The 72,089-nt window shown below is 47.4% G+C and overlaps 2 long non-coding RNA genes across 7 annotated transcripts; both read right to left on the bottom strand.

Moving 5' to 3' along the window:
- Nucleotides 1–47,302: 47,302 nt before the first annotated feature.
- Nucleotides 47,303–70,315, bottom strand: LOC128915199 (uncharacterized). Of its 6 annotated transcripts, none has more exons than XR_008468555.1 (8): nucleotides 69,687–70,315; nucleotides 69,120–69,199; nucleotides 68,402–68,455; nucleotides 66,972–68,293; nucleotides 66,513–66,568; nucleotides 66,386–66,426; nucleotides 62,590–62,875; nucleotides 56,591–56,784 (listed from the first exon to the last, which is right to left on the bottom strand). It is a non-coding gene; the product is annotated as an uncharacterized LOC128915199 (long non-coding RNA). The 6 variants fall into 6 exon arrangements; XR_008468552.1 differs by lacking the exons at nucleotides 56,591–56,784; nucleotides 62,590–62,875 and adding exons at nucleotides 64,923–66,300; nucleotides 66,678–66,723 and having other exon boundaries at nucleotides 69,687–70,314; XR_008468554.1 differs by lacking the exons at nucleotides 56,591–56,784; nucleotides 62,590–62,875 and adding exons at nucleotides 64,923–66,155; nucleotides 66,264–66,300 and having other exon boundaries at nucleotides 69,687–70,314.
- Nucleotides 55,004–55,488, bottom strand: LOC128915200 (uncharacterized). Its single transcript, XR_008468557.1, has 3 exons — nucleotides 55,377–55,488; nucleotides 55,224–55,286; nucleotides 55,004–55,134 (listed from the first exon to the last, which is right to left on the bottom strand). It is a non-coding gene; the product is annotated as an uncharacterized LOC128915200 (long non-coding RNA).
- Nucleotides 70,316–72,089: the final 1,774 nt, after the last annotated feature.

The raw sequence follows: 72,089 nt of genomic DNA, 5'->3' as shown, positions 1-72,089 counted from the left end.
TAGTAAAACACACATCACCTGCCATAAGCAAAAAAACCCGACACATACTATTAAACCATTTAAACAAACTAAATGCTCCCTACAAAACTAGAAATATGAAAAAAAAAAGACAACATATAACTACACTTTCTATAGCAACCACCCTTACATTGAAAAGTCTTACCTCTGATGTCTTACCTATACTAGTTTAAACACTAAAACAAGCCTTCCCCAACAGCTGAACCAGCTCCAAAACAACACTTAAGAAGCTCCAGAGCCCTAACCCTGGAAAAGACCAGCAGCAGAATGAGCTCCTGACCTGAAGCTGTGGCTCATATACCCCAGGCCCCGCCTGCGGCCCTCAGGCCCCACCCACCACCTTTCCCACAGTCCCCTGGGTAAAGGGTGGGGCCAAACCCCAGAGGCATAAAAGCAGCTGAAGGTGCAGTAGGTGCTGTTATTTGCTTTAACGTTACCATCTATGAAGTAGTGAAGAGTAAGAATAACCCTTGCTAGAAAAAACATTATCTGCTCCTCCTTTGCAGCTACATCTATTGCATCAACAATGTGTCCAGGTAAGCAATTTAATTATTTTTTTATGGAATGTAGATAGAAAAAAAATAAACATCAGACTTATCTCTATAGCAAAGTAGTTTATTCAATGCAATAACAACGTTATTGTTAAAACTTATGTACTTGAGTGTCCTTCAAAAAAACAATACAAACCCAAACACAATATATTACTATGGGGTCATTCCTTATTTCTAGCGAGACAGTGTGCACTACCGAACTTCTGCCGGAACCCCTTTTTGGATGGGAGCAAATAACAAAATGGAATCTATAAGGAGATCTTCTCAAAAACATTTTCCTCTGTGAAATAAGTTATTTACTGTAAATTGCTGGCCATTTAAAGTCATATTGATAATCTCTTTTTGACTTTTTACTCAACAGCGCTCCTTGAGTCCCAAAATACAGAAAGCAATAAAAAAGCATGGAAATACAAGTCATGTATTTCCTGAACCTGCATAAAGCACCCTAATTAACATCTAAATAGCTAGAACAAAAACAAATAGTAAAAGGCAGCAAAAATCATTATAGCGGACATATTGATAGAAGTAGATGAAGGCTAAGAGGAGATCTGAAACTACGGTAGACATCTTTAGGAAACCCAATACAAAGTAGAAAGATATATAACACAGAAACCAAACACAAGGCTCAAGAGCACATAGATGACTTTGGAAAAAGTTCCTGCAGAAAGAGGTGTTATCGCATAGATTAGAGAGGTCCTGAAGGAGCCAGAGAAACTAAGTCTATCTTGGTATGCGATCAGATCAACAGGGAATTGAGCAAAGCATGATTGTCCTCAGGGAACTGACTTTAGGCGCACCAAAATGAAGAAAGAACAGAAAGACTAGGGTTAACAGTTGCGAACTCGGGAAAGGTTCTGAAGAGAAAAAAGGGTGCAAAGTGCGCTCCAGAGCTAAAATGAGATTCTGGTGCGTAAGGGATTGTCATGGTTTTGGCTGGATTGGCCAATCAGAACAACAGATGGCCCTTCCCCCCTCTCTCCTCAGAGAGCAGAGGAAGAGAAAAGGAGATTTACGAGTTTAGAAAAAGAACTAAACTACTTCAATGAAAATAATAATAAATAAGAGAATAGTAAATAATACTAGAATAATAAAAATTAAAGAAAAAAGTATACAATATATATAAAACCGTATCCAGCTCCCAGGATGACGATCGCATCACCAGCAGACACAGGGAAAGTCCCAGACTGGAGTCAGCGATGGACAGGAGATGAATTCCACAACTAGAGTCAGGAGTGCTTGGATCGGGATGAAAGGCGGACGAACAGACAGGGTCCTCCTCAGATGTCGGCCATTGAAGGAAGAGCGAGCCAGAGCAGCATTGCCCCTTTGATCCCTCAGCTTTTATACTGAGTGTGATGCAGATGGGATAGAATACCCTGTTGGTCAGTTTTGGGTCACCTGTCCCCTCTGCTCCTCCCTGCAGGTGTGACCTCTCTATGCTTCTCCGCTTCCAACCCTCTAATGGGGCAAGCAGCAAAGTTAGCTGACCATGGTTGTTATAGCAATAAGTATAAGCAAGAGCCTCTGTATGCACCATTCCTTGGTATAATCAGGTCTTATCACTCTGAGAGTGACCAGTGTCTGAACAACATGCTGTTATTTTCAGACTTTAGTCAGTTAGAAGAGGCCCAGCTAAAAAGTAAAATTACAAATCAGAAAATTGGTTCTGTTTTACCTCAAACCAGGACAGGGATGTCTCGCGAGAGCTTGGCGATGGCAGCGGATGAGTCCCTGCCCGAGAGACCGAATAAGCCTCACAGATAACAAGACAGAACTCTGAAGGGAATTTTGACAAAGTACAGATGACGTCAGGGGACAGAATAAAGACATCCTAAACATCAAAGAAGAAATTAAGGGTGCTCTGAAGAGCACAAAAAGCCAAAATCCAAAGGGAGCTGAAGTGCTGTGGAGTATAAGAAAGGACTCGGAAGACAAGGCTTTAAAAAGCGGAGGCGTTCTGAGGGGGTAGGGTAGGAAAAAAGGCTCGGACACGCAGCAAGGGCTTAGGAGCCTCAGGAGCGGGTATGGACAAACTACAGTTGAATGAGTGAGAGCGGAACTCAATGGAGACGCCCTCGATGGTAGGGAGAAAGATGAAGGGGTGCCACATAGCAAAGAAACACGGGAGGCTCTGATGGAACAAAAGAGAGAGAAAGGGAGATAAAATGCTATGAGGAGCTGTGGAGTTCGAGAAAGGTCTCGGCAGGCTTAGTGAGGGTTAAAAAAAGGGGCACCGAGAGGTGCTGATAGACAAAAGAAGGCTGGGGGGAGGAGTAGGAGGAACTCGGATGATCATCTGAGGGGAGTATGGATGTTCCCGGGTGGCTGGAGACGAAATACGGGAATCCTAGGTCACATAGAGAAACAAATGAGTGTGCTACATCTCAAAGATGGACCCACCTAAAATGCTACGAGATGCATGCCGGTCACCGGGAAACTCCCGAGGGGCATCATGACTGGGAGAAGAAAAGTCCCAATGGAGCCGGAGAGACATAAAAATGACAGGGAATGTGATGATTAAATCTGGAGGGGATCTAGACTGAGTAAATGTTGCCTTGGAGGCCAGGGAACTAATAGCTGCACGGCTATAAGGAGGAGAGGACAGAAGAACAGGGTTGGGTGTCAAAGAACAGCCCAGAAGACCCTCCTGCCTACCAGTGACATTCAGACTGGAACCCCTTGCTTCCTAAACTCCTCCTCAGGGAGGAGTCTAGGTGCGGCTGGATCCAGTCTTAGCCTCCGACCGTAAAGAACGGTTCTGCAACAAGTTCTGTCACAGACTTGGTTTAATATGGCTCGAGCCGAGGGACCCCCTCGATACTTTTCCTGTGCTTTGTGAAGCCTCACAGTCTGTGACATAAGCTATTCGTGCCTGTCTTCACGTGAGAAGTGCGTGTCTCTTCTCCGATTGAATTGTTCAGCCCTTACATGTCCTCTTCGATGACTGGAGTTTTGATGCAAGTGCTTTTACCCTCTTACTTGGTTTTCTGATATCTTCGTCCCATCTCACACCTGTATCTCATCCTTCTGCTGACTCAGGATAGAAAGGTCCCTGTCCTGGTTCCGGTGGGGATAGGGTTAATTTTTCCTGGTATTCCATGCCATGTGAGCCACGCCCACCCTGAGCTGCCGGGGGAGGGGGCAGGAAGTTGCTGCTTAAAAGCGGGCTGGGGCGTCCCAGTCCGGCCGGCGAGCGGCGGGGGAGCGGAGGTTCCGTAATCGTGTTTGTATATTCCCCTATCCGTGTTGTTGTTGCTGTTTGCCTGTTCCCTTTGCTGGTCTGTTAAACTGCCTTTGTCTCAACCCAAGAGTCTTGCCTTTTCTTACGATTCTTCCTGTATTAGGAAGGCGCGAGCGAGCGGCACGTGGTTCTTTGTTGCCGTCTGAGGCTAAACCACGACAGTCCTTTTTGGCGCCCAACGTGGGGCTCGAAGGGTTGAGATAACGACAGAATCCAACTAGAACGTGGAAAAAACGGTTTTGGTTTTTTAGGTAAATAGTCACTGGTCATCATGTTGCTTGGTTTGTTCTCATGGCTGTGTTACATAAATTCCTATATGGCTTATGTACTCCCTGCGATGCTGTTTACCATGTCTGGAAGAGGGATGAGGATTATCATTCTGCTGTCCTGTGCGATATCTGTTTATGATATGATAACATCACTGTTCAGACGGCTATTTTGGGGTGTCTATGTGGTTTTGCTGTCCTGTCCGCGCATTGGACATCGTCTCTCAGAATTTGTTAATAATTTCCCCAGCCCTTTTGCCTCCCTTTTCTCCTTCGGGTCAGGTATGACAGCTTTTGAGAATTTTGAATATCCTTGGGATACTCAAACCAGTGTGTTCCTAGCGTTATGTCTCCTGAATACGTTCCAGGTCTTGTTTAGGGTTAAGCGACTATTTAAGACTACCACACAGAGATCTGCTCCAAGGCTGGATAGTCAGGGGTGGCACGGCATGTGGGAGAGCGTGGGCAGGTACCTAGAGAACTACTCACCTCCAATGGTCTGGGATTTCACCCCTGAACAATTACAGGACCCTGATAAAGTGGTAGAACATTTGAAGGGAAAATGCTGTGGCTATTCTAGAGAGGCACAACTCACTGCGCTGTGCTGGGCCCTGGCCAGTATCTACCAGGCACTGCTCAGAATTATGCAGCACCCTCAAGGGGAAGAGATGGAAACCAGACCGGCAGCCCCTGCGGCTGCGGCAGCCCCTGCGGCAGCCCCTGCCACTGAACCAGGGAATCAACCCGTGCCGGTATCAGTTGCCCCCATACAGAAGAAGTACACAAAGAAATCAGTTCGTTTAGTAAGAGATGATGATGAACCAGGGTCATCACGAGAGCAGGAGGAAGAGGCAGAACCAGAGATAATTACTCGATCCCTATCCTTGAGTGAGCTGCGGGATACGCGAAAAGATTTCAGCCGACTTTCAGGCGAGCACATTGTCACCTGGCTGCTCCGGTGCTGGGATAATGGGGCCAGTAGCCTGGAATTAGAGGGTAGGGAGGCCAGGCAGCTGGGATCCCTGTCTAGGGAAGGCGGCATTGACAAGGCGATTGGGAAGAAGACCCAAGCCCTCAGCCTCTGGAAACGACTCCTGTTAGGCGTGAGGGAGAGGTACCCCTTCAGTGAGGATGTTGTATGTCAGCCAAGCAAGTGGACTACCATGGAAAGAGGTATCCAGTACCTGAGAGAATTAGCCGTGCGGGAGATGATTTATTATGACTTGGACAATGCAGACTTACCCACAGACCCTGATGAGGTGCGATGCACAAGGCCCATGTGGCGGAAGTTTGTACGGAGCGCACCATGGTCATATGCCAACTCCCTGGCAGTAATGGAATGGAAAGGTGAAGAGGGACCAATGGTGGATGAGGTAGCTGGCCGGCTCCGGCGATGTGAAGAAAGTCTCTCTTCCCCCCTTGTCTCAGCTGTGGAGAAACTGTCGCGCAAGGTCCAGCAACTTGAAGAGAATATGTCCTACTCCCCACCTGCACGGGCCAGTATCTCAGCTATTAGAAGCAGGCATTTCCCCACTCAAGAGAGAGAGTACGGAAGGTACACACCACGAGGCACCCTGTGGTTCTACCTGCGGGACCACGGAGACGACATAAGGAAGTGGGATGGACAACCTACTTCGATCCTGCGGACACGGGTACAGGAGTTGCAAGGAAGGACAACCACAAAAGGGGATCCCTCCAGGAAAAGTGCCGCCCCAGTTTCCAGTGGGCCGTTCCCCAGACAAAGCAGAAGGCCTGATCTTGCTTCTGATCCTCTTGAAGGAACTTCCAAGTCATTTATGCAAGAAGTGAGTAATGGGTACTATGACCAGTATTAGGGGGGCCCTGCCTCCGGCCAGGTGGAGGAAAGGGACAACCGGGTTTATTGGACGGTGTGGATTCGATGGCCTGGCACATCAGACCCACAGGAGTATAAGGCTCTAGTGGACACGGGTGCGCAGTGTACTTTAATACCATCAAGCTATAGAGGGGCAGAACCCATTTGTATTTCTGGGGTGACAGGGGGATCCCAAGAGTTGACTGTACTGGAGGCGGAAGTGAGCATAACTGGGAATGAGTGGCAAAAGCATCCCATTGTGACTGGCCCAGAGGCTCCATGCATCCTTGGTATAGATTACCTCAGGAGAGGGTATTTTAAGGACCCAAAAGGGTACCGCTGGGCCTTTGGCATAGCTGCTTTGGAGACAGAGGAAGTTAAACAGTTATCTGCCTTGCCTGGTCTCTCGGAGGATTCTTCTGTTGTGGGGTTGTTGAGGGTCAAAGAACAACAGGTGCCGATTGCTACCACAACGGTGCATCGGCGGCACTATCGCACTAACCGAGACTCTCTGATTCCCATCCATGAGCTGATTCGTCAACTAGAGGTTCAAGGAGTGATCAGCAAGACTCGCTCACCCTTTAACAGTCCCATATGGCCGGTGCGAAAATCTAATGGAGAGTGGAGGCTAACTGTAGACTATCGTGGTCTGAATGAAGTCACGCCACCGCTGAGTGCTGCCGTGCCGGACATGCTAGAACTCCAGTACGAACTGGAGTCCAAGGCAGCCAAGTGGTATGCCACGATTGATATAGCGAATGCATTCTTCTCAATCCCTTTGGCAGCAGAGTGCAGGCCACAGTTTGCTTTCATTTGGAGGGGTGTCCAATACACCTGGAATCGACTGCCCCAGGGGTGGAAACACAGCCCCACCATTTGCCATGGACTGATCCAGACTGCACTGGAACAGGGTGAAGCTCCAGAACATCTGCAGTACATTGATGACATCATTGTATGGGGAAACACAGCAGAAGTTTTTGAGAAAGGGAGTAAAATAGTCCAAATCCTTCTGAACGCTGGTTTTGCTCTAAAGCGAAGTAAGGTCAAGGGACCTGCGCAGGAGATCCAGTTTTTAGGAATAAAATGGCAAGATGGACGCCGTCAGATTCCAATGGATGTGATCAACAAAATAGCAGCTATGTCTCCACCAACTAGTAAAAAGGAAACACAGGCTTTCTTAGGTATTGTGGGTTTTTGGAGAATGCATATCCCAGATTACAGTCAAATTGCAAGCCCTCTGTATCAAGTAACCCGGAAGAAGAATTATTTTAAATGGGGTCCTGAGCAACGACAAGCTTTTGAACAAATCAAACAGGAAATAGTCCATGCAGTGGCCCTGGGGCCAGTCCGGGCAGGACAAGATGTTAAAAATGTGCTCTACACCGCAGCCAGGGAGAACGGCCCTACCTGGAGCCTCTGGCAGAAAGCACCAGGGGAGACTCGAGGTCGACCCCTAGGGTTTTGGAGTCGTGGATACAGAGGATCCGAAGCCCGCTACACTCCAACAGAAAAAGAGATATTGGCAGCATATGAAGGGGTTCGAGCTGCTTCGGAAGTAGTTGGTACAGAAGCACAGCTCCTCTTAGCACCTCAACTGCCGGTGCTGGGTTGGATGTTCAAAGAAAGGGTCCCCACCACACATCATGCAACCGATGCTACATGGAGTAAGTGGATTGCACCGATCACGCAGTGAACTCGAATGGGAAACCCCAGTCGCCCAGGAATTCTGGAAGCGATCACGGACTGGCCAGAAGGCAAGGATTTCGGAATGTCACCAGAGGAGGAGGTGACGCGTGCAGAAGAGGCCCCACCATATAATAAACTGCCAGAAAATGAGAAGAAATATGCCTTGTTCACTGATGGGTCCTGCCGTATTGTGGGAAAGCATCGAAAGTGGAAGGCTGCTGTGTGGAGTCCTACACGACAAGTTGCAGAAGCCAGTGAGGGACAGGGTGAATCGAGCCAGTTTGCAGAGGTGAAGGCTATTCAGCTGGCTTTGGACATTGCTGAGCGAGAAAAATGGCCAGTACTTTATCTCTACACTGACTCATGGATGGTGGCAAATGCTCTGCGGGGGTGGTTACAGCAGTGGAAGCAGGGCAACTGGCAGTGCAGAGGCAAACCCATCTGGGCTGCTGAGCTATGGCAAGATATTGCTGCCCGGATAGAGAATCTGGTTGTGAAAGTACGCCATGTAGATGCCCACGTACCAAAGAATCGGGCCACGGAGGAACATCAGAACAACCAGCAGGTGGATCGGGCCGCTAGGATTGAAGTGGCTCAGGTGGATCTGGACTGGCAACATAAGGGTGAATTATTCATAGCTCGGTGGGCCCATGACTCCTCAGGCCATCAAGGGAGAGATGAGACATATAGATGGGCTCGTGACCGAGGGGTGGACTTGACCATGGACACTATTGCACAGGTCATCCATGAATGTGAGACATGCGCTGCGATCAAACAAGCCAAGCGTTTGAAGCCTCTTTGGTATGGAGGGCGATGGCTGAAATACAAATATGGGGAAGCCTGGTAGATTGATTATATCACACTGCCACAAACCCGTCAAGGCAAGCGCTATGTGCTCACAATGGTGGAAGCAACCACTGGATGGCTGGAAACATACCCTGTGCCCCATGCCACTGCCCGGAACACAATCCTGGGCCTTGAAAAGCAAGTCCTGTGGCGACATGGTACCCCAGAGAGAATTGAGTCGGACAACGGGACTCATTTCCGAAACAGCCTCATAGACACCTGGGCCAAAGAGCATGGTATCGAGTGGGTGTATCACATCCCCTATCACGCACCAGCCTCTGGGAAGGTAGAACGATACGATGGACTGTTAAAAACTACACTGAGAGCAATGGGTGGTGGGACTTTAAAACACACTGGGATACACATTTAGCAAAAGCTACCTGGCTAGTTAACACCAGGGGATCTAACAATCGGGCTGGCCCTGCCCAATCAAAACTTCCACGTACTGTAGAAGGGGATAAAGTCCCCGTAGCGCACATGAAGAACATGCTAGGGAAGACAGTCTGGGTTAGTCCTGCCTCAGGCAAAGGCAAACCCATCCGTGGGATTGCTTTTGCCCAAGGACCTGGGTGCACTTGGTGGGTGATGCGGAAGGATGGGCAAGTCCGATGTGTACCTCCTGGGGATCTGATTTTGGGCGAGAATAGCCAATGAATCAGATTGTGTGCTGTTAATTGCTAAGTAACACTGTCACTGTATGTCCTCATTGCTATAATTGCTATCAGTTGTACTACAAGTAAGGCACAGGGATGATGGGATAAGAACTGATCTCAACAGATGGAGCCCAAAGCCGTGGATTAAAAGAACTCAACGGACACTTTGGAGGGATGGCCCATAAACTAAGGGCATTATATGTGTGTGTATATATATATATATATACATAACAGGGGAAAGTGGTGGCAATCCATTGGAACCTGCTGGGCATGGCATAGATGGTATGGAATAAGGGGTGGATAATGTCCTGGTTCTGGTGGGGATAGGGTTAATTTTTCCTGGTATTCCATGCCATGTGAGCCACGCCCACCCTGAGCTGCCGGGGGAGGGGGCAGGAAGTTGCTGCTTAAAAGCGGGCTGGGGCGTCCGGGTCCGGCCGGCGAGCGGCGGGGGAGCGGAGGTTCCGTAATTGTGTTTGTATATTCCCCTATCCGTGTTGTTGTTGTTGTTTGTCTGTTCCCTTTGCTGGTCTGTTAAACTGCCTTTGTCTCAACCCAAGAGTCTTGCCTTTTCTTACGATTCTTCCTGTATTAGGAAGGCGCGAGCGAGCGGCACGTGGTTCTTTGTTGCCGTCTGAGGCTAAACCACGACAGTCCCTTTCTTAGTTTCCAAGAATTAGAGTTCCCTTTCCTTTGATCATAACGGTCACTCAAATTTGTAATGTTAAGCATACGCTCTTCATTAATATTACTTATACAATTTCATTGTGTTAGTTAAGTTCCAATATATCAAATTCAAACACAACCACTATCCACCCTTCTTGGACTAAGGAGGAGTTCAGCCAAAGTTTGCTATGCTGCTAGGTTACATATTGCAGCCCAAGGCTCCGCAGGTCTAAGCAAAACTTCGGTGTGTGACACTGTGTCACATATATGGACTTGGGAAGTCTTCTGAGGGAAGGAGAGGGGTGTGCGAAGTCCATGACAAAGCTGAATAGGTGCTCATGGTAACCTCGGAGGCATCGATAGCTGTTGTGACATGATGAGAAGGGTCCTGAATGGGCCATAGGGACGGAAGAACGTACAGGGACATGAGGAGGAAAGTGGAGGGAGGGCAGTGGAACGGAGTGCAGATGTTCTCAGGAGGCTGGGGACCAAACAGAAGCATCCTAGATGGCACAGAGGGTGATAACATGGCTCTGAGGCACAAACACAGCTGAGGACGGGTTTCTGAGAGAAAGAGCTCAGACATAAAATTTTGTAAGTCACAGGAATTAAGAAAATAAAAAAAAAAAACCTAGAGAATAGAAATGGTGAACTCGAAACACTTAGAAAGAAAATAAAAAAGACAGAGGGCACTAAGGAAAGACAAGAAACAATTAAAAATAAAGACAGCAAAGGAGATAAGCGTAAACAGAAAATCTTAAAAGCGTCCACGATTAAAGGAGCAAGGAAACAAATTACAAAATAACAATGGCAAACTAAATCGGAGACGTAGAAAAAAATTAAAAAGCAACAGCATTAAAGACAGACAATAAATAATTTTTATAATGACAGCAAAGAGAACAAAGGTATACATAGCAAGAACACTGAAAAAGCGGTAGCCGGTAGAGTAAATAACGAGAAATATTCCAAAATAGGGACAGCAAACAAGGACACATGTAGAAAGACCATTTTTAAATGCAACAGCAGAAAGGAAAGACAAGCAATGATTCAATGAAAAGATAAGCCATAAAGACAACAAACAAGACAAAAAAACCAAAAATTTAAGAAGTGATGGGGATTGGGGAAACAAAACAAAATAATTAGGAAACATGGACGGCAAACTGCAACGGAGATGTAGAAAGAAAATTCTAAAAAGCCTCTGCATTAAAGAAACAAGAAAACAGTTAAAAATATACCAAGTGCACCAGATAAAAATGGAAAAAAACCCAAACCTTTTAAAAGCAAGGCTGATTGCAGAAAGAAAGGAAAAAAATTAAAAACATAGCAAGAACGAAATAAATAAAAAAGTGTAAATGCAAAGGAGTACAAGACCGATACAGAACAGGCAAAAATTGGTACTGGCAGCTTCATAGAAGTAGACAGAGAATTTTTAAAGCAAGGGGGTAAGAGAAAGACAGGAAAAATTTAAAGGTGAAAAGGGCAAACTGGATAAAAGTTGATAGAAAGAAAATTTAAAAGACAAACAGATTAAGAAAACAGGGAGCAAAAAAAAAAATAGGGTCAAACTGAATAAAGACAAAGAAACAAAATTGGAAAAGTAACGAAGTAGAGGACAAGCAAGAAGAATTAAAAAACACAGACAGGGATCTGGGTAAACGGAGACACAGAAAAAGATTTGGAAAGCAACGGGGTACTGGCCATACAGGTAGGTAGCAAATTAAGTAGCAGGAGGTGGAGTCGGACTGACAGCCACAGAGAAAGGACACTGGAAGAGGGATGAGGGGTGGAGCAGAGGGAGTCACTAGAAATAGAGACAGGTTGCTGGGTAGAGGGAGACCTACAAATGCAATTTTCACAAGCAATAGCGAAGAAGGCAGTGTGGGAAGAATGAAATAATAGCGAATGGGGAGCTGGAAATGCAGAGGCACAGAAAGGAAATGGAGAAGGGGAGAAAGAACATGCTGGCATTATGCAAAAGAGCAAAAAGCTTTGGGGAGCCAGAAGCCGGGACAAGCAAGGCAGCAGGCAGAGATAGAATCATAGAGTTGCTGAGGTTGGAAGGGACCTTTAAGATCATCGAGTCCAACCTTTAACCTACCCTGACAAAAGCCACTTCTAAACCACGTCCCTAAGTGCCCCATCTACCCTTTTCTTAAACACCTCCAGGGATGGTGAATCCACCACCTCCCTCGGCAGCCTATTCCAATGTTTAATAACCCTTTCAGTGAAAAAATGTTTCCTAACATCCAATCTAAACCTCCCCTGACGTAACTTGAACCCGTTTCCTCTCGTCCTATCACTTGTCACCAGGGAGAAGAGGTCAGCCCCCATCTCTCTACAACCTCCTTTCAGGTAGTTGTAGAGGGTGATAAGGTCTCCCCTCAGCCTCCTCTTCTCCAGGCTAAACAACCCCAGCTCCCTCAGTTGTTCTTCATAAGGTTTGTCCTCCAGACCCCTCACCAGCTTTGTAGCCCTTCTCTGGACACGCTCCAACACCTCAATGTCCCTCTTGTAGCGAGGGGCCCAAAACTGAACACAGTACTTGAGGTGGGGCCTCACCAGTGCCGAGTACAGGGGGATGATCACTTCCCTAGATCGGAAGAGGCGTGGCAGGGAAAGGCCTGGACATGGACAAGAGGGCACATGACTCGCCGCAGCTCCTGGCATGTGTGGGAGACCTTCGCTGCTCACAGGCTTCTCTCTCTGTCCCTTCGTCCTCTGTGGTGCTGGCGGCCTGACCCTTGCCCACCTAGGAGCGGGCAGGGAGAAATGCTCTTGTCCCATGAGGCTCACACGCGCAGCCGACGAAGGCAGCGAGCTCCCGGTGCTCTGTGCTGGTGGGGCACTCTGTCAGGGATGGCTGGGAGGGATCCTTCCTCGCTGCGGGGACCGTCTGTTCCTGGCTGGAGGCACCTACCTGTCAGAACCCCCTTCGTTTGACTCCTCAGCCAGCGCTGGCAGGCAGCTGTGCCCAGGCAGCCCACTTGGAAGCTAGAGGCCCTTGGCAAAGCAGATCCATCCCCAGGGCAGCCTTTCTTTTTAAGCCCTTGGCCCAGCCCATGCTCACCTCATGGGTCCCACCTAGGCTGCCTCAGCCCCAGCTGGAGCCTGCTGGGAAGAGGGGCCATTGCCAAAGCCCCACAGCACATCACCCCCTCCCCTGAGCCTCTCCCCGACCACCAGCTCTGCATCTCCCTCCTGGATGCTCTCCCTCCACTTTTAGGGGGAACGCTGTGTGACACACACCGCCCACCGCACAACAAGGTCTTGTTTTGACTTAGAAATGCCTTCCAGAGTAACACTACAACCTGCCGTTAAAAAAAAAAAAAAAACAAAAAAACAAAACACACACACACACACACACACACACACAAAACCACAAACATTACACCCCACACAAAATGACTCTCAAACTGAGAAGATGTATGTGCAGGAAGCCTGGCTTCAAGGCCTAAGATCTTAAGGATGCAGGGAAGAAGTCCCGGTCACTGAAAATAGATGGCTAGAGAACAGAGCGCATTTAGAAACACACACACAGTGATTCAACAAAGGTAGCAGCCCACGTGACAGCGCTTCACCAGATTCCACGGCCACGTACCCCGGGTTATTTACTGCCCATGGGCCAGGGTCAGACAAGCTGTCAGGGAGACCCTCCCCTTGAGTCATGAGGCTTGGAAAGGACCCCCTTGCTTTCTAAACTCCTTCTCGGAGAGGAGTCTAGGTGCGGCTGGATCCGATCCCTGCCCCGGCCTTGGGAACCGTTTCCCTCTAAAGGATTGTATCTGCTCCATCAATCCGTTCTATCACTCAGCTAAGATTGCAAAGTTCTGCATGCTATTAGTCACTTACCCAGATTCTGCTGCGGCAAGGCATCTCTCAACCTCGAGGAGCAGAACCCTACATGAGCATCCCCGCTCAAGCGGAGGTGGTGGCGAACAGGCGGCTGCCGGGCAGGAAGGCTCCAAGGGCTCTTGTCCTGCCCACTAGTTGTAGAGGCAGCTAATTGACTTTTAGTCATATCAGCCTGGGAAAAAAAAAAATATCTAAAGTCCCCACTCCAGACGGTGTGTTGACTCTGTTGCCTGCGGGGAGGGGAGAAAAGGGGGTTGGGAGGGTGAGGGGGTGGGAAACGGGGGAGGAGGGCACCGCACCACCACACCAGTCAAACAAAGAACCACCAATTCGATAATTCACTATACAGTGCAGTACAATCCCAGACGGTCTAAAACAACAGTCGAAACAATGATAGGCCAATGCAATGCAAGACATAACACAACACGGGGCAGCACAAGGCAATACGCAGCCAAATTAAGAACAACCGATCAACACACCCACAATACAGTGCAGTCCTACGACAATGTTTACAGTGACCATCAAAACAATGATGGGGCAATGCAATGCATAACAATACAGGACGGTGTGATGGAACACACAACCGAAGAACTAATTCAGAAACTCACAATACAGTGCAGTACAATCTCAGACAATCTAAAATAACAAGCGAGACAACATCGTCGGGGCAATACAATGCAAGACAAAGCTATCCAGGGCGGTACAACGCCATACGCATTCAAATAAAGAACAGCCAAGGAAAGAATTCACGGTACAGTGCCATACAGTGGCAGACTATCTATCAGATGTCAGGCGAGACAACAACAGAGCAATACAACGCAAGGCATAACACGATATGGGGCACTACAAGACACTGCACGGTCAAAGAAACAACAACCTATTAAAGAAGTCACAATACAGTGCAGTCCTGTGACAGAACGTATAAAATGACCTTCTAGACAATGACAGGGCAATACAACGCAAGACAAAACACGATACGGGGCAGTACAAGGCGAGACACACTCACATCAACCACCCCTTAAAAAAAAACCCACACCACAGTGCGGTGCCATGCCAGAATATATCACGTGGCACTCAGGACTATTATATGGCAATACAATGCCAAACGCAACACAACACGGGGCAGTCCAATGCAAAACAGAATTAAAGAAAGAACAACCTGTCAAAACCCCAACATACAGGGCAGCACTATCCCACGGAGCATCAGGTGGCGGTCGAGACAGTTACAGGACAACAGAATCTGAGACGTAACGTTAGACAGTGCAGTACAGTGCAATAGTCAGTCCAATATACAACCGACGAAGGGACCCACAATACTGTGCGTTACAACGCCAACAGATGTGAGACAGCAGGCAAGATAACGACAGAGCAATACAATGCACAACGTAAGACAATAGAGGACAGTATAATGCTAAGATGCCTCAGATGGCAGTCAAAACAATGACGCGGCAACACGATTCGAGACCCAACACAAAGGCGGTAACACGGCAATACATGGTCAAAGAAAGAGCACCCGGTAAAACCCCCATGATACAGATGGCTACTGTCCGAGAGCGTCTACAATGACAGCGAAGAGAACGACAGGGCAATACAATGCAAGATAGAACACCACACAGGGCACTACAATGCAATAGGCAGCCAAATAAGAACAAACATTTAAAAAAAAACCAGAAGACCGAGCGGTACATACCGGAATGGTAGTCAGGGCGATTACAGGGCAATACAATGCAAGACAAAACACAACACGGGGCAGGACGAGGCAATAGGTAGTCAAATAACGAACCGCCGATCGAAAACCCACAGACGAGTGTGCTGCAATCCCAGTCGCAGATGGCAGTCGATAAAATGACTGAGCAATAGAATCCAAGACATAACATTATAGGGGGCAGTAGAATGCAATATGCAGTCAAACAGAGAACAACCCGTTACAAAACTGACGAGACAGTGTACTACAATGCGAGAATATATCAGATATCAATCAAGATGGTTCCAGGGCAATACAATGCAAGACCTAACAGTATACCGGGCACTACAATCCAATACATGGTGAAATAACAAGAAAACGATTCTAGAACTGCACGGTATTGAGAATTTTTTAACACAATGGCTGAAATGACAATCCAAACAATGAAAGGGTAATACAACACAAGACATATCACTATGCGTGTCAGTACAACCCACTACCCGCTCAAATAAACAGCAAACAGTTATAGGACTGCACGGGATTGAGAATTGTTTAACAAATACACAGTTAAATCAACAACAGCCAATTGTAGGACTACAGTGGACTGTGAAATTTTTAAACACAAAGTCTAAAATCACAAACACGACAGTGACAGGACAATACAATGCGAGACGTAACAGCGTACATGGCAGTACAGTGCAATATACTGTCAAATCAAAAACAGCTGATGAAGGAAGTGACAATATGGTGGCGTACAATGGCAGAATAGATCAGATGACAGTCAAGACAACAACAGAGCGATACCGTGCAAGACATAACACCATACAGGGCAGTACGAGGCAATACACAGCCACATAAGAACCCATGAAAGACATCACAATACAGTCCAGTCCCAGGACAGAATCTCTGAAGTGACCGTCAAGACGAAAAGGCAATAACAATGCAAGACGTAACACCATACAGGGCCGGACAAGGCAATACGCAGTTGTGACAATCGGAGCAATTAACTTCACTCCTAAGAGAAAAGTAGAGAAACATTTAGAAACACACACACAGTGATTCAACAAAGGTAGCAGTGCACGTGACAGCGCTTCACCAGATTCCATGGCCATGTACCCCGGATTATTTACTGCCTAGGGGCCACGGTCACACTATCTCTTAAGGAGACCCTCCCATTGAGTCACAAGGCTTGGAAAGGACCCCCTTGCTTTCTAAACTCCTCGGAGAGGAGTCTAGGTGCGGCTGGATCCGATCCTTGCCCTGGACTTGGGCAACGGTTTACCTCTAAAGGATTTTAGCTGCGCCATCAATCCATTATATCGCTGAGCTAAATTGTAAAGTTTGGCATGCTATTAGTCACTTACCGATACTCTTGTTACGGCATGGCATCTCTCAGCCTCGAAGAGCAGAACCTTAAGCGAGTGTCCCCGCTCCAGGGGAGATGCTGGCGAACAGGCTGCTGCATTGCAAGAGAGCTCAAAGGGCTCTTGGTCTGTCCGCTCGTTATATAGCAAACTAACCAACTTAGAGTGTTTTGACTCTGTTGCCAGCCATCCCACAAAGTTCAAGTGCCACTCATAGCAACTCCCGCTGGTTGTTATTGCTCGAGCAGCAGCCTGGGCGAAAAAGGGGAAAAAGGGGGGGTCACATCGCAACAGTGGTCAAATAACGAACAACCCGTTAAAAATTTCACAATACAGTGCTGGAGACTAAAATAACTCGCAAGACAACGACAGGGCGATACAATGCAAGACCTAACATTACACAGGGCAGTACAAGGCAACATACAATCAAATAAAGAACAGCCAATCAAAGAATTGACGGTACAGTGCCATACAATGGTAGAATATATCAGAGGTCAGTCAACACAATGACAGAACAATAGAAGGCAAGACGTAACTCAATACGGGGCACTACCAGACGATACACAGTCAAAGAAACAACAACCCATTAAAGAATTCACAATACAGTGCAGTCCTAGGACAGAACGTGTAACATGACTGTCAAGACAGTGACAGAGCAATACAATGCAAGACACAACACAATACGAGGCAGTAACAAGACAATACGCAGCCATACGAAGAACAACTGATTAAAAAACCCAGAATACATTAAAGTGTAATACCAGAATAGATCAGAAGGCAGTCAAGGCTATGACGGGGCAATATAATGCCAGACGTAACACAATACAGGGCGGTACAAGGCAGTACACAGGCAAAGAACAACCGATTAAAAAAAAAAAAAACCACGTAATGTGGCGTGGTACAATGCCAGAATAGATCGCATAGCGGTCAAGAGCGTGACGGGGCAACACGATGCAAAACCGATACTGAGCCAGGCGGAGCAATGCTATTTCAAATACACAACAATATAATATGGAACCGAATTCTTATGCTTACGATGCAAGACAGTCTCAAATGGCAGTCGAGGAAATTACTGAGCAACGTAATGCAAAAACAGCACGCTGCCCGGCAATGCAATATATGGTCAGGTACAAAACAATCCGTTCCAGAAACAACATATCAAACTGTACAACTCCACGGTCTCAGATGGCAGTCAAGACATACACAGAGCAATACCATGCAAGACGTAACACAATACAGGGCAATACGATAAAATACATAGGGTAACTTAAGAACGATGAATCAAAAAACCTGCAATACAGCGATTACAATGGCAGACGGCCTGAGACGGCAGTCGAGACGATTACGGGGCAATGCAACGCAAGACGAAACGCGATACGGGGCGGTACCCTGCAAAACCATCCCCGACGGCCATCGGGGAAGTTACAGAGCGATATAATGCGAAAACAACGCCCTGCCCGACAACACAATATATGGTCACGTACAAAACAATCTGTTAAAGAAACAACATACGGAGCAATACCGTGCGAGATGGTTTCAGATGGCGGTTAAGGAAAATACAGAGTGATGCGATGGAAAACTGAAATAGCGCCAAACAATGCAATACAATTTCAAATACACAGCCTTCAAATACACAACAAAATACTTAAGGATACAATGCCAGAGTGTCTCACGTGACAGTCAAAACAGCGACAGACTGAAACGATTCAAGACGTACCATGATACAGGGCAGAACAATGCAATACGCGGTCAAAGGAAGAACAAGGGAATAAAAAAAATCCACAATACCGTGCGGTACGATAACAGAATATATCGGACGGCTGTCAAGACAATGACAAAGCCATATGCTGCAAAACCAAAACACAGCCAGGTGACACAACAGAGGTTCAAATGTGCAACCATGCGATTCAAAACAAAATATGAAAGGTTACCATGCCTGATCATCTCAGATGGCAATCAAGACAATGACTAAGGGATACGACGCAAAACCGAGATACGGGCAGCCAAAGTGATACAACTTAAAGTACAGACTGATGCAATGCCAAACAAAATACAGAACTATATGATGCAATGCAGTCCGATGTGGCACTCAAGACAATTACGGGGCGCTACGATGCGAAACCGATACGGTGTCGGGCAATGCAATACTATTTTGAATACACAAGAGAACACAAAACAAAAGATACATAAGCATACAATGCGAGACATTCTCAGATAGCAGTCAAGACAGTTACAGAGCAACACAACGCAAAAACAATACAGAGCCGGGCAATCCAATACAGTCAGATGCAGAACAATACATCAAAGTAACAACATGGCGAACAGTACAACATGACAGTCTCAGATGGCTGTCAAGAAAATGACCTAGCAATACAGTGCAAGACGTAACGGAATACAGGCGTTACCATGCTAGACCATCTGAGACTGCGGACGAGAACACTACAGAGCAATACGATTCCAGGCTAAACACACACAAGGCAGTGTAATGCAAGATAGTTTCACATACGTTCAGGACAATTACCGCTCCACTTACATGCCTGAAGGGGACCGCTCCCGGACAGCCTGGAGTGCCACGCTAACTTTTAAATGCCTCGCTGCTATTTCCAACCCTATCCCCTCCCCTCCCTGAGGAAGCTCCGCCGCCGGTACCTCAACTTCGCTTTCTGAGAGCCGGGACTCTGGAGCCCTGCTCAACAAGAAAAAAAAAAGTTACCATGTATCAAATCGATTCATCGCGGAGTTGCTGGGTTTCCTCTTCATCACCTGCAAAAACAAACAAGGGAACCCCAATTTCCACAAAATGGCGCCATCAGGCACCATTGCGTCTGTCAACACTAACTTGTACTGCAATATCCCCCACATCAGATGCGCCGTACCCTTCTACTCACCTGCTCCACACAGATTCCGGATTCAGACTTTGTGGCACTCTCTGGTTCTGGAACCTAAGACACCTAGACACACAATATTACTGTTGAGCTTACGGGAGAGATACCACCCAAAACCCTAACATGTGCGAACTTATTACCACCTCCTGCTCCCTCACCTTGCCTGCCCATCCTCCCGAGGCGTGCAACCTGAAGGATTGCAAACCGCCTGTAAAACCCAACCAGCATGGGTTGCTTAAAACTTGAAAGTTGCTCCATCTGAGGAAGATGCGATACTTCAGCCCACCCACCGCTGCTGACCTTGACTGACTCATCCCCATCCCCACATCCCATGTCATTCATTGCTTCAAGACTTCAAATTGAAAAGAACCAATACATATACTGCTCAAAGCCACATCGTCTCTCTAATACCACGTGCTGACTCACCTTCTTACATTGCTCCCCTCTCCTACGCTGCCCTGCCAAGCTTGTCCCGCTGCATCTGCAAGAACATCAGCGAAATCACCTTGAGGCAGAGCAATAAGTTCATAATAACAAAGTCTTGCACCTTTTTACAAATACCATCTAAGGTCCAAATACAACCTTACACAAAGAAAATGACAAAAAAAGTCCGCACGATAAGCAGCCATACCCTCTTCGACATGAACTCTTCTTCGCTACTGCTGTATTGCCTTTCCAACATGCCTCTGCTCTTCCCAAACAACAAAAATGCAAGAGCTATCCACACAACCTCCTGATGGCTACCCTGAGATGACTCTCACACCTTTGCCCCGATCTACAGGGATTCATATACTACATATAGACTCTCCACACAATTCCACCCACCCTGGATGCTACGCACCCGGGCAGGGCGGCCCCAAGCCAAACACTCACAGTTACAGACAGACACTACAAAGAACGCTAAAAACAAAGTGCCTCAAAGACGAGAGAAAACTCTCAGCAAGAAGGATGACACCCGGATGGAAGTCACCGTCAGGCAAGAAGACCTGGAGACCACAGTGGTGATGTGAAGAGGCTCTATGGAAGCCCCTGAAACAAAGTTTACAACGTCATCATCTGTGATAAGGAGGGAATGTCAAGACTGATAAGATGTATACGAAGGAAGCCTGGCTTCAAGACCTAAGAACGTAACGACGCAGGGAAGAAATCCCAGTCGTGGAAGTGGGCCACCCGGAAACTTCCAAGACGCAAGACCGATACACGCTTTAAGCTTCTAATGCAAGAAGACCAGCAGTCGAATGGTGCTACACCCACAGGTCCGAGCGTTCGAGACCCTAAGGATGACGCCCGGCACGCCATGTCGTGCTCCTGGACCTTAAAGGTGACCTTCAGACCCAAAAAAGGTCTAAGACACAGAACACGTACCACATGAACGGCACAACAACATGCACAGGCTGGAACTGCCCTGCCAGGGACACACTAGCATCATGACAAACAGTAAGCAACAACTTTTACCTGCCCAAAGGACACTGTGCCCCAGGACAGCCCCCCCCCCTACTACGCTAACATCAAAGATCCCATTTTGCAATTGTCCACCTCCACCCCTCTACAGCGCCTGACTGTCAACTAAGCTTTCGGAGGGCCGGGCATCTGAATGCTTCCTTGATGCAGTCCACAAAAAACAGCCACCCGATACATTCCCGCTGTCACCAGGTCCCTCCTCTTCCTCTGCAAAAGGAAAAGAAAAAGTAATCCCAAAGGCAGCCACAGCACCAGCAATAAGCATCTTGAGAGGAGATACCAACCTCTTCCACAGCACCCTCAGCCTCATGAACTCTGAGGCATTCTGCTTGCCTGCTCACCGCCAATTCCAGAGATTGACGCTGTGGCAACAGTTATTCACAGCACCTAAGATACCAAGAAACACAACATTAGCACTACGCTTCTGCCAAACCACCAGTCCCGTGCCCCAGCTCGATACTATCTGGCTCGCCTCAAATGCAAGAGCCTAGAGCACACCAGGCTCCGACGACACCCAAACCCATCTGCAAAACCTGAGAAAAAATCGTGAACCCACCTCCCTTTCCTAGCCATGCCCTGAGGAGAAATAACTGGACTCCAGACGATCCAATGTGAATCAACAGAAGCCGTTTATTAAGCACAGATCATCATCTTTTATACCCTGTGTTGTAGCCGTACATGCCACTCGCTTATTTCTGATTAGCTAGTTACACTGTCCACGCGCTGTCCATGCGGTTCATTCACACATCAGATTGGTTACAGGAATTCGCATAGTAAACTGCTTAGTCATTAGCACAACATGTTTTCTACCTTCTCAGTTCCCGTTTTTCCCCATGTACTAATTCCATCTTCTACCACCTGTTTTGCCCTTAATCTAATCTCTCACAGTAGGGAGGCTGGCTCACATGGCCATTTTCTCTCAGATACATTCCTACAATACCCCCTTTTTCTTCTTGAGCCGACCAGACCTTATGCATGGCATTTTCTATCATGTCAGTCACTTTGCGGAGAACACACGAGGCTACCATAATCAATAATAATATAACCAACGATAGCATGAGCCCTTGCTTTAGTAAGTCTGATAACCATCCCGTTATACCCCATGAGCTTAACCAATCATCGAAACCATTTTTGACCACTTTTAATTTGGACATGTTATCCTTCAGATCCCGTAACTGCTTATGAATGGATGATGAGTGGTCGGAAAGATTCATACAACACATACCTTCCAAATCTTCACATCCATGACCCTGAGCTAACAGCAAAAAATCAATAGCCGCTCGATTTTGCAACGTAGCATGCCGAATGCTATGAACATCAGTAAACAAGCTAGATATGATTTCAGTTGTAAGGTTTATCTGTTTACTTGCCCAACGCCCTATCTTATTCAACATATTTAATGCCGTTGCTGTTCCTAGCGAAGGAAGAACACTTAGCCCTATTCTTTGTCCGAGATTCGAAAATGTTATATGGTCATCACAGGATGGAGTGAAGGTATGAACTGTTCTCTTGGCTCTATGTTTCCTGTGCGCTCTGCTCACTGTGTCTTTGGCCGTACGCAGGCCTCTGCTCGTAGATCTGCCACATCTCCCCCTTTTTGTTAAACACCAGACCATTTATTAACAAGGTCGCCATGACTTGTTCTTCTACTCGTTGTGACGCTCTTAGCGGGTTATATACTAAACACAATCAAAAACAGAATCAAAAAGAACCCTGCTAAGGCAATAAATACCCAGATTCCTAAATTTAGCCCAGAAATCCAATTTCTTTGGATTTACCCACGAGAAATCCTTTTGTAATATTTCAAATACATTGCGGTTCATTAAGTCTTGAATCTTTAGTATTTGAGCTTTTAGCTGATCATGTAAAGGACGAATATTTTGTTGCAACAACATGTCAAAAGCACCTTGGAAATGGTGTTTAATCATTTCTCAGCCATGCAGCAACGTATTCCAGGGGAGAGATGTAACACAAAGTCTTTGAGAGTTGTACTCCCAATCACAATACAGAGAAAGACGTGGTTTTAATGCATTTTGCCCATTCCCTATCCATATTGCTGCTGTTTTATACCTTACTCGTGTTAAATTTACACAATAAGATTGATTACATTCTTGTATACTTGCATTTTGAGCCGAAGCAAACATACGGATGAGAAGTACAAATCATTACAGAATTTTCTTGCTTACAACTTCTATTTGTTGCAGTATTATCTGTGGTTAGCACGCACCCCGATTTAAGGTGCTTATAATACACCTTCGGTTGTTCAGGCCATTGAACAGTTCTTACAAAGTGTCGCTCTACTGCTGTGGATGACAAAGAAGACATGTTTAGAAAATTTAAAACATGAGTTGCTTTATACAATCACTCTTGAGGTGTCATATCAATCATCATAGTTACTGGTTTTGAAAAGGTATGTGGCAAAAATACCCACTCTAATGCAGTCAGGCTCTTTGCGAGTGAATCATCCCACTGTCCTATCAGGGCGTAAAGTTGAAATTCTTGTAGGAAGGTGTTCAGTGCGTCTTGCAGCAGTAGTAGACTATATCTTATCTTGCAACATGCTGTAATGCCTTCGGAGCTGTTGGGGTTGATGAACATAGAACTTGGGGGGGGCGGGGGGGGGGGGGCGGGGGCAGACACAGTGCTTCAGAGCATCCCCTGTATCTTCAAAGTGTGCTCATGTCTCTCTTGCCCTCGCTCAGCTCATGTCTCTCTCCCCCTCTCTGACCCGAGACAGCCCCCTTATATCCTGCACTGGATTGAGTGGAGAAGTACAGACTAGAGTTGCTGCATGCATGGCCAGTGCACGCAGCAAGTCCCACCAGACCCTCCTGCACTGGATCGAGTAGAAAAGTACAGGCTAGAGTCGCTGCACGCGTGGCCAGCGTATGCAGCAAGTCTCACCAAACTCATGATCCAGCTTTGCCAACAGCAGCTGTCTGATACGTGACTACATTGTTGTAATCCCTTCTTGTTATCTTCTTCTGTGAAGGTCAGGTTCTCATGGATACACACATGGTTTTTAGAGCAACATATTCTACAACTCGTACAAGGGTATGATGCAAAGCGGCACCTACAACTGATCGTATAATGCTTATTAAACATGGCAAACAGCATACTAAACATAACAGACAAATTCCTTCCACACAGGCAATGAGCATAATTTGCTTCAGCCAACCCCACCCCCAAGTCCATCCAGCAAAGAGATTTCACCCAATGGCCTCCACAAGTTGCTGGTTCGGTCGGTGCAGTTCCTGCAACTGGGCATGGATGGACTTGGAGTGGTCACTTAGATTCATACAATACAGTCCTTTAAAATCTTGACAACCATGTCTGTGAGCTGAAAGCAAAAAATCAGTAGCAGTTCTGTTTTGCAACGTCGCATATCAAATACTATCTACATCTAGCAATAACTCAGAAATAGCTGAACTAGTAGCATTGTTAAACCTATCCTTGGCAGCAAGAGAGTCCTTGTTAGCAAGAGCGCATACGGACTCCCTGTTCTTGCTGGTACTGTGCTTTGATCTTCTTCCACAACAGGCCAAGATTCTCAAGCAGCTAGATAAGGTGTCTGAGAGTCCATTACAGGCTTATGTCATCCAAATGTTTTTCTTGCCAGCACCCAAGACTGAATAACAATTGGTGTGATATATGTGTTTTCCTGCACACAGGTGCGAGTCCCTTGAGTGTATTTACAATCCTCTTTGCCGATCTTCCGTTGCTTTCCCGTAGTCCACCCCCTTGCTCAAGAGACCGCTTCTGCTTGGGTTCATTTTAGTCTCGCAGGGTATAACACAGAGCAATCTACTAAGGCATGCAATAACACGTACACATATAGGAAAAAACCAAAAACATCTCTCTATGGTACTGCTTTGAATCAGGTGTCCTATTTCTCTTTTTCTGATGCTTTCTCATAACGCGTATGGCATACTTTTGTGCTAACATGGCACATTTCCCATCTAATTGTTCCTGTTTGGTTTCCTCCCCCCTCCTTTCTTTCCCCCCCCCCCCCATCACTTACGACTGACATAAAAGTCTGCCTTTGCAACGAGAGCTCAGTTTCTCATTTTTCCTTAAGTTTCTCATTTTCCTACAGAGCATCCTATAGATTTTGGCTCAACTCCTTTTCCCAATCAACCATGATCTTATAGACAAACAACAAACCACCAGCGATACGCCCTGCACGGGCAAGTTGTTCCCGAGACCATAAACGTGTCGGTTGGTGACAACTCCCCCAATATTTCAGGACTTCCATCGGTTCTACAGCCCATCCTGGTGTATCTACCTGGGGTGCGCTTGCCTTACGTCTAAACATTGTGTATATACAAACTTCTTCACTTGACGGAGCGTCAGCCCTAGTTGCATATGACAACAGTACCACACTGGGCAGAACACCTGCCCAAGTGGAGTCACCTAACAACACTGCACACAACAAAAAGCAAACAGTAGCACACATGCTGATCAGCAGGTATAAGCTGGCACCCACACACACTTACACAGCAGACATACAAAAACAGCACTTCTATCTCAGGGAGATGACTGGGAAGTGGAGGGGGCGAGGCGGGCAATGGCAGGAGCAAACAGCTCCGGCTCTGTCCTTCTCTGCTGACATTCTGCCTCCTCCATCGGCCTCAGGTGGAGCAGAGAGGATCAGCAGGGTATCGTCCCAGACCTTCGGACCTGGCCTGTTCAATCCCCCTCCCGTGGGCTGTAATGCTGCAAAAGCCCCGGCTGCCGTGGCTCGCTCCGCCTTCATATCTTGTAAGGTCGATAACACCAACCACCATGTCGTCGCTAACGGTGATGCCTCTTTGTCTCCTTTACTTATCACTTCCCACAGTTTTTTCCCAACAGCCTCCCATATTTCTGGTTTAAAAGCTGTTTGGGGCTCTGGTGCGAATCCGTTCTCTCTGCACCAGATTAACAACCTTCGGAGCATATGCTCATCGTATTTCACCCATCTCTTAGAGAGGATACGCAGGAGAAGTCTTAATATAGCCCCTTCTTCTTTTGTTACTTGTTGCCCCATCTCCTGCCCCGGCTGCTCACCTCTCTCTGGGTGCCCGTGGCCACGTCGTTTGTTTCCTCTATTCCAGATTGCCGCCCAATCTGCCTGTTCTCAGTCCAGCTGAGCCGTCCTCCAGCCAGTGGATCTCCTTCTGGGTCTTCCGCCCCTTGTGTTCCGTTGCTCAAGCCAAGCGCCGATCGGTATCACGTCGGGGTCACCATCTGAGGAGGAATAACTGGACTCCAGACGATCCAATGTGAATCAACAGAAGCCGTTTATTAAGCACAGATCATCATCTTTTATACCCTGTGTTGTAGCCGTACATGCCACTCGCTTATTTCTGATTAGCTAGTTACACTGTCCACGCGCTGTCCATGCGGTTCATTCACACATCAGATTGGTTACAGGAATTCGCATAGTAAACTGCTTAGTCATTAGCACAACATGTTTTCTACCTTCTCAGTTCCCGTTTTTCCCCATGTACTAATTCCATCTTCTACCACCTGTTTTGCCCTTAATCTAATCTCTCACAGTAGGGAGGCTGGCTCACATGGCCATTTTCTCTCAGATACATTCCTACATTACCCGACTTCTGCCAAAACCACGTTCTGAATAGGACCGACAGACAGAGTGCAAGCAGAGGCTTGTGCACCACCTGTAATACAGCAGCTGAGAATGAACCGATGCTCTAGGTCGCCGCTCTCCTCGGCCAAGTCTCTTCCGGTGCCCTATCTGTCATTGCTGTCACAGCTCAGGCTGGGCATTAAACCAAGTGACAGATGTTCTCTTTTAACTTCTCTCCTGAGGAAGGAAAGAAAGAATGTGACTGGAAAAGAAACTGAACTCTTTCATAATGAAATGTAAAGAGAAAAGTAATACCGAGGAGAGACAACAGGAAAAAATAAAATAGGTAAAATATATACACAACCCAGTATCGAGCTCCCAGGATGCCCATTGCTTCACCGGCAGGCACGGGCAAAGTCCAAGAATGGACTTGCCAATGGATTGGAACCGGATTCTGGATCTGGTTGCATGAATGCACAGATCGGGATTGAAGGATGTCAAACAGACAGCAGAGTCCTCGGACGCCAGCCGTTGAAGGAAAGGTACCGACCCCTTTGATCCATCTGCTTTTATACTGAGCGTGATGATGATGGGATGCAATACCCCATCAGTCAGATTCGGGTCACCGGTCCCATCTACTCTTCACCGTGGGTGCAACCCCTCTATGCTTTTCTGCTTCCAACCCATCAACAGGGCATACATAAAAGTTAGCAGAGCTGCACTGTTACAGCAATAAGTATAAGCAAGAGCCTCTCTGCATAGCATCGCTTGTCATTAAGTGTAAATATATGCTCTTAGCAATCTGGAAGCGGATACTACCTGAAAAAGACGTCATTATCTTCAGAGAGTTCAGTTAGTTGGAAGAGACTTACCTGAAAAGTAGAATTACTGAAAGGAAAACTGGTTCTGTTGTACCTCAGTCCAGCACAGTAGCACATGGCTACGCAACCTCACTTTCACATGAAAAAAAGTAGTGCCCAATTGTATTCATGGAGCCACCGTTCAGATCTTCCCTTTAATACCTCATGCCAAGCCACCTCCGTACGGCGCTCCTCTCGGTTCCCCTGAGTCACTCTGCCCATCTCATCCTTCTGCTTCTAAAAAAAAACAAACAAACAATATCAAACATTACCCTAATGCGGAGCAGTAGCTTAATTCCAAAGGTCTTGTTTCTACTTAGAAACACTGTTCAACTAGGGCCAACAGCAGCCTGCCATCAAAAAAAAAAAAAAAAAGCCCACAAACATTACACCCCACACAAAGCAGCCTGAACATCTTTGAGATATTATCTCCTTCACTATCCATAAACAGCCTCTCTGACTTGGCTCTGCTTATGCCAACACCCACTAATGAAACACCCATGCACCCAACCTACTGAGAGCTAATCAATTCCAGATGACTACGCAACCTTTGCCTCAGTCTCAACAGATCCACATATTAACTATAGACTCTTGTCACTATTCTGCCTGCCTTGAGCTCTGCACACCTGGGCAGGGGAGTTCCGAGCCAGACACAGACACACACAATCAGAGACCAAGACTACACAGAATGCTAAAAACAACACGCCTCAAGAATGAGAAAAAACTCCCAGCAAGAAGGATGACACCCGGATGGAAGTCACCATCAGGCAAGAAGACCTGGAAACCACAGTGGTGATGTGAAGAGGCTCTATGGAAGCCCCTGAAACAAAGTTTACAACGTCATCATCTGTGATAAGGAGGGACTGTCAAGACTGCTAAGATGTATGCGCAGGAAGCCTGGCTTCAAGACCTAAGAATGTAATGACGTAGGGAAGAAGACCCAGTCGCAGAAGTGGGCTGTCCTGAAGCTTCCAAGACGCAAGACCGAAGCATGCTTTAAGCTTCTAACGCAAGACGACCAGCAGCCGAATGGTGCTATGCGCAGGGGTGCAAGCATTCGAGACCCTAGGGAGGGTGCCTGAGGCGCCACGCTGTGCTCCTGGAGCTTAAAAGATGACCTCGCGACCCAAGAAAGGTCTAAGACGCAGAACACGGACCACACGAACAACATGACAACTGACACAGGCTGGAACTGCCCTGCCCGGGATGTGCTAGCATCATGCTGAACAGTAAGCCACATCCTTTACCTGCCCAAAGGGGACTGTGCCCCAGGACAGCCCTCGCCCCTACGCTAACTTCAAAGACCCCTTTCAGCAACTGTCAACCTCATCCCCTTGGCCCCTCTCGGGCACCAGTGTCTCAGCTTAGCTTGTGGATGGCCAGGGGTCAGAAACCATCCTTGACGCAATCCACAAAAAAACAGCCATCTGATATCTTCCTGCAGTCATCAGCTTCCTCCTCTTCCCCTGCAAAAGGAAAAAAAAAAAAAAAACCATGAATCCCCAAAGCAACCACAGCATCAGCAATAAGCATCTTGAGAGGAGATGCCAACCTCTTCCACAACACCCGCATCCTCCCAAACACCGTGATGTTCCGCTCGCCTGCTCCACACTGATTCTGGAGGCCAAAGCTGCAGTGACAAAATTATTTATGGCACCTAAGATACCAAGAAACACAACATTACCAATGCGCTTATGTGAAATCGCCAGTTCTGTGCTCATCCTCGCTACTATCGGGCTCACCTCAAATGTGAGAGGCTAGAACAGACCAGATGTCATCAACACCCAAACCCAACTGCAAAACTTGTCTAAGACAGAATCGTGAACCTGCCTCCCTTTCCCAGCCATCCCCCAGCGCCAAAACTTTAGAAACCCCTTCTGTTCTCCCGAGCAATCAGGGATGGAGCCCCACTTCTTCTTGACAGATCTGCATATTAACTATAAACTCTCATCACTATTGTGCCTTTCCTGGACTCTACACACCCAGCCAGCAAGGCTCCAAGCCAAACACGCAGAGTTACAGACCGATGCTACACAGAACACTAAAAGCAACACGCCACAAAGACAAGAGAAAACTCTCAGCAAGAAGGATGACACACGGACCAAAGTCACCATCAGGCAAGAAGACCTGGGGGACCGTGACGATGATGCGAAGAGGCTCTACGGACCCCCCTGAAACAAAGTGCAGAACATCATCGTCTGTGATAAGAACAGACTGCTGAGACTGACAAGATGTATGCACAGGAAGCCTGGCTTCAAGACCTAAGAATGTAATGACAAAGGAAGGAAGTCCCAGTCATGAGAGTGAGCCATCCATAAGCTTCTGAGACAAAAGACCGATGTACGCTTTAAGCATGTGACACAAGAAGAGCGGTAGCCGACCGGTGCTATGACCACAGGTGCAGGCATTCCAGACCCTAGGGATGGCACCTGAGGCACCCACCATGCTCCTTGAGCTTAAAGACGACCTCGAGACCTGAAAAAGGTCTAAGACACAGAACATATGAATGACACTACAACAGACACAGGTTGGAACTGCCCTGTGCGGGACATGCTAGCACCACGCTGAACAGTAAGCCACATCCTTTACCTGCCCAAAGGGGACTATACTCCAGGACGGTCCGCTCTGCTACGCTAACTTCAAAGACCCCTTTTTGCAACTGTCGACTTCATCCCCCTTGGCCCCTCTCCAGCCCTGGTCTCTCAACTTAGCTTTTGGAGGGCCCAGGGTTGGAAACAATCCTTGATGCAATCCACAGAAAACAGCCATCTGATATGTTCCTGTGGTCACCAGGTGTCTCCTCTTCCTCTGCAAAAGAAAAAACAAAAACTTAAAAGTAACCACAGCACCAGCAATAAGCATCTTGAAAGGAAATGCCAACTTCTTCCACAACATCCTCATCCTCCCAAACATCGTGGCATTTTGCTTGCCTGCTCTGCGCCGATTCCAGAGTCCGAGGCTGCAGCAACAATTGTTTATGGCACCTAAGATACCAAGAAACACAACATTACCACTGCGTTTCTGCCAAATCACCAGTCCCACGCTCCTCCTCAATACTATCCGGCTCGCCTCAAATGTGGACCTGAGCCATCTCCAAAGCTGCAATCGAGGGAAGGACCGGCAGACTGACCCTGGAGAAGCCCAGCGGCAGAATGAGCTGCCCCAGCAGAGGCCATGGTTTATGTACCCCAGGCACCCCCCGCCGCTCTTCCCACAATCACCGGGGAAAGGGGCCAGGTCAACCGCTGCAAGGCATGGAGTCTGCTGGAGGAGCGGTGAGCCTCTCTGCAAACCATTCCTTGGTATTCACTGTAAGAGTCTGACCTTATCTGCTAGAAGCACATACCATCTAAAAAATAAGCTGTGAATCTCAAGGAATGCAATTAGAAGCTGAGCTATCAAGTATAACTAGCAAATTTTCATTCAGATTAACCTCAAACCAGGACATTTGCACGTGGCTTCACAACCTCAAACTTAAGAAAACCCTTATGTCACATAAACACTGATTGCATCTTCTCTCTAATACCACACACCAACCCACCTTCTTTTGCTACTCCCTCTCCTCCTACACAGCTCGTCCCTCTGCATCTGAAAAACAATAATAAGAAACACATTACCCAGACACACATCAATAGCTTAACAGTTCCAAAAGTCTCATTTCTACTTAAGAATACCATCTAGAGTGCAGAGACAGCATGCCAGTAAAAAAAAAAAAAAAAAACACAACACACAAACATTACGACCCATGCAAAGCAGCCTTAATAACTTTGAGATCCCTACTCCTCCACTACTGCTGAATAGCCCTGCCTACATAGCTCTGCTTTTCCCAAAGAACACTAATGAAACAACTTTCCGCACAACCTGCTGATGGCTACTCCAGCTGGAATGACCATACCACCTTTGCTTCAACAGTCTAGGCAGATCCACATATTAACAGTAGATTCTCATTGCTACTGCAGCTACCCCTGACACTACGCCCCCGGGCAGGGTGGCTCAGAGCCAGAACACACACGCACGCGCAAACCGACAGTACATGGAACGCGTCTCAAAGATGAGAGAAAACTCTCAGCAAGAAGGACGACACCTGAATGGAAGTCATTATCAGGCAAGATGACCTGCAGGACTGTAAATGTGACTTGAGGAGGCTCTGCGGAAGCCCCAGAAAATGGGTACATCATAGCCTGTGACAAGAAACAGCTATCAAAACTGAGAAGATGTAGGCCTGGGAAGCCTGCCTTCAAGACCTAAGAAATTAAGGATGCAGGGCTAAAAACCCAGTCCCTGAAAATGGACTGCTAGAAGGCAGAACCGCTCATGCAGCTGGGAACAAAACCACAAGTGAGAACTGTTCAGAGTTTTCCATCGCAGAAGACCGATCCACGCTTTAAGCTTGTAACTCGAGAAAATCAGCGCCTAAATACAGGCATTTGAGACTCTACGGATGGTGCCCGAGGTGCGTGCCTTGCTCCTTGAGTGTTAAGAGGACATCAAGACTGAAAGGTTTAAGACACAGAAGAGGCAACACAAACCACACAGACACAGGCTGGAACCACCCTGCCCGGCACAACATAGCATCATGCTGAAGACTAACCCGCTCCCTTTATCTGCCCAAAGGGGACCGTTCCCTACCCTACCCTTTATCTGCCCTACGCTAACTTTAAAACCCCTCCCTGCAATTGTCAACCTCGTCCGCTTCCTCCAGGTCCTTCCCTAGCCCTGGCCCCTCCACTTAGCTTTCAGTGGGCCGGGGGTCACATCTAGGGATGATCACTTCCCTAGATCGGAAGAGGCGTGGCAGGGAAAGGCCTGGACATGGACAAGAGGGCACATGACTCGCCGCAGCTCCTGGCATGTGTGGGAGACCTTCGCTGCTCACAGGCTTCTCTCTCTGTCCCTTCGTCCTCTGTGGTGCTGGCGGCCTGACCCTTGCCCACCTAGGAGCGGGCAGGGAGAAATGCTCTTGTCCCATGAGGCTCACACGCGCAGCCGACGAAGGCAGCGAGCTCCCGGTGCTCTGTGCTGGTGGGGCACTCTGTCAGGGATGGCTGGGAGGGATCCTTCCTCGCTGCGGGGACCGTCTGTTCCTGGCTGGAGGCACCTACCTGTCAGAACCCCCTTCGTTTGACTCCTCAGCCAGCGCTGGCAGGCAGCTGTGCCCAGGCAGCCCACTTGGAAGCTAGAGGCCCTTGGCAAAGCAGATCCATCCCCAGGGCAGCCTTTCTTTTTAAGCCCTTGGCCCAGCCCATGCTCACCTCATGGGTCCCACCTAGGCTGCCTCAGCCCCAGCTGGAGCCTGCTGGGAAGAGGGGCCATTGCCAAAGCCCCACAGCACATCACCCCCTCCCCTGAGCCTCTCCCCGACCACCAGCTCTGCATCTCCCTCCTGGATGCTCTCCCTCCACTTTTAGGGGGAACGCTGTGTGACACACACCGCCCACCGCACAACAAGGTCTTGTTTTGACTTAGAAATGCCTTCCAGAGTAACACTACAACCTGCCGTTAAAAAAAAAAAAAAACAAAAAAAAAAAAACACACACACACACACACACACACACAAAACCACAAACATTACACCCCACACAAAATGACTCTCAAACTGAGAAGATGTATGTGCAGGAAGCCTGGCTTCAAGGCCTAAGATCTTAAGGATGCAGGGAAGAAGTCCCGGTCACTGAAAATAGATGGCTAGAGAACAGAGCGCATTTAGAAACACACACACAGTGATTCAACAAAGGTAGCAGCCCACGTGACAGCGCTTCACCAGATTCCACGGCCACGTACCCCGGGTTATTTACTGCCCATGGGCCAGGGTCAGACAAGCTGTCAGGGAGACCCTCCCCTTGAGTCATGAGGCTTGGAAAGGACCCCCTTGCTTTCTAAACTCCTTCTCGGAGAGGAGTCTAGGTGCGGCTGGATCCGATCCCTGCCCCGGCCTTGGGAACCGTTTCCCTCTAAAGGATTGTATCTGCTCCATCAATCCGTTCTATCACTCAGCTAAGATTGCAAAGTTCTGCATGCTATTAGTCACTTACCCAGATTCTGCTGCGGCAAGGCATCTCTCAACCTCGAGGAGCAGAACCCTACATGAGCATCCCCGCTCAAGCGGAGGTGGTGGCGAACAGGCGGCTGCCGGGCAGGAAGGCTCCAAGGGCTCTTGTCCTGCCCACTAGTTGTAGAGGCAGCTAATTGACTTTTAGTCATATCAGCCTGGGAAAAAAAAAAATATCTAAAGTCCCCACTCCAGACGGTGTGTTGACTCTGTTGCCTGCGGGGAGGGGAGAAAAGGGGGTTGGGAGGGTGAGGGGGTGGGAAACGGGGGAGGAGGGCACCGCACCACCACACCAGTCAAACAAAGAACCACCAATTCGATAATTCACTATACAGTGCAGTACAATCCCAGACGGTCTAAAACAACAGTCGAAACAATGATAGGCCAATGCAATGCAAGACATAACACAACACGGGGCAGCACAAGGCAATACGCAGCCAAATTAAGAACAACCGATCAACACACCCACAATACAGTGCAGTCCTACGACAATGTTTACAGTGACCATCAAAACAATGATGGGGCAATGCAATGCATAACAATACAGGACGGTGTGATGGAACACACAACCGAAGAACTAATTCAGAAACTCACAATACAGTGCAGTACAATCTCAGACAATCTAAAATAACAAGCGAGACAACATCGTCGGGGCAATACAATGCAAGACAAAGCTATCCAGGGCGGTACAACGCCATACGCATTCAAATAAAGAACAGCCAAGGAAAGAATTCACGGTACAGTGCCATACAGTGGCAGACTATCTATCAGATGTCAGGCGAGACAACAACAGAGCAATACAACGCAAGGCATAACACGATATGGGGCACTACAAGACACTGCACGGTCAAAGAAACAACCTATTAAAGAAGTCACAATACAGTGCAGTCCTGTGACAGAACGTATAAAATGACCTTCTAGACAATGACAGGGCAATACAACGCAAGACAAAACACGATACGGGGCAGTACAAGGCGAGACACACTCACATCAACCACCCCTTAAAAAAAAACCCACACCACAGTGCGGTGCCATGCCAGAATATATCACGTGGCACTCAGGACTATTATATGGCAATACAACGCCAAACGCAACACAACACGGGGCAGTCCAATGCAAAACAGAATTAAAGAAAGAACAACCTGTCAAAACCCCAACATACAGGGCAGCACTATCCCACGGAGCATCAGGTGGCGGTCGAGACAGTTACAGGACAACAGAATCTGAGACGTAACGTTAGACAGTGCAGTACAGTGCAATAGTCAGTCCAATATACAACCGACGAAGGGACCCACAATACTGTGCGTTACAACGCCAACAGATGTGAGACAGCAGGCAAGATAACGACAGAGCAATACAATGCACAACGTAAGACAATAGAGGACAGTATAATGCTAAGATGCCTCAGATGGCAGTCAAAACAATGACGCGGCAACACGATTCGAGACCCAACACAAAGGCGGTAACACGGCAATACATGGTCAAAGAAAGAGCACCCGGTAAAACCCCCATGATACAGATGGCTACTGTCCGAGAGCGTCTACAATGACAGCGAAGAGAACGACAGGGCAATACAATGCAAGATAGAACACCACACAGGGCACTACAATGCAATAGGCAGCCAAATAAGAACAAACATTTAAAAAAAAACCAGAAGACCGAGCGGTACATACCGGAATGGTAGTCAGGGCGATTACAGGGCAATACAATGCAAGACAAAACACAACACGGGGCAGGACGAGGCAATAGGTAGTCAAATAACGAACCGCCGATCGAAAACCCACAGACGAGTGTGCTGCAATCCCAGTCGCAGATGGCAGTCGATAAAATGACTGAGCAATAGAATCCAAGACATAACATTATAGGGGGCAGTAGAATGCAATATGCAGTCAAACAGAGAACAACCCGTTACAAAACTGACGAGACAGTGTACTACAATGCGAGAATATATCAGATATCAATCAAGATGGTTCCAGGGCAATACAATGCAAGACCTAACAGTATACCGGGCACTACAATCCAATACATGGTGAAATAACAAGAAAACGATTCTAGAACTGCACGGTATTGAGAATTTTTTAACACAATGGCTGAAATGACAATCCAAACAATGAAAGGGTAATACAACACAAGACATATCACTATGCGTGTCAGTACAACCCACTACCCGCTCAAATAAACAGCAAACAGTTATAGGACTGCACGGGATTGAGAATTGTTTAACAAATACACAGTTAAATCAACAACAGCCAATTGTAGGACTACAGTGGACTGTGAAATTTTTAAACACAAAGTCTAAAATCACAAACACGACAGTGACAGGACAATACAATGCGAGACGTAACAGCGTACATGGCAGTACAGTGCAATATACTGTCAAATCAAAAACAGCTGATGAAGGAAGTGACAATATGGTGGCGTACAATGGCAGAATAGATCAGATGACAGTCAAGACAACAACAGAGCGATACCGTGCAAGACATAACACCATACAGGGCAGTACGAGGCAATACACAGCCACATAAGAACCCATGAAAGACATCACAATACAGTCCAGTCCCAGGACAGAATCTCTGAAGTGACCGTCAAGACGAAAAGGCAATAACAATGCAAGACGTAACACCATACAGGGCCGGACAAGGCAATACGCAGTTGTGACAATCGGAGCAATTAACTTCACTCCTAAGAGAAAAGTAGAGAAACATTTAGAAACACACACACAGTGATTCAACAAAGGTAGCAGTGCACGTGACAGCGCTTCACCAGATTCCATGGCCATGTACCCCGGATTATTTACTGCCTAGGGGCCACGGTCACACTATCTCTTAAGGAGACCCTCCCATTGAGTCACAGGGCTTGGAAAGGACCCCCTTCCTTTCTAAACTCCTCGGAGAGGAGTCTAGGTGCGGCTGGATCCGATCCTTGCCCTGGACTTGGGCAACGGTTTACCTCTAAAGGATTTTAGCTGCGCCATCAATCCATTATATCGCTGAGCTAAATTGTAAAGTTTGGCATGCTATTAGTCACTTACCGATACTCTTGTTACGGCATGGCATCTCTCAGCCTCGAAGAGCAGAACCTTAAGCGAGTGTCCCCGCTCCAGGGGAGATGCTGGCGAACAGGCTGCTGCATTGCAAGAGAGCTCAAAGGGCTCTTGGTCTGTCCGCTCGTTATATAGCAAACTAACCAACTTAGAGTGTTTTGACTCTGTTGCCAGCCATCCCACAAAGTTCAAGTGCCACTCATAGCAACTCCCGCTGGTTGTTATTGCTCGAGCAGCAGCCTGGGCGAAAAAGGGGAAAAAGGGGGGGTCACATCGCAACAGTGGTCAAATAACGAACAACCCGTTAAAAATTTCACAATACAGTGCTGGAGACTAAAATAACTCGCAAGACAACGACAGGGCGATACAATGCAAGACCTAACATTACACAGGGCAGTACAAGGCAACATACAATCAAATAAAGAACAGCCAATCAAAGAATTGACGGTACAGTGCCATACAATGGTAGAATATATCAGAGGTCAGTCAACACAATGACAGAACAATAGAAGGCAAGACGTAACTCAATACGGGGCACTACCAGACGATACACAGTCAAAGAAACAACAACCCATTAAAGAATTCACAATACAGTGCAGTCCTAGGACAGAACGTGTAACATGACTGTCAAGACAGTGACAGAGCAATACAATGCAAGACACAACACAATACGAGGCAGTAACAAGACAATACGCAGCCATACGAAGAACAACTGATTAAAAAACCCAGAATACATTAAAGTGTAATACCAGAATAGATCAGAAGGCAGTCAAGGCTATGACGGGGCAATATAATGCCAGACGTAACACAATACAGGGCGGTACAAGGCAGTACACAGGCAAAGAACAACCGATTAAAAAAAAAAAAAAAAACACGTAATGTGGTGTGGTACAATGCCAGAATAGATCGCATAGCAGTCAAGAGCGTGACGGGGCAACACGATGCAAAACCGATACTGAGCCAGGCGGAGCAATGCTATTTCAAATACACAACAATATAATATGGAACCGAATTCTTATGCTTACGATGCAAGACAGTCTCAAATGGCAGTCGAGGAAATTACTGAGCAACGTAATGCAAAAACAGCACGCTGCCCGGCAATGCAATATATGGTCAGGTACAAAACAATCCGTTCCAGAAACAACATATCAAACTGTACAACTCCACGGTCTCAGATGGCAGTCAAGACATACACAGAGCAATACCATGCAAGACGTAACACAATACAGGGCAATACGATAAAATACATAGGGTAACTTAAGAACGATGAATCAAAAAACCTGCAATACAGCGATTACAATGGCAGACGGCCTGAGACGGCAGTCGAGACGATTACGGGGCAATGCAACGCAAGACGAAACGCGATACGGGGCGGTACCCTGCAAAACCATCCCCGACGGCCATCGGGGAAGTTACAGAGCGATATAATGCGAAAACAACGCCCTGCCCGACAACACAATATATGGTCACGTACAAAACAATCTGTTAAAGAAACAACATACGGAGCAATACCGTGCGAGATGGTTTCAGATGGCGGTTAAGGAAAATACAGAGTGATGCGATGGAAAACTGAAATAGCGCCAAACAATGCAATACAATTTCAAATACACAGCCTTCAAATACACAACAAAATACTTAAGGATACAATGCCAGAGTGTCTCACGTGACAGTCAAAACAGCGACAGACTGAAACGATTCAAGACGTACCATGATACAGGGCAGAACAATGCAATACGCGGTCAAAGGAAGAACAAGGGAATAAAAAAAATCCACAATACCGTGCGGTACGATAACAGAATATATCGGACGGCTGTCAAGACAATGACAAAGCCATATGCTGCAAAACCAAAACACAGCCAGGTGACACAACAGAGGTTCAAATGTGCAACCATGCGATTCAAAACAAAATATGAAAGGTTACCATGCCTGATCATCTCAGATGGCAATCAAGACAATGACTAAGGGATACGACGCAAAACCGAGATACGGGCAGCCAAAGTGATACAACTTAAAGTACAGACTGATGCAATGCCAAACAAAATACAGAACTATATGATGCAATGCAGTCCGATGTGGCACTCAAGACAATTACGGGGCGCTACGATGCGAAACCGATACGGTGTCGGGCAATGCAATACTATTTTGAATACACAAGAGAACACAAAACAAAAGATACATAAGCATACAATGCGAGACATTCTCAGATAGCAGTCAAGACAGTTACAGAGCAACACAACGCAAAAACAATACAGAGCCGGGCAATCCAATACAGTCAGATGCAGAACAATACATCAAAGTAACAACATGGCGAACAGTACAACATGACAGTCTCAGATGGCTGTCAAGAAAATGACCTAGCAATACAGTGCAAGACGTAACGGAATACAGGCGTTACCATGCTAGACCATCTGAGACTGCGGACGAGAACACTACAGAGCAATACGATTCCAGGCTAAACACACACAAGGCAGTGTAATGCAAGATAGTTTCACATACGTTCAGGACAATTACCGCTCCACTTACATGCCTGAAGGGGACCGCTCCCGGACAGCCTGGAGTGCCACGCTAACTTTTAAATGCCTCGCTGCTATTTCCAACCCTATCCCCTCCCCTCCCTGAGGAAGCTCCGCCGCCGGTACCTCAACTTCGCTTTCTGAGAGCCGGGACTCTGGAGCCCTGCTCAACAAGAAAAAAAAAAGTTACCATGTATCAAATCGATTCATCGCGGAGTTGCTGGGTTTCCTCTTCATCACCTGCAAAAACAAACAAGGGAACCCCAATTTCCACAAAATGGCGCCATCAGGCACCATTGCGTCTGTCAACACTAACTTGTACTGCAATATCCCCCACATCAGATGCGCCGTACCCTTCTACTCACCTGCTCCACACAGATTCCGGATTCAGACTTTGTGGCACTCTCTGGTTCTGGAACCTAAGACACCTAGACACACAATATTACTGTTGAGCTTACGGGAGAGATACCACCCAAAACCCTAACATGTGCGAACTTATTACCACCTCCTGCTCCCTCACCTTGCCTGCCCATCCTCCCGAGGCGTGCAACCTGAAGGATTGCAAACCGCCTGTAAAACCCAACCAGCATGGGTTGCTTAAAACTTGAAAGTTGCTCCATCTGAGGAAGATGCGATACTTCAGCCCACCCACCGCTGCTGACCTTGACTGACTCATCCCCATCCCCACATCCCATGTCATTCATTGCTTCAAGACTTCAAATTGAAAAGAACCAATACATATACTGCTCAAAGCCACATCGTCTCTCTAATACCACGTGCTGACTCACCTTCTTACATTGCTCCCCTCTCCTACGCTGCCCTGCCAAGCTTGTCCCGCTGCATCTGCAAGAACATCAGCGAAATCACCTTGAGGCAGAGCAATAAGTTCATAATAACAAAGTCTTGCACCTTTTTACAAATACCATCTAAGGTCCAAATACAACCTTACACAAAGAAAATGACAAAAAAAGTCCGCACGATAAGCAGCCATACCCTCTTCGACATGAACTCTTCTTCGCTACTGCTGTATTGCCTTTCCAACATGCCTCTGCTCTTCCCAAACAACAAAAATGCAAGAGCTATCCACACAACCTCCTGATGGCTACCCTGAGATGACTCTCACACCTTTGCCCCGATCTACAGGGATTCATATACTACATATAGACTCTCCACACAATTCCACCCACCCTGGATGCTACGCACCCGGGCAGGGCGGCCCCAAGCCAAACACTCACAGTTACAGACAGACACTACAAAGAACGCTAAAAACAAAGTGCCTCAAAGACGAGAGAAAACTCTCAGCAAGAAGGATGACACCCGGATGGAAGTCACCGTCAGGCAAGAAGACCTGGAGACCACAGTGGTGATGTGAAGAGGCTCTATGGAAGCCCCTGAAACAAAGTTTACAACGTCATCATCTGTGATAAGGAGGGAATGTCAAGACTGATAAGATGTATACGAAGGAAGCCTGGCTTCAAGACCTAAGAACGTAACGACGCAGGGAAGAAATCCCAGTCGTGGAAGTGGGCCACCCGGAAACTTCCAAGACGCAAGACCGATACACGCTTTAAGCTTCTAATGCAAGAAGACCAGCAGTCGAATGGTGCTACACCCACAGGTCCGAGCGTTCGAGACCCTAAGGATGACGCCCGGCACGCCATGTCGTGCTCCTGGACCTTAAAGGTGACCTTCAGACCCAAAAAAGGTCTAAGACACAGAACACGTACCACATGAACGGCACAACAACATGCACAGGCTGGAACTGCCCTGCCAGGGACACACTAGCATCATGACAAACAGTAAGCAACAACTTTTACCTGCCCAAAGGACACTGTGCCCCAGGACAGCCCCCCCCCCTACTACGCTAACATCAAAGATCCCATTTTGCAATTGTCCACCTCCACCCCTCTACAGCGCCTGACTGTCAACTAAGCTTTCGGAGGGCCGGGCATCTGAATGCTTCCTTGATGCAGTCCACAAAAAACAGCCACCCGATACATTCCCGCTGTCACCAGGTCCCTCCTCTTCCTCTGCAAAAGGAAAAGAAAAAGTAATCCCAAAGGCAGCCACAGCACCAGCAATAAGCATCTTGAGAGGAGATACCAACCTCTTCCACAGCACCCTCAGCCTCATGAACTCTGAGGCATTCTGCTTGCCTGCTCACCGCCAATTCCAGAGATTGACGCTGTGGCAACAGTTATTCACAGCACCTAAGATACCAAGAAACACAACATTAGCACTACGCTTCTGCCAAACCACCAGTCCCGTGCCCCAGCTCGATACTATCTGGCTCGCCTCAAATGCAAGAGCCTAGAGCACACCAGGCTCCGACGACACCCAAACCCATCTGCAAAACCTGAGAAAAAAATCGTGAACCCACCTCCCTTTCCTAGCCATGCCCTGAGGAGAAATAACTGGACTCCAGACGATCCAATGTGAATCAACAGAAGCCGTTTATTAAGCACAGATCATCATCTTTTATACCCTGTGTTGTAGCCGTACATGCCACTCGCTTATTTCTGATTAGCTAGTTACACTGTCCACGCGCTGTCCATGCGGTTCATTCACACATCAGATTGGTTACAGGAATTCGCATAGTAAACTGCTTAGTCATTAGCACAACATGTTTTCTACCTTCTCAGTTCCCGTTTTTCCCCATGTACTAATTCCATCTTCTACCACCTGTTTTGCCCTTAATCTAATCTCTCACAGTAGGGAGGCTGGCTCACATGGCCATTTTCTCTCAGATACATTCCTACAATACCCCCTTTTTCTTCTTGAGCCGACCAGACCTTATGCATGGCATTTTCTATCATGTCAGTCACTTTGCGGAGAACACACGAGGCTACCATAATCAATAATAATATAACCAACGATAGCATGAGCCCTTGCTTTAGTAAGTCTGATAACCATCCCGTTATACCCCATGAGCTTAACCAATCATCGAAACCATTTTTGACCACTTTTAATTTGGACATGTTATCCTTCAGATCCCGTAACTGCTTATGAATGGATGATGAGTGGTCGGAAAGATTCATACAACACATACCTTCCAAATCTTCACATCCATGACCCTGAGCTAACAGCAAAAAATCAATAGCCGCTCGATTTTGCAACGTAGCATGCCGAATGCTATGAACATCAGTAAACAAGCTAGATATGATTTCAGTTGTAAGGTTTATCTGTTTACTTGCCCAACGCCCTATCTTATTCAACATATTTAATGCCGTTGCTGTTCCTAGCGAAGGAAGAACACTTAGCCCTATTCTTTGTCCGAGATTCGAAAATGTTATATGGTCATCACAGGATGGAGTGAAGGTATGAACTGTTCTCTTGGCTCTATGTTTCCTGTGCGCTCTGCTCACTGTGTCTTTGGCCGTACGCAGGCCTCTGCTCGTAGATCTGCCACATCTCCCCCTTTTTGTTAAACACCAGACCATTTATTAACAAGGTCGCCATGACTTGTTCTTCTACTCGTTGTGACGCTCTTAGCGGGTTATATACTAAACACAATCAAAAACAGAATCAAAAAGAACCCTGCTAAGGCAATAAATACCCAGATTCCTAAATTTAGCCCAGAAATCCAATTTCTTTGGATTTACCCACGAGAAATCCTTTTGTAATATTTCAAATACATTGCGGTTCATTAAGTCTTGAATCTTTAGTATTTGAGCTTTTAGCTGATCATGTAAAGGACGAATATTTTGTTGCAACAACATGTCAAAAGCACCTTGGAAATGGTGTTTAATCATTTCTCAGCCATGCAGCAACGTATTCCAGGGGAGAGATGTAACACAAAGTCTTTGAGAGTTGTACTCCCAATCACAATACAGAGAAAGACGTGGTTTTAATGCATTTTGCCCATTCCCTATCCATATTGCTGCTGTTTTATACCTTACTCGTGTTAAATTTACACAATAAGATTGATTACATTCTTGTATACTTGCATTTTGAGCCGAAGCAAACATACGGATGAGAAGTACAAATCATTACAGAATTTTCTTGCTTACAACTTCTATTTGTTGCAGTATTATCTGTGGTTAGCATGCACCCCGATTTAAGGTGCTTATAATACACCTTCGGTTGTTCAGGCCATTGAACAGTTCTTACAAAGTGTCGCTCTACTGCTGTGGATGACAAAGAAGACATGTTTAGAAAATTTAAAACATGAGTTGCTTTATACAATCACTCTTGAGGTGTCATATCAATCATCATAGTTACTGGTTTTGAAAAGGTATGTGGCAAAAATACCCACTCTAATGCAGTCAGGCTCTTTGCGAGTGAATCATCCCACTGTCCTATCAGGGCGTAAAGTTGAAATTCTTGTAGGAAGGTGTTCAGTGCGTCTTGCAGCAGTAGTAGACTATATCTTATCTTGCAACATGCTGTAATGCCTTCGGAGCTGTTGGGGTTGATGAACATAGAACTTGGGGGGGGCGGGGGGGGGCAGACACAGTGCTTCAGAGCATCCCCTGTATCTTCAAAGTGTGCTCATGTCTCTCTTGCCCTCGCTCAGCTCATGTCTCTCTCCCCCTCTCTGACCCGAGACAGCCCCCTTATATCCTGCACTGGATTGAGTGGAGAAGTACAGACTAGAGTTGCTGCATGCATGGCCAGTGCACGCAGCAAGTCCCACCAGACCCTCCTGCACTGGATCGAGTAGAAAAGTACAGGCTAGAGTCGCTGCACGCGTGGCCAGCGTATGCAGCAAGTCTCACCAAACTCATGATCCAGCTTTGCCAACAGCAGCTGTCTGATACGTGACTACATTGTTGTAATCCCTTCTTGTTATCTTCTTCTGTGAAGGTCAGGTTCTCATGGATACACACATGGTTTTTAGAGCAACATATTCTACAACTCGTACAAGGGTATGATGCAAAGCGGCACCTACAACTGATCGTATAATGCTTATTAAACATGGCAAACAGCATACTAAACATAACAGACAAATTCCTTCCACACAGGCAATGAGCATAATTTGCTTCAGCCAACCCCACCCCCAAGTCCATCCAGCAAAGAGATTTCACCCAATGGCCTCCACAAGTTGCTGGTTCGGTCGGTGCAGTTCCTGCAACTGGGCATGGATGGACTTGGAGTGGTCACTTAGATTCATACAATACAGTCCTTTAAAATCTTGACAACCATGTCTGTGAGCTGAAAGCAAAAAATCAGTAGCAGTTCTGTTTTGCAACGTCGCATATCAAATACTATCTACATCTAGCAATAACTCAGAAATAGCTGAACTAGTAGCATTGTTAAACCTATCCTTGGCAGCAAGAGAGTCCTTGTTAGCAAGAGCGCATACGGACTCCCTGTTCTTGCTGGTACTGTGCTTTGATCTTCTTCCACAACAGGCCAAGATTCTCAAGCAGCTAGATAAGGTGTCTGAGAGTCCATTACAGGCTTATGTCATCCAAATGTTTTTCTTGCCAGCACCCAAGACTGAATAACAATTGGTGTGATATATGTGTTTTCCTGCACACAGGTGCGAGTCCCTTGAGTGTATTTACAATCCTCTTTGCCGATCTTCCGTTGCTTTCCCGTAGTCCACCCCCTTGCTCAAGAGACCGCTTCTGCTTGGGTTCATTTTAGTCTCGCAGGGTATAACACAGAGCAATCTACTAAGGCATGCAATAACACATACACATATAGGAAAAAACCAAAAACATCTCTCTATGGTACTGCTTTGAATCAGGTGTCCTATTTCTCTTTTTCTGATGCTTTCTCATAACGCGTATGGCATACTTTTGTGCTAACATGGCACATTTCCCATCTAATTGTTCCTGTTTGGTTTCCTCCCCCCTCCTTTCTTTCCCCGCCCCCCCCCCCCCCATCACTTACGACTGACATAAAAGTCTGCCTTTGCAACGAGAGCTCAGTTTCTCATTTTTCCTTAAGTTTCTCATTTTCCTACAGAGCATCCTATAGATTTTGGCTCAACTCCTTTTCCCAATCAACCATGATCTTATAGACAAACAACAAACCACCAGCGATACGCCCTGCACGGGCAAGTTGTTCCCGAGACCATAAACGTGTCGGTTGGTGACAACTCCCCCAATATTTCAGGACTTCCATCGGTTCTACAGCCCATCCTGGTGTATCTACCTGGGGTGCGCTTGCCTTACGTCTAAACATTGTGTATATACAAACTTCTTCACTTGACGGAGCGTCAGCCCTAGTTGCATATGACAACAGTACCACACTGGGCAGAACACCTGCCCAAGTGGAGTCACCTAACAACACTGCACACAACAAAAAGCAAACAGTAGCACACATGCTGATCAGCAGGTATAAGCTGGCACCCACACACACTTACACAGCAGACATACAAAAACAGCACTTCTATCTCAGGGAGATGACTGGGAAGTGGAGGGGGCGAGGCGGGCAATGGCAGGAGCAAACAGCTCCGGCTCTGTCCTTCTCTGCTGACATTCTGCCTCCTCCATCGGCCTCAGGTGGAGCAGAGAGGATCAGCAGGGTATCGTCCCAGACCTTCGGACCTGGCCTGTTCAATCCCCCTCCCGTGGGCTGTAATGCTGCAAAAGCCCCGGCTGCCGTGGCTCGCTCCGCCTTCATATCTTGTAAGGTCGATAACACCAACCACCATGTCGTCGCTAACGGTGATGCCTCTTTGTCTCCTTTACTTATCACTTCCCACAGTTTTTTCCCAACAGCCTCCCATATTTCTGGTTTAAAAGCTGTTTGGGGCTCTGGTGCGAATCCGTTCTCTCTGCACCAGATTAACAACCTTCGGAGCATATGCTCATCGTATTTCACCCATCTCTTAGAGAGGATACGCAGGAGAAGTCTTAATATAGCCCCTTCTTCTTTTGTTACTTGTTGCCCCATCTCCTGCCCCGGCTGCTCACCTCTCTCTGGGTGCCCGTGGCCACGTCGTTTGTTTCCTCTATTCCAGATTGCCGCCCAATCTGCCTGTTCTCAGTCCAGCTGAGCCGTCCTCCAGCCAGTGGATCTCCTTCTGGGTCTTCCGCCCCTTGTGTTCCGTTGCTCAAGCCAAGCGCCGATCGGTATCACGTCGGGGTCACCATCTGAGGAGGAATAACTGGACTCCAGACGATCCAATGTGAATCAACAGAAGCCGTTTATTAAGCACAGATCATCATCTTTTATACCCTGTGTTGTAGCCGTACACGCGACTCGCTTATTTCTGATTAGCTAGTTACACTGTCCACGCGCTGTCCATGCGGTTCATTCACACATCAGATTGGTTACAGGAATTCGCATAGTAAACTGCTTAGTCATTAGCACAACATGTTTTCTACCTTCTCAGTTCCCGTTTTTCCCCATGTACTAATTCCATCTTCTACCACCTGTTTTGCCCTTAATCTAATCTCTCACAGTAGGGAGGCTGGCTCACATGGCCATTTTCTCTCAGATACATTCCTACATTACCCGACTTCTGCCAAAACCACGTTCTGAATAGGACCGACAGACAGAGTGCAAGCAGAGGCTTGTGCACCACCTGTAATACAGCAGCTGAGAATGAACCGATGCTCTAGGTCGCCGCTCTCCTCGGCCAAGTCTCTTCCGGTGCCCTATCTGTCATTGCTGTCACAGCTCAGGCTGGGCATTAAACCAAGTGACAGATGTTCTCTTTTAACTTCTCTCCTGAGGAAGGAAAGAAAGAATGTGACTGGAAAAGAAACTGAACTCTTTCATAATGAAACGTAAAGAGAAAAGTAATACCGAGGAGAGACAACAGGAAAAAATAAAATAGGTAAAATATATACACAACCCAGTATCGAGCTCCCAGGATGCCCATTGCTTCACCGGCAGGCACGGGCAAAGTCCAAGAATGGACTTGCCAATGGATTGGAACCGGATTCTGGATCTGGTTGCCTGAATGCACAGATCGGGATTGAAGGATGTCAAACAGACAGCAGAGTCCTCGGACGCCAGCCGTTGAAGGAAAGGTACCGACCCCTTTGATCCATCTGCTTTTATACTGAGCGTGATGATGATGGGATGCAATACCCCATCAGTCAGATTCGGGTCACCGGTCCCATCTACTCTTCACCGTGGGTGCAACCCCTCTATGCTTTTCTGCTTCCAACCCATCAACAGGGCATACATAAAAGTTAGCAGAGCTGCACTGTTACAGCAATAAGTATAAGCAAGAGCCTCTCTGCATAGCATCGCTTGTCATTAAGTGTAAATATATGCTCTTAGCAATCTGGAAGCGGATACTACCTGAAAAAGACGTCATTATCTTCAGAGAGTTCAGTTAGTTGGAAGAGACTTACCTGAAAAGTAGAATTACTGAAAGGAAAACTGGTTCTGTTGTACCTCAGTCCAGCACAGTAGCACATGGCTACGCAACCTCACTTTCACATGAAAAAAAGTAGTGCCCAATTGTATTCATGGAGCCACCGTTCAGATCTTCCCTTTAATACCTCATGCCAAGCCACCTCCGTACGGCGCTCCTCTCGGTTCCCCTGAGTCACTCTGCCCATCTCATCCTTCTGCTTCTAAAAAAAAACAAACAAACAATATCAAACATTACCCTAATGCGGAGCAGTAGCTTAATTCCAAAGGTCTTGTTTCTACTTAGAAACACTGTTCAACTAGGGCCAACAGCAGCCTGCCATCAAAAAAAAAAAAAAAAAGCCCACAAACATTACACCCCACACAAAGCAGCCTGAACATCTTTGAGATATTATCTCCTTCACTATCCATAAACAGCCTCTCTGACTTGGCTCTGCTTATGCCAACACCCACTAATGAAACACCCATGCACCCAACCTACTGAGAGCTAATCAATTCCAGATGACTACGCAACCTTTGCCTCAGTCTCAACAGATCCACATATTAACTATAGACTCTTGTCACTATTCTGCCTGCCTTGAGCTCTGCACACCTGGGCAGGGGAGTTCCGAGCCAGACACAGACACACACAATCAGAGACCAAGACTACACAGAATGCTAAAAACAACACGCCTCAAGAATGAGAAAAAACTCCCAGCAAGAAGGATGACACCCGGATGGAAGTCACCATCAGGCAAGAAGACCTGGAAACCACAGTGGTGATGTGAAGAGGCTCTATGGAAGCCCCTGAAACAAAGTTTACAACGTCATCATCTGTGATAAGGAGGGACTGTCAAGACTGCTAAGATGTATGCGCAGGAAGCCTGGCTTCAAGACCTAAGAATGTAATGACGTAGGGAAGAAGACCCAGTCGCAGAAGTGGGCTGTCCTGAAGCTTCCAAGACGCAAGACCGAAGCATGCTTTAAGCTTCTAACGCAAGACGACCAGCAGCCGAATGGTGCTATGCGCAGGGGTGCAAGCATTCGAGACCCTAGGGAGGGTGCCTGAGGCGCCACGCTGTGCTCCTGGAGCTTAAAAGATGACCTCGCGACCCAAGAAAGGTCTAAGACGCAGAACACGGACCACACGAACAACATGACAACTGACACAGGCTGGAACTGCCCTGCCCGGGATGTGCTAGCATCATGCTGAACAGTAAGCCACATCCTTTACCTGCCCAAAGGGGACTGTGCCCCAGGACAGCCCTCGCCCCTACGCTAACTTCAAAGACCCCTTTCAGCAACTGTCAACCTCATCCCCTTGGCCCCTCTCGGGCACCAGTGTCTCAGCTTAGCTTGTGGATGGCCAGGGGTCAGAAACCATCCTTGACGCAATCCACAAAAAAACAGCCATCTGATATCTTCCTGCAGTCATCAGCTTCCTCCTCTTCCTCTGCAAAAGGAAAAAAAAAAAAAAACATGAATCCCCAAAGCAACCACAGCACCAGCAATAAGCATCTTGAGAGGAGATGCCAACCTCTTCCACAACACCCGCATCCTCCCAAACACCGTGATGTTCCGCTCGCCTGCTCCACACTGATTCTGGAGGCCAAAGCTGCAGTGACAAAATTATTTATGGCACCTAAGATACCAAGAAACACAACATTACCAATGCGCTTATGTGAAATCGCCAGTTCTGTGCTCATCCTCGCTACTATCGGGCTCACCTCAAATGTGAGAGGCTAGAACAGACCAGATGTCATCAACACCCAAACCCAACTGCAAAACTTGTCTAAGACAGAATCGTGAACCTGCCTCCCTTTCCCAGCCATCCCCCAGCGCCAAAACTTTAGAAACCCCTTCTGTTCTCCCGAGCAATCAGGGATGGAGCCCCACTTCTTCTTGACAGATCTGCATATTAACTATAAACTCTCATCACTATTGTGCCTTTCCTGGACTCTACACACCCAGCCAGCAAGGCTCCAAGCCAAACACGCAGAGTTACAGACCGATGCTACACAGAACACTAAAAGCAACACGCCACAAAGACAAGAGAAAACTCTCAGCAAGAAGGATGACACACGGACCAAAGTCACCATCAGGCAAGAAGACCTGGGGGACCGTGACGATGATGTGAAGAGGCTCTACGGACCCCCCTGAAACAAAGTGCAGAACATCATCGTCTGTGATAAGAACAGACTGCTGAGACTGACAAGATGTATGCACAGGAAGCCTGGCTTCAAGACCTAAGAATGTAATGACAAAGGAAGGAAGTCCCAGTCATGAGAGTGAGCCATCCATAAGCTTCTGAGACAAAAGACCGATGTACGCTTTAAGCATGTGACACAAGAAGAGCGGTAGCCGACCGGTGCTATGACCACAGGTGCAGGCATTCCAGACCCTAGGGATGGCACCTGAGGCACCCACCATGCTCCTTGAGCTTAAAGACGACCTCGAGACCTGAAAAAGGTCTAAGACACAGAACATATGAATGACACTACAACAGACACAGGTTGGAACTGCCCTGTGCGGGACATGCTAGCACCACGCTGAACAGTAAGCCACATCCTTTACCTGCCCAAAGGGGACTATACTCCAGGACAGTCCGCTCTGCTACGCTAACTTCAAAGACCCCTTTTTGCAACTGTCGACTTCATCCCCCTTGGCCCCTCTCCAGCCCTGGTCTCTCAACTTAGCTTTTGGAGGGCCCAGGGTTGGAAACCATCCTTGATGCAATCCACAGAAAACAGCCATCTGATATGTTCCTGTGGTCACCAGGTGTCTCCTCTTCCTCTGCAAAAGAAAAAACAAAAACTTAAAAGTAACCACAGCACCAGCAATAAGCATCTTGAAAGGAAATGCCAACTTCTTCCACAACATCCTCATCCTCCCAAACATCGTGGCATTTTGCTTGCCTGCTCTGCGCCGATTCCAGAGTCCGAGGCTGCAGCAACAATTGTTTATGGCACCTAAGATACCAAGAAACACAACATTACCACTGCGTTTCTGCCAAATCACCAGTCCCATGCTCCTCCTCAGTACTATCCGGCTCGCCTCAAATGTGGACCTGAGCCATCTCCAAAGCTGCAATCGAGGGAAGGACCGGCAGACTGACCCTGGAGAAGCCCAGCGGCAGAATGAGCTGCCCCAGCAGAGGCCATGGTTTATGTACCCCAGGCACCCCCCGCCGCTCTTCCCACAATCACCGGGGAAAGGGGCCAGGTCAACCGCTGCAAGGCATGGAGTCTGCTGGAGGAGCGGTGAGCCTCTCTGCAAACCATTCCTTGGTATTCACTGTAAGAGTCTGACCTTATCTGCTAGAAGCACATACCATCTAAAAAATAAGCTGTGAATCTCAAGGAATGCAATTAGAAGCTGAGCTATCAAGTATAACTAGCAAATTTTCATTCAGATTAACCTCAAACCAGGACATTTGCACGTGGCTTCACAACCTCAAACTTAAGAAAACCCTTATGTCACATAAACACTGATTGCATCTTCTCTCTAATACCACACACCAACCCACCTTCTTTTGCTACTCCCTCTCCTCCTACACAGCTCGTCCCTCTGCATCTGAAAAACAATAATAAGAAACACATTACCCAGACACACATCAATAGCTTAACAGTTCCAAAAGTCTCATTTCTACTTAAGAATACCATCTAGAGTGCAGAGACAGCATGCCAGTAAAAAAAAAAAAAAAACAACACACAAACATTACGACCCATGCAAAGCAGCCTTAATAACTTTGAGATCCCTACTCCTCCACTACTGCTGAATAGCCCTGCCTACATAGCTCTGCTTTTCCCAAAGAACACTAATGAAACAACTTTCCGCACAACCTGCTGATGGCTACTCCAGCTGGAATGACCATACCACCTTTGCTTCAACAGTCTAGGCAGATCCACATATTAACAGTAGATTCTCATTGCTACTGCAGCTACCCCTGACACTACGCCCCCGGGCAGGGTGGCTCAGAGCCAGAACACACACGCACGCGCAAACCGACAGTACATGGAACGCGTCTCAAAGACGAGAGAAAACTCTCAGCAAGAAGGATGACACCTGAATGGAAGTCATTATCAGGCAAGATGACCTGCAGGACTGTAAATGTGACTTGAGGAGGCTCTGCGGAAGCCCCAGAAAATGTGTACATCATAGCCTGTGACAAGAAACAGCTATCAAAACTGAGAAGATGTAGGCCTGGGAAGCCTGCCTTCAAGACCTAAGAAATTAAGGATGCAGGGCTAAAAACCCAGTCCCTGAAAATGGACTGCTAGAAGGCAGAACCGCTCATGCAGCTGGGAACAAAACCACAAGTGAGAACTGTTCAGAGTTTTCCATCGCAGAAGACCGATCCACGCTTTAAGCTTGTAACTCGAGAAAATCAGCGCCTAAATACAGGCATTTGAGACTCTACGGATGGTGCCCGAGGTGCGTGCCTTGCTCCTTGAGTGTTAAGAGGACATCAAGACTGAAAGGTTTAAGACACAGAAGAGGCAACACAAACCACACAGACACAGGCTGGAACCACCCTGCCCGGCACAACATAGCATCATGCTGAAGACTAACCCGCTCCCTTTATCTGCCCAAAGGGGACCGTTCCCTACCCTCCCCTTTATCTGCCCTACGCTAACTTTAAAACCCCTCCCTGCAATTGTCAACCTCGTCCGCTTCCTCCAGGTCCTTCCCTAGCCCTGGCCCCTCCACTTAGCTTTCAGTGGACCGGGGGTCCAAAGCCGCTGTCAATGAAAGAATGATGTGGCAGCTATCTGGGACTTTCTTGCAGTCACCAGGTTCCTCTTCATCATCTGAAATAATAAAAAAAAGCAACCACACTAAACAGTGCTGGCAAGAAGTATCACAGAAGTCAACACTGACCTCTTCCACAACTCCCCCTTCCTCAAAAGCGTAATGGCATTCTGCTCACCAGCACAATGTAGAGTCTGATGCTGTGGCCATCTCAGCTCCTAGCACCTGAGATACCAAGAAATTAGCATTAGATACCAAAATTAGCATTGCACTTGTGAGTAATGACTGGCCCCGTGATCCTCCTCGCTACTGCCCTGGCTCACCTCAAATGCTTCTCTAATTCCAAAAGATGGCTTGCAGAGCCCCTACAAAACCAAACATTAAATTCTTAACCGAGTCACCATATACTACTTCACTATGAGACACTGACATGGCTCACACCTGCCTCACCTGCTTGGCCTGCTCATCCCCACATGGCTGTGCCCCTCTGAGCCTGCATGCCGCACATGACAAAAAAAACACCCAAACAGAAGGCACGAGCTGAGATACTGCCAAAAACTTCAGCCTGAGTGCAATAATTCTTATACCCCACTCCTTTACCTTGCCTGCTAGTCCACCTGGCCTCCATACTGTGGGGCTGCCACCTTGAGGCTTGCGCACCCCCTGTAAGACAGAACCAAAGGACTTTTAGAACTTTGCCCACAATACAACACCTGAAAGAGAACTGTGACTTCAGCCCTACCCACTGCTACTCACTTTGCCCCGCTCAGCCCCTGTGCCCATATCGAATATTGCCCATTGCTTCAAATCAAAAAAATAGGATACCACAGTGTAGTCATAGAACCACCGGGCACATCACCCCTCTCAGACCACATGCCGACCCACCTTCTTACCACACGGCTCTCCTACGTTGCCTGATACAGCTTGTCCCTCGTGCTTCTGATAAACAATATCAAACTAATAACCTGAATGCAGAGCGATACCTTCATAATACAAAAAGTCTTGTTCCAATTTAGAAATACTATCTCAGCTCCAACTGCAGCCTACCATTAAAAACCCCACTGAATTTAAGGCCCACTTAAAGCACCCTTGACATCTTTGAAATGCCGTCTCTTTCAGTACCGCTGAACATATCTCTGCCCACATATCTCTGCTCTTCCCCATAAAACATTACTCTAAGTCATGTCCGTACAACATGCTGATGTCTACTCCAGCTGAGGCGACTGTACTGCCCTGGCTTCAGTCTAGGCAGATCCACATACTAACCATAGACTCTTACCACTGTTCAGCCTACCCCTTACTCTACATCCCTGGGCAGGCCGGCTCCAAACCAAACACACACAAGCACAGACAAACACTACACAGAATACTATAAAAAGTGTGCCGCAGAGATGAGAGAAAGCTCTCTGCAAGAAGAATGACACCAGGACAGAAGTCACCGTCAGGCAAGAAGACCTGCAGGTCCCTGATGGTGATGCGAAGAGGCTCTACGGAACTCCCTGAAACCAAGTGTAGAACGTCAGGGTCCATGATAAGAAGAGACTCTCTAAAACGAGATGATGTGTGCGCAGGAAGCCTGGCTTCGAGGCCTAAGAACATAACGATGCACAGCAGAAATCCCGGAAGTCCCTGAAAATGGACCACTTAGAAGAACTACTCATGCAACCGGGAACAACTCTGCAAAAGAGGACCGACTGGAAACTTCCCAGACTCGAGAGCGATCCGTCATTTAGGCTTGTAATGCAACAAAAAACGCTTTGCCCGATTGATGCTCTGCCAATATGTACCGACATTTGAGACCCTAGGGGCTGCGACCGAGGTGCATGCTGTTGCCCTTCAGCACAAAGGGCAACAAGGACATGGAGAATCCAGGAAGGTCTAAAACACAGAAGACAGACCACACCAACTACACAACAACAGACACAGGCTGGAACTGCCCTGCCCGGCGCAACCTAGCATCATGCCGAAGACTAACCCGCTCCCTTTACCTGCCCCGAGGGGACCACCCCTGGAAACGCCTCTGCTCTATGCTGACTTTAAAACCCCTCTCTGCAATTGCCGTCCTTGTCCCCTCCCTCCCCTGACCCCGCTCCAGTGCTGGTCCCTCAACTTACCTTTTGGGGAGTGGGGAGTCTGACTCCATGCTCAACAAAGAAAACCACAATCAGCCAACAGGGTGAACCCTTCAGTCGTCAGGTTCTTCATCATCTACAAAAGAGTCCACGCGCAACAGGGCAGTCAGTCAACAATGCATCAGCCAACACAGACCCTTCCTCCAACAACCCGCTCCTCTGAAGGCTCTGGCCTTCTGCTCGCTTGCACTGTGCAAACTCCAAAGTCAGATGCTGCAGCTGTGTCTGAGCTGGCAGAGGCAGGACACGTTAACAACCACAAAACAACAGAAAAACTGCAAAGAATAAGTGTGGTTTTGTTACATCAGTAACAAAGGAATGCCAAAAGCGGCACCTGGGCGAAGGCCCACAAGCAACACTGTAGGTGCCGCAGAGCTCAGCTGATGCTAGCTGATTGCCAAGCACCCTGTTTTCACTGGTCTATCAGGGATTGACGCAGGTAGAGTTTAACCACTGTGCTTCAGTCTTTCCCACAGTAGAGCAGGGGTCTCAAGTGTGTTCCTTAGGGTGCTTCTGAGCCTACAACAGGCCTCTTATAAGTCAACAGGTGTTCTACTTGTTAAGCACAGAAGACTGATACAAGTCTTTTTCTACACCCCACCCTTAGTGTGACCTCTAAGTCACTTGAGCATGTTTAGAACCATGCTCACCAACATTCCCTTTTCACCGCCCCCCACAGGCTATCTTTGGTTGTGCCATCTAAGAGACCAAGACAGAAAATAATCATTGCACTTAAAGTAATCACCAGCCCCATGCACCTGCTCTCTACTACCCTGCTCACCTCAAACACTCATCCGGTTCCATAGGCTGCCCGCACATACCTGAAAACCAAAGACAAGCACTCCACTGAGCTGCCGGACACCGATTGTACTAAAACCACCTGACCTGTTTGAGTCCCTTATCAGCATGTGGCATCACCCCTCTAAGCCTGGGTGGGGCACCTGCAAAAACCCAAGCAAGACGGTACATGCTGAGATACTGCCCAAATCCATAGCCTGCGTGCACCGATTCCCTTCTCCCGCCCCTTTACCTTGACAGCTTGCCGGCCCATCCTCCGTCAGTTTGGGTTGCTGCCTGAAGGCTTGCACGCCACCTGTAAAATCCACATCAAATGGGTTGCTTAAAACTTGACCCACAATATAACATCTGAAAAAAATAACTGCAACTTCAGCCTATCACTTACCTTGCCCTAGTCAGCCCTGGCAGCCAAATCCAATATCGCTTCAAGCTCCAAACTGAAAAAATACATTACCATACTGCAGTCATAGATCCACACATCCCATCTTTACTTTAATACCACCCACTGACCCCCTTTGTTACAATACTCCCCTCGGCTCTCCTATGTTGTTCTGGACAGCTTGTCCCTCATGCATCTGATATAACTATATCAAACCAGTCAGCTGGATGCAGATCAATACCTTCATAACACTGAAATTCTTCTTCCTATTTAGAAATACCACCTTGGCTGTAACTACAGCCTAACATTAAAAACCCCATTAACTTTAAGCCCCACACAAAACAGCCTTGACATCTTTGAGATGCAGTCTCCTTCACTATTGAACAACCCCTCCCACATAGCTCTGCTCTTCCCGTAAAAGATTAATGAAGAACCTGTCCACACAGCCTGCCGATGACTACAAAAACCTTTACCTCAGTCTAAGCAGATCAACATATTAACCACAGACTCTTATTGATGCACCTCCTACTCCTGACACTACACACCCAGGCAGGGCAGCCCCGAGCCAAACACACATATATGCACAAACCAAGACTACACAGAACACTACAAACAATGTGCCTCCAAAATGAGGGAAAACTCTCAACAGGAAAAGTGACACTTATGAAAGAAAAATCTTATCAAGAAGAACGCACCTAAATGGAAGTCACCCTTAGGGAAGAAGGCCTGCGTGCCCCTGATGGTGACATGAGGAGGCTCTAGAGAAGCCTCAGGAAATGTGTAGAATGACATGGACCAAGACAAGAAGTGACTTTCAAAACTGAGTCGACATATGCACAGGAAGCCTGGCTTCAAGACCTAAGAACATAATGATGCATCTCAGAAGTTTCCAAATGACCCACTTACACAACTAGGACTTCTTCCCTGCAAGACCGATCTACATTTTAAGCATGTAACACAAGAAGAGCAGCAGATGATTGGTGCTACACCCACAGGTGCAGGCATTCAAGACTGTAGGGATGGCACCTGAGGCACTATGCTGTGCTCCTGGAGCTTAAAAGATGACCTCGCGACCCAAGAAAGGTCTAAGACGCAGAACACAGACCACACGAACAACATGACAACTGACACAGGCTGGAACTGCCCTGCCCGGGATGTGCTAGCATCATGCTGAACAGTAAGCCACATCCTTTACCTGCCCAAAGGGGACTGTGCCCCAGGACAGCCCTCGCCCCTACGCTAACTTCAAAGACCCCTTTCAGCAACTGTCAACCTCATCCCCTTGGCCCCTCTCGGGCACCAGTGTCTCAGCTTAGCTTGTGGATGGCCAGGGGTCAGAAACCATCCTTGACGCAATCCACAAAAAAACAGCCATCTGATATCTTCCTGCAGTCATCAGCTTCCTCCTCTTCCTCTGCAAAAGGAAAAAAAAAAAAAACATGAATCCCCAAAGCAACCACAGCATCAGCAATAAGCATCTTGAGAGGAGATGCCAACCTCTTCCACAATACCCGCATCCTCCCAAACACCATGGCCTTCCGCTCGCCTGCTCCACACTGATTCTGGAGGCCAAAGCTGCAGTGACAAAATTATTTATGGCACCTAAGATACCAAGAAACACAACATTACCAATGCGCTTATGTGAAATCGCCAGTTCTGTGCTCATCCTCGCTACTATCGGGCTCACCTCAAATGTGAGAGGCTAGAACAGACCAGATGTCATCAACACCCAAACCCAACTGCAAAACTTGTCTAAGACAGAATCATGAACCTGCCTCCCTTTCCCAGCCATCCCCCAGCACCAAAACTTTAGAAACCCCTTCTCTTCTCCTGAGCCATCAAAGAAAGGACCCCACTTCTTCCTGACAGCTCCTGCCCTCCATTGGCTGGCTTAAGCCCCTGCATCAGTCATTCCTTGGGAGCTGCTCTTCCAAGCCCTGCCCTGTGTTCAGCAGTCACCTCCTATCTTGTGTATTACTACAGACTCCAGGCTCTGCTACAGATCCATGAAATCAGTGAAGCCCTGATATGCTCTACCAGGGGCCTGCCACAAGCCAGAACAGCTCTAGGGCCACTATGATACTCTGCATACCACTGGGGAAGACAATGAGCTGTCCCATACCCTGAAAGGCAACATGCCTTACATCCCTACCGCTTCCTCAAAGTGCTAAAATACAATGTATATACACATACAAGACATTCATCTTAACTCCCACTCAATAATCTCATAACTGGACCAATTAAGGCTAATAAAAATAATTACTAAAAGAGTGTTGTACAAAACTAGAAAAAAAACCAGAAACCTATCTTCAACAAAGTGAGGAATTACAGTAAGACGCACAGCATCTGGAATAACAAAAAAAAAGAGACATACTATTAAACCACCTAGCCACACTAAACACCCATTGCAAAACCACTGTTCTGAAAAAAAAAAACCACACAAGAACAGTAACATACAAGTCCATTTTCTACTATATATGGCATTAAGCCTTACATTAGTTGAAAAGTCTTACCTCTAATTTCTTACCTATACTAGTCTTAATATTAAAAGAGAGCTACCCAAACAGCTGAGAAAGCTCCAATGCTGCACTTTACTTAACAAACCACAGATCCCTCACCCTGGAAAAGCCCAGCAACACAATGAGCTCCTGACCCAACGCTGTGGCTCATATACCCCGGGCCCCGCCCACTGCCCTTCCCACAATCCTCTGGGTAAAGGGCAGGGCCAACCCCACAGAAGCATAAAAGTGCCCAGAGGAGCAGCATGTTTTGTTATGTGCCTTAACTTTACAATGCGTGAGGTGGCAGAGAGTGACCTTTACTAGAAGAAGAGATACCTGCTGTTTTATTACAACTCTATCTATTACATCAACAACATGACCAGGTAGGCAATTAGATTGTTTTTTTTGTAGAACATAGAAAAAAACCACCACAATTTATGTACTGGAGTATCATTTAAAAAAAAATCCCAACATACTACTATGGGCTTATTCTTTGTTTCTAGTAAGACCATGTGCGTTACTGAGCTTCTGCCAGAACTGTATTCTGGATGGGACTGAATGACAAAACAGAATCAGATTCTATGAGAAAACATTCTCAACAATATCTTGCTCTACAAAATAAGTTATTTACTCTAAATTAGCAGCAATTTTGAGTCATATTGATGATCTCTTTTTGACTTATTTACTCAATAGTGCTACTTCAGTCACAAAAGACAGAAAGCAACAAAAAAGCATGGAAATATAAGTAATGTACCTGAAACTGCATAAAGTACATTAATTAACATTTAAGTAGCTAGAACAAAAATCAGTTGTAAAAGGCAACAAAAATAATCATGGCAGACCTATTGATAAAAGTAGATAAAGGCTAAGAAAAGATCTGAGCCTATGACAGACATTGTTAGGGTACCAGATACAAAATAGAAACATAATATAATGCAGAAACCAAACAGACTGCTCTAGAGCACAGAGATGATTTTGGAAAAGGCTCTGGCAGAATGAGAGGCCTTGTCAGAGAGATTAGAGAGGTCCCGAAGGGGCCAGAGAAACCAAAGATGTCTTGGGATATGATGAGCTCAAAAGGGAATCAAGCAAAATATGGTTGCCCTCGGAATGGACTGCAAGTGCACCAAAAAGATGAGAGAACCAAAAGACTGATGGGGTTAATGGTTGCAGACTCTGGAAAGGTTCTGAGGGAAAAAGAGGGGTTCAAAGTGCCCTCTGGGACTAAAATAGGGCTCTGGGGCATAGGGGATATCTCATGAGAGCTTGGCGATGGGAGTGGGAGAGTACCAGTAAGCCTCAGAGATAACAAGGCAGAACTCTGAAGGGGATTTTGACAAAGTACAGATGATGTTAGGGGGCTGGCGACAGAATGAAGGCATCCTAAACAGCAAAGAGGAAGTTAAGGGCACTTTGAAGAGCGCAAAAAAAAAAAACCAAAATCAAAAGGGAGTTGAAGTGCTGACAGTGCTGTGGGGTATGAGAAAGGACTCGGAGGACACAGCTTTAGAAAGCAGGGGCATTATGAGGGGGCAGGGTAGGAAAAGAAGGCTCAGAGACGCAGCGAGGGCTTAGGAGTCTTGGGAGGGGGTCTGGGCAAACTACATGAATGAACGAGAGAGGAACTGAACGGAGATGCCCTCGATGGCACAGAGAAACATGATGGGGCACCATGTAGCAAAGAAAGATGAGAGGCTCTGATGGAACAAGAGACATAGGGAGGTAAAATGCTAGGAGAGGCTGTGGAGTTTGAGGAAGGTCTTGGGAAGCTTCGTGAGGGTGGAGAGGCGTCGAGCGGGGCGGGTAGACAAAAGAAGGCTGGGGAGGATAAGGAGGAACTCGGATGATCATCTGAGGGGAGTATGGATGTTCCCATGTGGCCGGGGACTGAACATAGGAATCCTAGGTAGCATAGAGGAACAAATGACAGCTCTATGACTCAAAGATGGACCCACCTAAAATGCTACGAGATGGATGTGGAGGGCCAGGAAACTCCTGGGGGGCATCGTGACCAGGAGAAGAAAAGTCCCGATGGAGCCAGAGAGACAGAAAAATGATAGGAAGCATGATGATTAAATCCAGGGGGAATCTGAACTGAGTAAATGTTGCCTTGGAGGCCAGGGAACTAATAGAGGCAGGGCTAGAAGGAGAAGACAGAAGAATGGGGCTGGGTGTTGAAGAAGAGCCTGGGAAGACCCTCCTGATGAGCAGTGAGGTTCAGACTGGACTCCCTTGCTTTCTAAACTCCTTCTCGGAGAGGAGTCTGGGTGCGGCTGGATCCAGTCTTAGCCTCCAACTGTAAAGGACAATTCGGACCTGGGTTCTGTCACAGAGTCGGTTTAATACAGCTTGAGCTGGATACCTCGGAAGAGGGACCCCCTCAATACTTTTCCTGTGCTTTGTAAAGCCTCAAAATCTATGACATAAGCAGTTTGTGCCCCTGTTCACATGACAAGCATGTGTCTCATCTCTGATAAAATTGTTCAGCCATTATGTGTCCTCTTTGATGACTGGAGTTTTGGTGCAAATGCTTTTACCTTCTGACCTGGTTTTGTGACCTCTTTGTCACATCTGCACCTGTATTTTATCCTCCTTCTGCTGACTTGGGATAGAATGGTCCCTTTTTTCATTTCCAAGAATTAGAGTTCCCTTTCCTTTGATCATAACGGTCACCGTAGTTCATAATGTTAAGCATATAATCTTCCTTGATGTTACTTATACAATTTCATTGTGTTAGTTAAGTTACAATGTATCAAAGTAAAACAAAACTACTATCCATCCTTCTAGGACTAAGAAGGAGTTCAGCCAAAGTTTGCTAAGTTGCTGGGTTACATCTTGCAGGTAAGGCTTCGCCAGTCTAGGTGCTTATGCTAAGCAAAACTTCAGTGTCGGACACCGGCTCACAGATACGGAGTCGGGAAGCCTTCTGAGGGAAGGAGAGGGGTGTGCGAGGTTCACGACAAAGATGAAGATGTACTGAGGGCAACCCTGAAGGCATCTATAGCGGTTGTGACACCATGAGAGGGGTCCTGAATGGGCCAGAGAGACCAAAGAAGGTACAGGGACATGAGGAGGAAGTCCGGGGGGGATTGCAACAGAGTACAGATGTCCTCAGGAGGCCGGGGACCAAATGGAAGCATCCTAGGTGGTGCAGAGGATGATAGGAGGGCTCTGAGGCACAAACAAACCTGAGGACGGGTTTCTGAGTGAAAGAGCTCAGACATAATTTTGTAAGTAACAGGGATTAAGAAAATAAGGAAAAAAATTAAAAAATAGAAACAGTGAACTCAAAACGTGTAGAAAGAAAATCAAAAACCAGAATGTGCTAAGGAAAGACAAGAAATAATTAAAACTGAAGACGGCAAAGGAGATAAATGTAGACAGAAAATCTTAAGAGCATCCATGATTAAAGAAGCAAGGAAACAAATTACAAAATAACAATGGCAAACTAAATCAGAGATGTAGAAGGAAAAATTAAAAAGCAACAGCACTAAGGAAAGACAATAAGTAATTTTAAAATGACAGCAAAGGGAACAAAAGTAGGCATAGTAAGAACAGTTAAAAAGTGCTAGCTGGTAGGGTAAATAAAGAGAAATATTACAAAATAGGGATGGTGAACAAAAACAGATGTAGAAAAAAATTTTTAAATGCGATGGCAGTAAGAAAAGACAAGAAATATTTAAAAGAAAAGATAAGCAATAAAGATAAACAGGATAAAAGTAAGGAATTTAAGAAGTGATGGGGATTGGGGAAACAAAAGGAAATAACTAGGAAATATGGAATGCAAAGTGTAATGGAGCTGTAGAAAGAAAATTCTAAAAAGGCTCTGCATTAATGAAATAAAAAAATTAAAAATATACACAGTGAATGAGATAAGAGTGGACAGAAAGAACCTTTTAAAAGCAAGAGTGGTTATGGAAAGAAAGGAAAAAAAGATAAAAACATAGGGACAGCAAACTAAATAAAAATGTTTACAGGCAACGAAGTACAAAACCAATGCAGAACAAAGAAAAATCGGTATTGGCAGCTTCATAAAAGTAGACAGAGAATTTTTAAAGTGAGGTGGTAAGAGAAAGACAGGAAAAATTAAAAGGTGAGGATGGCAAACTGGATAAGAGTTGACATAGTAAGAAAATTTAAAAACCAAACAGATCAAGAAAAGAGGGAGAAAAAAAATCGGGTCAGCAACCTGAATAAATAAAGACAATGAAACAAAATTTTAAAAGTAACAAAGTAGAGGACAGGCAAAAAGAATTAAAAAACACAGACAGGGACCTGGGTAAGTGGAGACACAGAAAGAAAATTTGGAAAGCAACGGGGCACTGGCCATACAGGTAGTTAGAAAGTTAAATAGCAGGAGATAGAGTTGGACCAACAGCCACAGACAGAGGACAGTGGAAGAGGGATGGGGGGGTGGAGTAGAGGGAGTCACTGGAAATAGAGATGGGTCACTGGGTAGAGGGAGACCTACAAATGCAATTTTCACAAGCAATAGTGAAGAAGGCAGTGTGGGAAGAATGAAATAATAGCAGATAGGGAGCTGGGAAGGCAGAGGCACAGAAAGGAAATGGAGAAGGGGACGGAGTACAGGGTGGCATTGGCAGAAGAGCAAAAACTTTTGGGGAGCCAGAGTCTAGGACAGGCAAGGACACGGGCAGAGATCACGAGAAGCATGGCAGGGAAGGGCCTGGACACACATGAGAGGGCATGTGACTCACCACAGCTCCTGGCGCAGGTGGGAGACTTTATGGCCCAGAGGCTTCTCTCTCTGCCCCTTGCTCCTCGGTGGTGCTGGCAGCCTGACCCTTGCCTGCCTAGGAGTGGGTGGTGGGTGCCTCGATGCTCTTCTCCCATGAGGCATCCCAGAGGCACGGTGGCTCACACATGCAGACGACAGGCAGCGAGCTCCTGGCGCTCTGTGCTGGTGGTGCGCTCCGTCGGGGATGGCTGGGAGGGATCCTTCCTTGCCGTGGGAACCGTCTGTGCCTTGCTGGAGGCACATGCCTGTGGAACCCCCTTTGTGTCACTCTTCAGCCAGCTCCAGCAGGCAGCTGTGACCAGGCAGGCCCCTCGGCACAGCAGAGCCAGCTGTGACCTCAGCCTCACTGGCTGAACCTGAGCCTGGCCCAGCCCAGCCCATCCTCCCCTCATGGGTCTCACCTGGGCTGCCTCAGCCCCAGCTGGAGCCCACTGGGAAGAGAGGCCATTGCCAAAGCCCCACAGCACATCACCCCCTGCCCTGAGCCTGTCCCCAGCAATGAACTCTGCACCCTGGGGGCAGCAAGTGCCTCCAGGGGCACAGAGGAGGCAGGAAGTGTTTATTCCTTAATGTGCCCAAGAAATCCTGGCAGTGAGTTGGCTACAAGGCTCAATGCCCAAAGGCGGCAGGACAGAGGGACAAAAGGGAAGAAAAAAGCAAAAAAAACACGAGAGATAGAGAAATAAATGAGACAGACAGGGACCAGGGGAGAGAGGTGGAAGTAACCAGCAGGATAAGAAGAGACAACACACAGGAGCAGGGGAAAAGAAATATGATCAAGAAATACAAAATAGAAACAGGGACCCTGGCAGAAGTACACATTGAAAGAAAATTTTGAGAAGCGACAGGGTACAAGAAACATAAGCAAAAAAATGACAGGCAGATGCAGAAAAAAAATGAAAAAAGTTACAGTGTGCTGAAAATAGAGGGGAGAATTGGGAATTATAGGCAGGGAGATGGCTAGGAGGAGATACAGACACAAAATTTTGAAAGGCATAAGATATGAGAATCCTACCAAAGACTTAAAAGGTAGGTATGCAGAAGTGCATAGAAAGAGATCGAGGAAGAGAATTATGAAAAGCGACAGGGTACAAGAACATGGGAAAGAAATTAAAATTAATTTGGGGAGACAGAGAGAGGGAAAAGTAGCAAGAAAATTTTAGAAACAAACTGGGTTCAACAAACCTAAGCAAGAATTTAAAAGAAAGGGATGGAAAGAGAGAAATAAAGTTTCAAAAGAGATTGGGTAAGAGGAACATAGTCAAGTATTAAAAGACAAGGACACAAAGCTTAATAGAAGTAATCTGTGGTGGATTGACCTTGGCTGGCCCCTGGGTACCCACCCAGCCTCTCTATCATTGCCCTTCCTCAACGAGACAAGGGGAGAAGTTAAAATGAAAAAACTTGTAGGTTCAGACAAGGACAAAGAGATCGCTCATAGTCACAAAACCAACAGACTCAACTTGGGGAAATTCACTTATTGTCAATCAAATAAGAAATAAGAACAAATTTAAAAAAAAAAAACACCTTCCCACCACTCCTCTCTTTTTCTGATATCATCTTCACTCACGACTTCTCTACATCATACCCCCAGACAATGGAGGTGTCAGGGAGTCAGGATTGTGGTCAGTTCATCTCACATTGTCTCTGCTGCTCCTTCCTCCTTGCACTCTTTTTCCGCTCCAACAGCGGGGCCGCCACGTGTTGCAGGGACTCTCTGCTCCACTCCTGGCCAGTGTTGCTGATGGGCTCAGCTTTGACCAGCAGCAGGTCCCTCTCTGAGCTGGCTGTGCCCAACATGGGGGGAGCTTCTGGTGTCTTCTCAAAGAACCCACCCCTGCCCCCCCACAACTCAGCCAACAAAACCTTGTCACTTAAACCCAATGCAACAGCAATCTACTACAGGGCAGAGAAGGGGGGGCGGTGAAAAAACAGGGAAAGGGAGCCACAGGGGAAAGAAAACAGCTATGGGCTACGGATCGGACAGGAGGAAGCAACAGGGAGCGAGATAGAGAGAACCATGAAGGCAAAAATTGGCTATGGGACAGATCATTTAATACAATAACATCCTTTATATAATATAGTAGATACAGGTTTTTATTTTGAACTCCTTTTTATATACATACACTCATATTTTTCAATATGTATAAAAATGAGAAATTGTTCTTTATTTCAATGCCTCATACCCATATATACAGGTTTTATTGTTTTTTTTTTTTAAACACACATTCCCCACATGAATTTTCAGGCATTTTTTGGGCTGTGAACTACCTCTTTTAGGGGGAACCCCATATGACATGCGCACACCCTCAAAAAGGTCTCGTTTTGCTTTAGACATACCATCTGGAGTACAATGACAGCCTGACATTAAAAAAAAAACACATACAACATACAAACACTACACCCCACACAAAGCAGCCTTAACATCTTCGAGATGCAGTTTGCTTCACTACTGCTGAACAGCCCCTCCCACATAGCTCTGCTCATCCCAAAACAACCCCATTAATTAAAGAGCTGCCCACACAACCTGCTGATGGCTACTTGATGGGAGTTGACTGTACCACCTTTGCCTCAACAGTCTAGGTAGATCAAACTAACCATAGACTCCTATTGATGTTCCACCTACCCCAGAGTTTACATGACCGGGCAGAGCAGCTCCGAGCCAAACACACACAAGCACAGACCGACATTACACAGAACACTACAAACAATGCACCTCACAAATGAGGGAAAACTCTCAGCAAGAAGGATGACACCAACATAAGCAACTGTTGGGCAAGAAGACCTGCAAGACCACAATGGTGACACGAGAAGGCTCTAGGGAAACCCCAAGAAATGAGTACAATGTAATGGTCCAGGACAAGAAGTGACTCAAACTGAGATGTATGTGCAGGAAGCCTGGCTTCAAGACCTAAGAACTTAAGGATGCAGGGAAGAAGTCCCAGTCACTGAAAATGGATGGCTAGAGAACAGAGCTGCTCATGCAGCCAGGAACAATGCTGCAGTTGAAGACCACCCAGAAACTTACGAGATGCAAGGCCGATCCACTGTTTAAGCTTATAATGCAAGAAAAGTGGGGCCTGACTGGGGCAGTGCCAATGAGTTCTGGCATTCAAGACTCTTGGGATGGTGTCTGAAGTACAGGCTGTGCTCCTCAAGTGTAAAGAGAGCATGGAGACCCAAGGAAGGTTTAGGACACAGAAGACAGACCACACAAACAACACAACAGATGCAGGCTGGAACCACCCTGCCCGGCTCATGCTAGCATTGTGCTGAAGACTAACCCGCTCCCTTTACCTGCTCAAAGGGGATGGCTCCAGGACAGCCCTCTGCCCTTCTCTAACTTAAAGAGGCCTCCCTGCAAATCACAAACTTCTCCCTTTCTAGCCCCTCCCCAGCCCTGGCCACTCAACTTAGCTTTCAGAGGGCTGGAGGTCTTAAATCTGATGTCAACAGAAAAAAAAAAAAAAACAGCACATCGACTATCTGGGACATTCCTGTAGTCACCAGGTTCATCATCATCATCTACAATTAAAGAAAACCAAACAGTGACAGCAAGAAGTTTCAGAGAGGCCACCGCCAACCTCTTCCACAATTTCCCCTTCCTCAAAAGCACAATGGGATTCCACTCACCTGCTCCTTCCAGAGTCAAATGCTGTGGCCATCATTGCTTGAGATACCAAGAAACAAAATTACTGTTGCACATGTGAGAAATCACCAGCCACAAGCTCCTCCTCACTGCTGCCTCGACTCACCTCTAATGCTCACCCACTTCCAAAGATGGCTCACAGGGCACCTGCAAAACCAGAAGATAAATAATTAACCAGGTTGCCGTATAATACTTCACTATTAAGACACCAATGTGGCCCACAACCGCCTCACCTTCTCAGCACGCTCATCAGCATGCGGCTTAGTCCCTCTGAGCCTGCATCCTGCACCTGAAAAAAAAAAGCCAACCAAAAGACATATGCTGACATACTGCCCGACACCACAGCCTGCCTACAGCCATTCCTGTCTCCTACTCCTTTACCCTGGCCTCTCGCCCACCTGCCCTCCATGGTTTTGGGCTGCTGCTTTGAGGCTTACAAACTACCTGTAAAACAGACACAAAGGACACTAAAAACTTCACCCACAATATAACATCTGAGAAGAATTGCTGCTTCAGCCCACTATTCATTGACCACCTTGCCCGAGAGTCACATCCGGTGCCAATATCCTGCTTTACTCATCACTTCATACCTTCAAAATGAAAAAAAAACAACCCACACTCCACCACCAAGCCATAATATAATGATATAGCCACCAGTCACATCTTCCCTCCAGCACCGTGAACTGACCCACCTTCTTACAGGGTCCCGCTTGCCTTCTCCATGACTCTTTGGTGCACATCTTGTCCCTCTGCATCTGAAAAAATTAGTAAACAAGTCACCCAGATGCTGATCAGTAGCTGAACAATTCCAGGGGTCTTGTTTCCATTTAGGAATATCATCTAGGCTCCAACTACAACCTGCCATTAAAAAAAAATTGGACCCAACATTAATCCCCACACATACAAGCCTTAACACCTTCAATCTGCTTCACTACTGCCAAACAGGCCCTCCCAGGAGGCTCCAATCATCCCCATAACACACTATGGAAATGACTGTCCCTGCCAATGGCTGCTTGATCCCAGATGACTGTACAACGTTTGGCTAAACAGTCTTGGCAGATCAACATATTACCCATAGACTCTTATTGCTGTTCCACCTACCCCTGACTCTACACCCCCAGGCAGGGCAGCTCCACGCCAAACACACCCACGTGCAGCCCAACACCACACAGCACTATAGACAACAACGTGACTCCAAGATGAGAGAAAACTCTCCACAAGAAGAATGACTTTCAGACAAGAGATGCTGTTGGGCAAGAAGACCAATGGCCACAGCACGGACGTGAGGAGGCTCTGTGGCAAAGTCATAAAAATCATAAAAGAGTTAAATGTAACAGCCCATTCCAAGAAGTTCCTGTCAAAATGGAGATGACATATGTGCAGTAAGCCTGGCTTCAAGACCTGAGAATGTAAGGATGCAGGGAAGAAATCCCAGTTCATAAAAGCAGATGGCTAGAGCTGCTGTAGCTCAGAGAACAGAGCTGCTCATGCAGCCACGAACGATGCTGCAAAAGAGGACCATCTAGAAACTTCCAAGAGGCAAGTCCGATCTGCACTTTAAAATTGTTATGCAAGAAGTGCCCATTGGGCGCTCTGCCAATTAGCACAGGCATTCGAGACTCTACAGGGGCTGCCCAAGGCACATGCTGTGCCCCTTGAGTGCAAAGGGAAACGAGGATATCAAAACCTAAGGAAAGTCCAAGACACAGAAGACAGAGCACACAAACTACACAACAACAGACACAGGCCAGAACTGCCCTGCCCAGCACACACTAGCTTTGTGCTGAAGAGTAACCCACTCCCTTTACCTACTCAGAGGACACTCCTCCTGGATAGCCTTCTGCTCTACCCTGACTTGAAAACTCCTCCCTGAAACTGTCAACCTTGGCCCCCCTCCAGCGCCTGTGCCTCTACTTAGCTTTCAGACAGCCAGGGGTCAGAATTCATCCTTGACAAAGAACCCACAACAAACAGCTAACTGATGTGTTCCTGCAGTCACCAGGTTCCTCTTCAACTGTAAAACAAAAAGAAACCATGGCTCCAGCAGTGACCACCCTGATAGTAGAGGCCAAGCTCTTCTACAGCACCCTCATCCTCAGAGGTGCCATGGCAATCCGCTCACCTGTTTCATGCCGATTCTAGAGTCAGAGGCTGCAGCAGCAATTACTTATGACACCTAAGATACCAACAAACACAAAATTACCATTGCATTTCTGTGAAATCACCAGTCCCATGCTCCTCCTCAATACTATCCAGCTCACCTCAAATGCAGGGGACTAGAACAGACCAGACCCTCTTGACACCCAAATCCAAATGCAAAACCCATATGATAAAGACTGATGAACCTGCCTCCATTTCCTAGCCAACCCCCAGCACCAAAACTTTTAGAAACCTCTTCTCCTCAACTGTCAGGGAAGGACCCCCACTTCTTCTTGACAGCTCCCGTTCTATATTTGCAACCCTGAAACCCCTGTGTCAGCCACTCCTCAGGAGCTGCTCTTCTGAGCCATGCCCTGTGTTCAGCAGGCACCTCCTATCTTCTGTCTTCCCACGGACTCTGGGCTCTGCTATAGACCCACAAAATAAGTAATGCCCTGACACAATCTACGAGGGGCCTGCTGCAAGCTGCAAAAACTCTAGGGACACCATGTCACTCTTTGGGCAATGGGGAAAGGTGATGAGCCATGCCATACCCTGAATGACACTATGCCTTACATCCCTGCTGCTTTCTTGAGAAGTGCTAAAGTACAATATGCAGATGCATACAAAATGCTCACCTTAACCCCTACAATATAATCTCATCATCAACCCAATTAAGAGAAACAAGATCAGCAACTCACACAGCATACTGCAAAACCAGTGGAAAAAACCTCTGGCACATCTTCAATAAAGTTAGGAATTCTAGGAAAATGCAGCCCTCCTAGAATACAGGAAAGCACACTATTAAACCATCTGGGCATCCCCTAAACACTCATCACAAAGTTACTGACCTGAAAAAAAGGAAACAAAAAAGCTGCATACCAGTCAACTTTCTACTATACAGGTGGCAGGATGTGTACTGGTCCTGAAGGTCTTAGCTCAGCCTTCTTACCTCTGCCTCCCTAAATACCAAAACATGCCTGCCCCAAAGCTGCAGACAAGTGAAGGCCCAGCAGCAGAACAAGCTCCTGAGCCGAGCCTGTGGCTCATATACCCCGGGCCCCGCCCACTGCCATCGGGCCCCGCCCACCGCCCTTCCCACAATCCCCTGGAGAAAGGGGCGGGGCCAACCCCCCCCCCCCCCCCCCCGAAGACAAAAAGGTGGCCACAGGAGCAGGAGCTCCTTTTCTTATGCCTTAAGTTCCCAGCAGGCAAAGCAACAGTCATTTTTATTTCTATTGGGCACTTGCCTCTGGTGATTCTCTTACCACTTTTGTTTGAGTTCTGTCTACTTGTTGCTGTAGAGAAGAGAGTTCTGCAGGCGTCACTTTATTTTTGCGATCTTCAGATATTTTTGTGGTTAATTGGTAATCATGTTTTATGGTTTTAGAAGAGTGCTGGAAGCAGGTGATTTCCAGAAGACTGATGAGCACTTCCTGGATCCTAGAGGACTAAATCGCCATGGAGACGCGTGTCGGCCGACTACGGGACGTCCTGGAGGACTAAAGTGCCATAGAGAGGCGCGTCAGTGGACTGAGGGGCGTACTGGAGAACTAAAGTGCCATGGAGAGGCATGTCGGCTGACTGAGGGGCGTCCTGGAGGATTAAAGTGCCATAGAGAGGCGCGTGGGAGGACTGAGAGGGTTCCTGGAGGACTAAAGTGCCATAGAGACGAGCGTGGGAGGACTGAGCGGGCACTTCTGGGCTCCTGGAGGACTAAAGTGCCGTGGAGACGAGCGTCAGCCGACTGAGGGGCGTCCTGGAGGACTAAAGTGTCATGGAGACGCGCGTCGGCTGACTGAGCGGCCCCCTGGAGGACTAAAGTGCCATAGAGAGGCGCGTCGGCTGACTGAGCGGCGCCCTGGAGGACTAAAGTGCCATAGAGAGGCGCGTGGGCTGACTGAGCGGCGCCCTGGAGGACTAAAGTGCCATAGAGACGCGCGTGGGCTGACTGAGCGGCGCCCTGGAGGACTAAAGTGCCATAGAGACGCGCGTGGGCTGACTGAGCGGCACCCTGGAGGACTAAAGTGCCATAGAGAGGCGCGTCGGCTGACTGAGCGGCGTCCTGGAGGACTAAAGTGCCATAGAGACGCGCGTCGGCTGACTGCGCGGCGTCCTGGAGGACTAAAGTGCCATAGAGACGCGCGTCGGCTGACTGAGCGGCGCCTTGGAGGACTAAAGTGCCATAGAGAGGCGCGTCGGCGGACTGAGCGGCGCCCTGGAGGACTAAAGTGCCATAGAGAGGCGCGTCGGCGGACTGAGCGGCGCCCTGGAGGACTAAAGTGCCATAGAGAGGCGCGTCGGCGGACTGAGCGGCGCCCTGGAGGACTAAAGTGCCATAGAGAGGCGCGTCGGCGGACTGAGCGGCGCCCTGGAGGACTAAAGTGCCATAGAGAGGCGCGTCGGCGGACTGAGCGGCGCCCTGGAGGACTAAAGTGCCATAGAGAGGCGCGTCGGCGGACTGAGCGGCGCCCTGGAGGACTAAAGTGCCATAGAGAGGCGCGTGGGCTGACTGAGCGGCGCCCTGGAGGACTAAAGTGCCATAGAGAGGCGCGTCGGCGGACTGAGGGGCACCCTGGAGGACTAAAGTGCCATAGAGAGCCGCGTGGGCTGACTGAGCGGCGCCCTGGAGGACTAAAGTGCCATAGAGAGGCGCGTCGGCGGACTGAGGGGCCATGGAAATGGACAACAGGAAAACTGCCGGGCACAGACGGGGGCGCGGTAACGCGTAATAGCCGACACTGGAGCGCCGACGGCCGCTCTCGAAGCCGGGCGGGCTGCACCGATCGCGCTCCAGGTGGCGCAGAGCTCGACGGAGTCCCGGCGGTCCTGGTTCGCCCTCCGGCCGCCGCGCTCTCGAGACCGGCGCCGGAACGGCCCCCGCGAAACCGCGCATGCGCACGAGCTGCGGAAGAACGCACAGCGCCGCCGCGGGCGGGGCCAAGGCGAGCCGGAGGCGCGGCCACAGCGCACGGGGGAGCGCACACCTGCAGGACCCGCCTTCAGCCGCCGGGCGGCAGCACCCCCTTAGTTATTTACACATTATCTATTTAGGGAATTTATATCACCTGTTTGCACTTATGTAGAAAATCTGCTTAAGATTTTAACATTTATGATACAGAATATCTATTTAGACTGTCTGCCTACACATCTATTTTGACACTAATATCTTTTTATAAATACATTTTTTAAAATATTTTTATTTCTAGGATCTTTTATGTAACACAAGCACAGAATCATAGAATCCTTAGACACAGAGGTTTTTATTTTGAACTTATTTTACATACATAATATTATTTCTCAGTATATATATTTTTCATATATAAATGAGAGATTGTTCTCTATTTCAGTGCCTCGCACCCATAGTTACAGGTTTTCACATTTTTTTAACGCATCCCAAGATTTTCAGATGTTTTGGGGCTGTGAACCACCTCGTTTGGGAGACCCTCACGTAACCCCACGTCCCCCACTCACCTGCTCCTCTGCTGCATCATTGCTGCCCCGGTGATGTCGCAGTGTCCCAAATGACACCATCACCCCCCGAGACACACACACAGACAGACGCCCTTCTATTCCCCCCCAAAAAAGCCCCAAAACGCCCAGACCCAGGGCTGGCCCCTTCCCCTCGGGGCGAGGGGCTCCGCCACCGGCTGCAAACCTGGCCTGGGGCA

The sequence above is a fragment of the Rissa tridactyla genome, chromosome 9 (genome assembly GCF_028500815.1).
Source record: "Rissa tridactyla isolate bRisTri1 chromosome 9, bRisTri1.patW.cur.20221130, whole genome shotgun sequence".
Classification (NCBI taxonomy): domain Eukaryota; kingdom Metazoa; phylum Chordata; class Aves; order Charadriiformes; family Laridae; genus Rissa; species Rissa tridactyla.
This window is presented reverse-complemented; position numbering and strand designations above follow the sequence as displayed.